We start from the raw sequence: 72,089 nt of genomic DNA, 5'->3' as shown, positions 1-72,089 counted from the left end.
TAAATTCCATAATGAAAGAACTAAAGTATTCCAATGCATTTATTTATCCATATTTCATTTATACATAAGACCAAAGCAACTGAATTAACATACATTCCACTAATATAATATTACAATATCCATAAATACACAGCTTCCAAAAATACCACAGAATCCAAAAGTTACAATATCAAGGTTACATAAAAGTTTGGTACAATGACCACAAGGTCTCAACTGAATAATGATCACGAACATGAGCTAGTACATGAACCATGATCCAAGAAACACCAGCGAAGGCTTTCCTCGTCTGAAGGTACAATCCAGAACATCCGATGGGAAGTGGCACTACCACCCAACCATGTGATCCTGAAATGGAACCACCCCACCGTGCTAGGAGATAGTAGAAAACCCTCAAGCAAACAAAATAAGACAAGTACGAAAGAACTACACGACTCCGCAAACATCCATGTGACTCAATTCACAAACACTAGTGACTCTAAAGAGAGAGTGTCATCGCATGGCTTATGGTGGTTACCTTGGTAGGCCTCCATAGGTCCCGACCCCCATCCTGGGTTATCTTGGTAACCTCTCCCAAACCTCCGGTTGCATCTAAGTCTCATGCGGACCCTACCAATCCTTTTGTGAAGACAAGGTGGTAAGTTTGCCATTCTAGGCCTTCTCACCACATCCTGAGCCTATACAAGCACTCAACCATGTGCAAGGCACATTATCTTAATTAATATTATAAACTACCCACCCCCTAATCAATTATTAGGTTATCATTTTTTAACTGACTTTCGAGGGGTTATCCTGCGATCCACTTCGGGCGCGGCCCCAGCTCGAAAGCCACTCTCTCTCATAGAACACTAACAAGAAAGGTCTCTTTACGAGAACTCTATGGTGAAACAGACGACCATATCTAATCCTAACAAATCACAAGTGAAGGATACACAATCACTAGCCCAAGATTGACCATTTGGAACAAAACACACAATGACTCACATCAACAGGGTTATACAACAACACCTGACCAAGGGGGTATACCAACATATGACATAATGACAACTCAATCAGAATTGCAACGAAATTAAGCTTGACTGCAAATACCATTTACACAAAATCCTAATATAGGCAATCTTTTCTTTAAACAGCCAAAAGCATAAATAACTTGCAATTAAAGATTTCCTAGAAAATAAGAAAATACAACTATATTAATACAAGGAAATCAATGTTGTCATTTGTCCAATAAGGTTAAATAAAATCACATAAAAATTAACCCCCTAATTATATGCTCATGATTAATTTACAAATAAATTCGATTAGCTTATACCAATAATCTAAATTAAATTCTAAATTAAAAATATATATAATAATATTATAATATTACATAAATATATATATTCATCGAATATAATATCATATAATTATATCACATTAAAAATATATAACAAAATGAAGATTTCATTTTACAATAACTTTTATTTCCAAAATAACATAATAAAACCACCGAAAATACTATATATATATATATATATATATATATATATATATATATATATATATATATATATATATATATATATATATATATAATTTTTTAAACATATAAAAAAATATAAATAAAAGAAAAAGAACCGAAATTATAATTTTCGGAGGGCAAAATTTAAAGAGGACGACACAGTTTCTTTTAATGGCTGCCCCCGCTTGCTACCACAGGGTAGCATTGCTACTGCACAGTAGCAGGTGCTACCTTGGGGTAGCACTGCTACCGTGGGGTAGCAGGCTGCCGCCTCCCCCAACACACAAAACGAAAATCATTAAAAAATTTCCACCAATTTTTATTAAATAAAAACAATTTCCCAAAAATAATTAACACATTAATAATTTATTTCCCAAAATTTAATTTATATAAGTTTTCCATAACATTTAATAAAAACAATCAATTTATTTCACAAATAAATTTATTCCTATGGCAATTTGCATAATTTAACAGCTAAAACAGTGATACATAAAACTTAATTAACATCTAGAATAAATAACAAAGATAACTAAATCTCTGGTTAAATCTCGGAGATAGTACAGGGAATACAATCATAGTCGAAAATTATTGAAACAAATACCAAACAAAAGGGAATATTTTCTCTGGTAAACCCCATTCCTCTCAAATCTTGCAATTTTCATGCACAATAAAAATCTTGGCAAAATTTGCCATATTAACTTTTCCCAATCTTTCCAAAATTTTAATCTATAAACACCCAGGAAATAACTTCTTTCCATAAAGTAGAACTAATTTCAAAAATGGGCTTTAACCAAGAACAAGAAATAATCAGACAGGATTTTAGATTTAACAAACATTTTAACACACATCATTCAGAAAGAAGGAAGAAATAGAAATATTTTCTTTAAAACAAACAATCAAAAGAAGCCACCCAACCTGGTATAGCTTTCCTAGAAGAATTTTGTAGGAGAGAATCAATCCTTCAACAAGCTTTCAAATAATTTTTCTTCACCAAAATCTAAGCTTCCAATAATTTTTCTTCACCAAAATCCCCGCTTCTTTCCCGTGATCCCCAAAATAAAAAGATATCTTCCCCTTTTAAACTAAAACTCTTGGTTGCATATATTTTTCTCAAAAACCCTAATATTTAATTTTAGTAATTAAAAGCAATTTTTTTTTTTTTCTTATTCCTAACAAAGGAATAAGTTAACATGCAATAATTAAAAATCATTTTTCTTTCTTTTCTTTTTTCATGCAAATTAATTAATTTTCCAAATAAAGAAATTAAAGCAATACTTTAATTTTCATTAATTTTTTTATTCATTTATTTATTCTTTTATTCTTTTATTTATTTAAAATTCTAGGAAACAATAAATGAAATTAATCTAATTTATTTTTCACTAAGATTTAAATAAAATATATTTCTAATATCATGCAGCTTGCAACTTAATTTAATAACTTCTTTTAATTAATTAAATCTTCAATCTCAATGCATAAAATTCATAATTCAAAAATACCAACTATGAGATAACTCCATAAATTTAATTAATTAATTAAATCCACTAAAACACACAAATTGAACAAACCCCAAGCAAAGACTCAGAAAAAGTCAAATGACAATTCACGAAGGCCAAACGAACTGACAGGATGACCAACTGACGACACTCACAAGAGTGTAACTGAGTAAAATAGGGTCAACTACTACCTCCTCCACTTCCATCAAACAATATAAGGCATGCTCAGACCTGTGAAGCCAGGTGGAGACGATACCCTGTACCTACTCGGTACTTGTCCCTGCAATATCCTGCATTACCGAACCACACATGTATATATACAATATAGAAAACATGGCATACACATCGATGAAGGAGAATCATGACGTTCCTTGTCTCACCGGAGTGAGTGAAGGAAAATCATCCCCTTGCTTCCAATACACTTGCAAACACGCAACATATAATTACACATTGCATAGATAAAGTAAAAAGTGTTAGTATATAGCAATAATCCATAAAATGCCATAAATCACAAAGACTGAAATACTGCAAATAAATTATGCATCTAATATCCAGATAAAGCATGAAATAATGTCATATAAGTCCGAATAACACATCATGGTAATGTATCCACTGAAAGTAAACAATAATAAAATATGAGTCTAATAAGTTCAAATGAGTAGGGGTACTACACTACAACTCTATCAGGCCAACGCAAAATAGAATGCGGAGAATCCTATCCTCTCTTGAAATAAGGGGGTCTCTAATGCTATTTTCAATTGATCAATGGGGATGACCTCAAGGTTTCAACTGTCAGGTCATGACTGCAGGATAGATCAACTATTTGATGTGTTTTGCTGGAAACACATAGGGGACTTACGGTTAGATAGAATCAGTTTTAATCGTACGAGTTCCCTAAGACTCTATAGTGTTGATTTCATCAGATTTATCTCTAATTAGATGTTGTTTAGATTTCAACTTTCTGATAAAAAAAAAAGGAAATAAGAGGGGAAAGGAGGGATAAAGTAGCTAATTAATCTACCTAAGACAACATATTCAAAAAAATAGACTAAAATCTTCAAAAAATCAGATTTAACTTCACCAGCTAATAAAGCACAATTTTGTAAAATCCGATGCAATCTTCAAGGAGAGTTAGATTTTCATGCTATTAAACATAAAAAGTATAACTTTTACATCTATCCATCTGATATTTAACAATTGAACTAAGCATATAAGTGGGTTTAGATTAACCGTGCAGGGGGAATGACAATCAGTCAATCCTTAATGATATGAACTTTAAGGTTTCTATCAAATACTAACCTGAAAATACTATTTGAAAACAAAATACTTGACATGAAAATTAAATAATGAAGAAGGAGACGATGCACTAACATGAAAATAAGACAACTTTAATTTCCATTAAATCTGCATAAAATCTGTCAGAGTTTCAGCAACAATCTTAGAACTTCTTACAAAAAAAGGGGAAAATGGTCCCTTTTATAGATTTCCAAAATTGGATGAATGGCCTACATTTAAAATTTACAAGTGGCCCAGATTCATCCTCTAAGGTATGGCTTCCCATACTTTTTAATACGGAACAAAATATCCTCCACCAACTACCAACTAACTAATAACTACCCAACATAAAGTTGCTCCCCAAAAAGTGCACTTGCACAGAGCTCAAAATCTGCAATGAACTTGGGTAGTTGGAAAGACATAACTATCTCTAGAAAAGTGCATTTGGAATTTAAAAGAAACAATTATTATTATGAAAGCGCTTTTTCTTTTCCCAAGGAAGATTCTTCCACCAAAAATTCAACCTCCTCTTGCAAGTAGTCTTTCCAAGTATCCGGACCTATTGCACATTCTACCTGAACATAGTTTTGGAACCTTATGCACAATGGGAATAATTACTTGCTAGAAGGCATAGGAGGATTATGCATTTTGAATTGAAGGCCCTCCCGATGGATGTCCACTACCCTCAAGTGTTCGCGCCAGTTAGATTGATGAGCCTCAAAATGCAGTATATTTGCGTGCAGCTAACTGGTTAATTATATGTCCTCCATGGAGTATGTAGTTTTATCGACACTCAACTTGCCATTCTATTGTGATAATATATTGTCTCCCTCCATGTCATGTTTCTAGTCAATGACCAATGCCTTGAGGATATTTTCACTAATATTCTCAATTCTAGACAAGGCCTCCTAGATATTTCTAATGGTGTCTGCCATGTCATTCTTCATGGTAGCAATCTAATACCATTTCTTAAAGGAGCTGATATTATATGGATCTAAGATTGTCTACAACGCGAGAATCCGAGCGTGAGTCCAGAAGAGAGCCCTCAAAATGGGTAGAGCTATGTCGATTATTTCTTGGATTTTGAAGTATTCTTTCTTTGCCTTTGCCATCCTTTTGCAGGTTAACTACATATTGATTGCCACATCACACACATCTTTGATGATTCTCTCCCCTCTTGTCGTAATACTATAGATCTATTATCTGACTGCTTTGGTGGTGTCATGCACTCCTTGGAATTCAGTTGTAGTTTTTTGTGCCAACGCCAATGGAGGAATGTGGGACTCAACAGTGTGTTGCAGCGGTCTTAACAAGTGATTTACGTATCCCTCGACTTTTTCAACATGAGCTCGATACATATCGCTTTCAGTGGTTATTTCATCTAGCTGCCTAAGCATATTCTGCACTGAATCCTTGAATTCTTCTCTCTTGCTATTTGGTCGTTCTCCCTATTGGGAGGGATGTGATGCTATAGTCGGCCAATACAACCTGATCTGTTGGTTTGTCTATGGGCAGAGCAGCAATATGAATCATTTGATTCCTTTGTTCATCCTTGGTGATCCTAGACTAATTTCTTGGCTTCTTCTTTCCTTTGGTATGTGCTTCTCCTATTCAAGAGAATATGTCTTCCAATTTAATTGACAACTTGATAGCTTCTTTCTGTTGTGCCCGAGCTATCAACCAGTCATGAGGGATGGATTGTCCTGATGTAACCACCAACTCCCCACCTTGTCCTCTAGATGTCTCAGAGGACTCATTGTCTATCTGTGGTTGATCAGATGTAGAAGGTGGGTTTGGCGTTGTACCTGGTCCCTTACTCACAGTTGAGTTTTCTCCCACTTCACTGAGCAACTGAGGTGTAGCTTCTAATAGTGTTTGCTCCTCAGTTTTACATGGTTATTGGGTTCTATCTTCTTCCTTTTCTCCCTCAACTGTGGTATTATCCCTAGTATCACCTTATTCTTGGTGTGCCTCATGCCCGCTTCCTTGTGTGGGCTCTTGTCTGTTAGTCCCTTGGTCTAGCACAAATTCTCCATCTTCGACCTGATTTTTAGGTCCCTCCAAGCTAATGATCTGTGTCTCTATTTCTTGCTCACTTTGTGTCTGCGGGTCATTTGCTTCCGATGCAATTGGATTATTTTGTGAAGGTGTGGTTGGTAGATGATTAATTTTAACTATATCATCATCCAAACTGGGATCCTTGGATGAGGTAGTAACTTCTAGCTTACTAATTGGGATCTTCTCCCTTCTTGTTCTCTTTGATGTCTGGGCTCCCTTGCTAGCCTTTGCCTTCTTTCTTTTCTTCTTCGACTCTTCAACTTCTTATTTCCTTGGCGCACTTGACGCTCCTTCATCATCTGAAGATTGGGAATCAAGATTGCCCATGCAATTATAGGTGAACTGAGTCCCTTCATGAGTCAGCCTTTCTATTTGCTGGGATAGCCAGTTGTCTATATATCTTCTAAGGCCTTCCATGATGGCCTCCAAGTTTGTGATCGAGCCCTGGGCCCAGTTAATGGTTGGTGGGAGGTCTTTAACTGCCTCATAATCTTGGGTCTGCAGGCAATCTCCATAATCAACTACATGATCTGGGACCTGGCGGTACTCAAACTCTCTCATTTGCTGAACATCTAACCTTGAGTATTCTCACCGGTGGACCTTAAAGTCATTTAGGCATTAGCCCAGTAGTCTTCTATGGATGCCTTAGCTCTGTAATGCCCACCATAGGTCTTTTTTCCTAACCTAGTGGGGTCAAAGTATTTCTTGGGGAGATGCTCCTGCAAGTAATACGTTGCCAATTCATCAAAGGATTCCTCGACTTGCATAGAGTTTTTGAAATACACATCCTTCTTGCCTATGAACATTGGGAATGTGAACCCCAAATGCCTTTCCTCTTTGAGTATGCTCCCTATTGGGTACGCTTATCTTGCAACCTCCATGAGGACCAATCTGTCTGATGGATAACAGGGAAGCCGGTATGGTGTGCCCTCAAAGCCTAAGATTTTGATATAGGAAAAGCGAGGGAATTGAGTGAACCACGTCTCGTACTTCCGTATTAATGTGGTAGCTTGCTGTGATAGCCTTATGTGTAATCGCCCCTACATCATCCTAACCATGTGCATTATAAATGCATCATTCACGTGCTCATACTGGCCAACTGCATAGGCAAAGTTCTTCTTTTCTCTTTGAGCTATGTTATAATAATGCAACTGAGGGTAGAAGTTATATACCTTCACCTGATTGGGCCCATTCCCAATCTCACCCCTTTTGATCAACCCTGGTAGCTGCTGATGCCTAGTGATCATATAGACTAAGTAGGAGGTCATGGTGAAGTCTTTATTCTCCTCGAGGCCCACTAGCTATGTGTGAATGTTATCGCTAATGATCTGAGCCTAGTCAAACTTAGCCTTTCCATTAAAGACCTGCTCGGTGAAATAGAACATCCAATCCTCATATAGGTTAGATTGGGGGAGCCCCATAACTCGTCTAAGAAGCATGACCATGTCCCCATACTCATCATTAAAATTGCTTCGATAGGTCTTTTTTTCGATCTTAGTGCTTGGTGGTCTTCGTACTTTAAACCATTCTTCGTTTATTAATATCTTGCTCTTATCGGGCTCCTTGTCAACAACAAGTTGGGCTTTATCAATGGTCACTGCGGTGGTGCGTTTAGGCAGCGAGATGTCAAATGCTTCCCCGATGGCATTAGGTGTGAAGTCGGCCATTACCATTCTCTTTGCCATCACCATTCTTGTTTCTGGCTGATAGTGTCTTGCGGCCTCGACCATAAGCTCATAATTTTGTATTGTTGGTGGGAAACTAGGGGCCTGCGAGATGCCACTTTCTAGCATCCGCCTGGGTTTGCCATATGCATTTGGAGCATACACTCTGTCTCTGAAGTCTTGAATGTTTATATGCCCAAGGTTTGTATCCCCAACATTATCCCACTTACTTTGGACCTTTGACTCTTTGATCACCCCCCTAATACTAATATTTCATTTTTTCCAGCTTGCGGGGAATGTCGGCTTTGGAGCTTTGTGATGTTCTTGGTGTGTCAGGTGCCTTCGAAGACTCTGCCGCTTGATTAGGCATTTATCCTGCACACCTGGACATGGACTACGAGACATTTTTTAATGCAAAAACATGTGTTAGCAATGCTAGAAGACGACATTAGTACAAAAAAAATTGTTAAACAACTAGATAATTTAGAACTTGAAAGCGTGTTAAAATATGTTATTTAAACAACTCAAATTTGTGCATTTTAAATAGAATGTGGACACTGAAGATTAGTTGGTTTTTTGGTAGCTGATTCGACCATAATTTAAAAAAGAGTTACTCCTAATTGCTGATGGTTTGGGAAAGTTGCTGTGGTTCAGGTTCATTGTTTAAATTTTAGCTTTGATTGAGCGTTTTGAATGTTTTGAGGATGATTTTGCAATTGTAATTTCGAAAAGGTGAGTTTTAACAATTTCGAAATAGAATTCCTAAATTTTGCCCGAGTCTTGATTTCAGCTGGAAAGTTGAATTTTGATAGTTTATTGTTGTTGTTGCTTTGGTGTGCTTATGTTTTCTGTAGTTTGACATTCTAAGATTTTACACCACACACCTTATAATCCCAACCCTAGGTGAGTGAAAACGAAATCACTTGCAAAATTCCAACCATGGGGGGCGTTTTGGAACTTACGTGGCAGCAAGAGTAAAAGGTTGTTAACTGCAAACGGTTGAAATTTGGCGTTGAAAGAAGAAACCCCGACGCTTAGGAAAGTTTTGCAATTTCTACTTGATACAACCGAGAGAGAAATCCTCTTTTGCAAAGCAAATTTCCCCTTCCTTCTGCAATAAACTTGTTCCTTGACCAACAAAATCGCACTTTCTGCAACTTCGGCTAGATGAGGGAGTTTGTGCGTTTTAAACTTTGGAGTTTTTTCAGCAATTAAGAAAGCCCTATAGCGCGATTTTTTAAACTTTTGAAGGTTTTTGGCCAAATGAGAGACATTGCGTGATTCTGGAGCTTTCAATGAGTATCGGCTTGCTAAAATTTTCGGCTTATAGATAGAATTTTTGCACGAACTTGCCTTTTACTTTATTTCGGCCTGATCAGAGCCTTTTGCATGAACTTGGTCTTTTACTTCATTTCAAACTTCAGGCAAAAATTGGTGTCTTTGCGCGACTTAGATGTCTTTCTTCAGTTTCGGCCAAATGAGTTCGATAGCGTGATTTGATTTCCTTCTTGCCTTTTTAAATTTCGGCTTAGTGACGCTTTTTGTGACATTGCGTTGTAATTTTGGCTTCGAAGACGAGTTTGCGCGATTTTGTGTTTAGATGCCCTCCTTCTCTTTTTCGGCTTATGAAGCCTAAAATGCGAACTTGTCTCCTTTTCCTCTTTTTAGCCGATTTCGAGGGCTTTGACGTTTTACTTTTTCGGCACAATAAGGTGTTTTGTGAGATTTGATTTTTTTTTTCAGCTTAGGAGGCCGATTTGAGAGTTTTAAGTGATTTTCAGCCTATAAGGCCTTTTTGTGCGATTTGTCTACTTCATCAATTTCGGCCTATGAGGCCTTTTTGCGAGTTTTGTCTCCCATTTCGGCCTAGGAGGCTGATTTGTGAGCTTTTCTAACTTGAATAGCGGCCTTAAAAGCCGATTTTGCAAACTTTGTAGTTGAACTTTGTATTTTGGCCTTTCAAGCTGATTTGTGCTTTTAAGTTGTCGGCCTAAATGGCCAAAATGTGTGACTTTCTTCTTTTAGGCCTAAAAGAGGCTTTTGCGAGATTGGTTTTGAATACTTGCTTTTAAGTCATGACGCCTCGCCAATTTTGAGGATTTCAGAGTTTTTGAGAGATTTTGACTTGGCAATATTTGTGATTTCACCTCAGGTTCTTCATTCAACTTTCCTTTGCGAACGGAATCGCGATCAACTTTCAAGGTGTGAATTCTCCAGGACTTAGGACGTATCATTTTCTCAATGCTCAAACTCCTAACTGCTGCATCTTTTTCGTGAATCTACCTAGACTTCCTACTCAGGACCTCGGTGAGGACAAGACGAGAAAGGGGGGACCTTGTCGACGACGGGGAGTGTGTGCAAGGCACAACAGTGTGCTAATTAAGAAAAATATATAATTTTAGAGTTCTCAGGTAGGCCGAAATTAAGCTCTTTGAAGCTGTGCAACAGAGAGTGTTACAATTGAAGAAGAGGAACATTTAATTGCAGAAACTTTGAGTTTGGTGCCTCATTTTTGTGGAGTAGGTGCTTCACGAGTGTTGTTCGTGATTGAAGAAGAGTTGGTTCTCTCAAAGAGTTGGTGTTCTCAATGAGTTGGTGCTCACTTTTGTAGTTTGGGTTGGTGCCCAAGTTCAGTTAATAAAACCTTTTTGTGTGCCATGGTTTTTAACCCGAAAGGGTTTTCCACTAAAAATCTTTGTGTTTGCATCTTGTTGTATGTTATTCTCTATATTATGTGGTTTCATGTTTAAAAAGTTTAAAATACTAGTTCATCCCCCCTCTTAGTATTTTATGTGTTCTTCACTTATCTTATCATCTCGACAAATTTTAACCACCTCCAAATTTTGATTCTTTTTTTCCATGTTGTTCCAAAGTAACTTCAGGTGTACTTGATGGTAAATATCCCAAACATGCCTCAAAAGGCCATTGATTTGTTGAAGAATGTATTTTTTGAGTAAAAGAGTGTTGAATATAGTGAAGATGTTCATCCCATGTCTTGGGATACTTGCTTTTGTAGCATTTATGAGTTGTGCCGAAGTTCCAATGACTACCTATATTTCCCCATCTATTTGTGGATGAAAATGAGTACTCCTTTGAACCTTATATCCTTCATACTCCCCTTAGTGGACCAAAGCTTGCCAACAAATTATCTTGTGTCTTTAGATCTAGAAGAATGAATTCGAGAAGACCAAAGTGCACCCACACATTAGCAAATAACATTTTAGCTACTTCTTCCCAATGACAATATTCTTATATGGAGTTACCATACACATCTTGTTGAATCTATCTACCGTGACAAATGAATAGTCATGTTGGTGCCTATTCATAAGTAATTCTCCTACAAAGTCCATAGATATGCTTCCAAACATAAATTCACAATCATTTCTTAAATTGCATGTTGTGTTTTATTAACATACTATTCTTATGAGATATTCATAGTTGGTCAATCCCAAGGTAAATGCCTTTGAGACTTATAAATGTATATGTACAACTGATTACTATTCGGGTAGAATTTCACCAATAAAACACATCTAGACATCAATAACTATATAATCATAAAAGATAGGTCTCACTTCATATACAATACTATAAAAATATAAATGAATTAAAAAGATACGTGAAACATTAATATATTTCGATTCTTATAGTTAAAAATTTATTTTTTAAAAAATACTTTCATATAGCTTTAAATTAAATTTCAACGAATCTAAAATATTTTTTAACTCATCATCATAAATATATAATTAATTTTCTAAATCCAAAATAGCACATCAATCTTTAAGCTTCAATTAATATCTTACTCAAAAAATTTAAAATACTTTCAAACAACTCCAAATTAAATTTTGACCAATCTAAAATAATTTTTAATTAGTCATCATAAATATATAATTAATATTTCTAAATCCAATATAGCACATCAATCTTAAAACTTCAATTAATATCCTACTTAAAAAATTTAAAATACTTTCATATAACTTCAAACTAAATTTTGACCAATCTAATTTAATTCATCATCATAAATATATAACTGATATTTCTAAATCTAAAATAGCACATCAATCTTTAAGCTTCAATTAATACAATTCAAAATATTTAAAATACTTTCATACAACTTCAAACTAATTTTGACAAATCTAAAATAATTTTTAATTCATCATTATAAATATATAGTTATTTTTTAAATCTAATATGACACATCAATCTTTAAACTACAATTAATATCCTACTTAAAAAAGTTTAAAATACTTTCATATAACTTCAAACTAAATTTTGACCAATTTAATTTAATTCATTATCATAAATGTATAATTAATAATTTTAATTCCAATATTTAATATATCAATTTTTAAGCTTCAATTAATACTTTAATTAGATCAAAGCTAATATACATTATAATACACAGCAATGAATATTAAAAACTAGTATCTAATCTAATACCAAAATTCATGTTATAGACACCTATATGATGCTGAATTCAAATTGAATTTAACCATGTTTTGTTTGAACTGTACTTAGCAAGGTATAAATTTTGTAGCAGTTCATCTCAGAAAAGACATTACTTCACTGGACTACTTTGTTATAAAAATTATTTCATATGAAAGATGAGCCAAGCTCCGTGTTGGGGTTTAAGTAGGAGTGATTGCACAGGTGCATGGATGTAATTGGGCGAAATCTCAAAGGAAAACCGTTGCAGAATCATGGCCAAGATTATTTTGGCCTCCAGTAGTGCGAAGTTTTGACCAATGCAGGTTCTTGGGCCTAATGAGAATGGCATGAATGCGATTGGAAGCTTAGCAGCTTTTGAAATTCCCTGGTCAAACCGCTCTGGATTGAATTCATTCACACTGTTTCCCCACAGTGCTTGATCGTGGTGCATTTGAAGAATTGGAATCTCAAGCTGAGTACCTGCAGGAACTGAGAGCCTTCCAAGCATTATTGGTTTTGATGTCTGTCGTGTCATTGTTACTAGAGGAGGATAAAGTCTCAAGGATTCGTTAAATATCATCCCCACCTGCAATAACATAGATACAACAAAATTGACCCACTGATCAAAGTTTCTGCTTTGCTCTGAAAATTTGAAAAATTCTGAAAACAAAGCATATTTGTATAATCTCTGATTTTTATTCGAAAATACTCTTTCACGTAGTTTAATCTTCGAACAGAACGTGGCGGAAACAGAACATAATCTAGGACTACTATTGGAAAAATGAATTCCAGGAAAGATTAAAACTGAAGAGTCTGTTTTCTTACGATTTTTAGGCCATTCACAGTGTCTGATTTTGGAAAATCATTTTTCCCACATTTTTCCAGGACCTCCTTGCGTGCTCTCTCTTGCCATTCTGGATGCATTCCCAGCAATACCATAGTCCAGGTCAAGAGGATTGCTGTAGTTTCCTGACCAGCTACATAGAAAGTCTGGCAGTCAGTAATTATTTCATCTGAAGTCATGCTTATGTTTCTCTGAGCCTTTCCTCTTCCCTCTTTCTTATTGGAAATCATCATCAGACCAAGCAGATCAGTGCCATAGTCCTCTGAATTCTCAATAGCAGTCCTCTCTTTGCTTTCAATCACCTGCATAATACATCTTCTAATTTCCTTCTCCAATGCCCATCGTTGCCTATTCTTTTTTGTAGGAAGAAACCTGATAGAAAGAAGAATCCTAGAATTTATCAATCCTCAGTCAACAAAACATTATAGCATTACAAATGAGTGAGTTGAACAAAACATTGATAAAGTTACGGTACATTAGATCCAAAAGGATTTAGCCAAACTGTGTCATAGATGAGAGTGGAAAATAGAATTAAAATCAATAACCAGGAACAGTCATTGTGGTGTCCCTAGGGCTGTGGTTTAGTGACAAGGCAGATCACTTACTGCTATAATTACAAGCATTCAAAATGAAGGGAATCATGCCCTCAAGGCTTATGCGGCTGTGCAAAATGGTGGAGGATTTTAAAATTGGATTATTTTAACATTCTATCCTCAATTACTTGTGTTTTAACCAACAAAAACCCACTCTTAAAAGAAGCATATTGGAGGTAAGCGAGAACAACAAATTGACTATGAAAGCATCCCTTTCAGTTCAGAAAATGTCATGAACATGACATTTGGAAGGGTTTGCCTGAGACATGAGATAACCCAGCGAAACCCTTCAAGACAAAGACAGTAAAAAAGAGTTGGAAAACAAGTAAATATTTCTTAGAATGAACCCACACAAAGGACACAGAAGCAGAAGAGCATCAAGATCAAGAACCACATGTGAAAAAATAGCAGAGCAACAGTTCTAGACAGCCTACATTTGGAAGAAGAGAGAAATTCGCTCTTAGATAACTCAGGTAACAATCTCTAATCCATCTGAAATCCTCAAGGACAGAAGATGTGCAAATAAGGAACATGATGATAGTTGACGACTCCAAGGATAATGTCACCTTTGTGGCACAAACCTTGACCTTAAAGTCCAAGTCAAGGGACCATGATCAACTCATGCAGCAACATAGAGGAAACGTAGAAGAATGGATTAAGATACAACATAAGTGGAAGGTGTTTTGGACACCCAAATTTTAGGAAAATGTGACAAATGAGGAAGAGCGCCTAAGGAAGGAGAACTCAAATAATATGGTTATTCCATGATACATTTGGGGTATTGAAGCCCCCAATAAAATCTGTTTTTTGTGAAACCTAGCTGTTTCAAAAAAGATTGATATAACCTATTGCAAGAATCAGCAACAACTAGAAAAGCATATCGATTCAAACATATAAGAATATGCCACAGCAAGAAAATTGGCTCACATACGCTAGGTATGTACCTGTTAACAATGCTTCCTAGGGACATGTCCCCTATCTTTTTACCCTCATCCCCTATAGGAGATGTTTTGTGGATGTAGGGGTGCCAAGGAAACGTCACTTTCTGTGCCAAATTTAGGAAATGTCTTGAGGACTTCAAAAAAATTGTAAGGTATGTCAAGGGATGGGTAGCCGTCCTCAAGACAGATAGGGGACATCTAGACATGCCCCATTTTCCCAGGTATAGTTAGTTGTCCCCTAACATACCTTTGAACAATTTCAGTCATGTTTTAAAAAAACTTACAACCTTTCAATTCTTGTTGGCTTTATGACATGTCCACTATGATATATAAACTTTTTTATGAAAATAGTGTTTTCCATGAAGGTCTATGTGGTTTAAAAGGTGTTAATTTGGGCTTAATGGTGGGGGATCCACCTCACTACACCACCCTATATCGTGATAGGGAACATACCCAAGGCACTATCTTGGGACCTGTTGATGTGTTTTTTATGCACATGCGAACACAGAATAAAATACCAAGGTATCTTATCCTCTCTTGAACAAAGCTATTCGAATGCTGAAGATTTGCCTAAGGATCAATCGAAATAACTCCAAGGTTCTGGTATGTAGGGTCTCTATGTGTGGATAAGCACAGTTGGTTTGATGTGATTATGCTGGAATCACAAGGGGACTTACATTTGAATGCTTGGACGCTTAATTAGCTGGAACTTGAGTCCTAACTACTTGCTGGGAGATAAAGAAATATCAAAAGCATAGGGTTTAGAGAATCAATTCTAGGACCTAGAATGTAAGAATATAGATGAATGACTAGGTGGAGTCCTACTAGGCTAGGTCTCACCATCAAACTGAACGATTTGACATCAACTCAGTGCAATCTTCTAAGGAATGCTTCGAATATGTTCAAATCGTTACACCATCAGACACTGATCACCATTCAAGTTAATGCATGAACAATGTATGCATAACAATTCAAGATTAAGCTCATTCAATGCCAGTTGACCACGCAGGGCAAACTTACAATCAGTAAGAGGCTAGCGGTATGGACTAGGCAGATTCCACACGAGTGCATTCAACAACTTTCTCCATTCAATCTAATCATTTACCATCTAATATGAAGATTCAACAAGAAACCATGCACATTGCAAAGAAACGACATATTTCACCATATCTTCAATGAAAATGGAGTCTTTGACAACCAAGGCAACAATTTCTTGCCTTCTCTTCCTACTCTATTCTAATTACTATCTAAGCTTCTATTCTTCTATCCTATTCACAAACTATTCACTATTAACCTTTACAAATGAAGAGCCAAAGCTTTATATAGAGAGCTCTTTACATCTCAATGGCTCTGATTGATTTACAATGAATGGCTAGGATTTCAGGATGAAAACCCTAATTAGGATTTGTTACAACAAACTCCTTTAGCCAATGAGAAAATTACATTCAATGCATGAGAACCAATAGGAAATAGGGGTAGGTACATCGGAGTTTGTGCCTTCATGCATAAGAATGATTCATCGAATTTGGACATGCTGATGTGGACCTTTCTGACTGGAGGAACAGTGACTGGGATGCCACCTTGTCTTGCGTTTGTGCTTGGTCAAGGAACATTGTATCTCTTGATATTCAATGTGATGATGATGAGAAGCTAACTTTGATTAACTCTTCTGAAACTATCTACTTCTTCAACGTACCCTTGCACTGACCTTGGTTGATCCTCCTTTGTCCTTGATGTACTTGATGAATGATGTACCTTTCCTTGACTCTCTTGTGCTTGATGAGGCTTCTTCACGGTCAAGTCATTCCTTCTTCTTTGGAAGCTCATCTCTCTTTGAAGTGCTTGTATGATCCTTCTTTTGATATCTTGTGATTTCTCTATGTGATACAATGAGGTCGTTGAGGATGGCTAGCTCCATTGCTTGCAATTGTTGATCATTCGAAGTCCTTTCAACTTAATACACTTTGAGTCTTCCTCCATACATTTGAGGTGTCCTTGATGATGATGAAGCTTGAAGAGGTGCTCCTGTCCTTGCCTAATCTCCTTCCAACTTGGTCTTGTAGATCTGCAAAACAAATAAAAGATGGTGTCAAGCACATATGATATATTCATCCTAACAAGGTATTTCTCACTTCAAACCATCAACAAGAAGGCACTAGGATCAATTTCGCTGTGGACCCTTTGGAAGGTACATGAGCGAATTAGGAGTTGTCTCAAGTTTTCTCACTTTTCAAATGAAAGCACTCTCAAATTCATAGTTCTTAGGATTGCTTGAACACTAGAATCACCTTTAAGAAGACCTTCAACACAATTTCATTAGCGAAACCCTCTCTCCCAAGGAATTTCGCTCCTGTACCCTTGGAAGGATAGGACCTATAATGAAAATTTGCTCTAGACCCTTTGGAAGGACAAGACCTATAATGAAAATTCGCTCTAGACCCTTTGGAAGGACAGGACCTATAATGAAAATTCGCTCTGGACCCTTTGGAAGGACAGGAGCTATAATGAAAATTCTCTCTGTACCCTTTGGAAGGACAGGACCTATAATGAAAATTCATTCTGGACCCTTTGGAAGGGTCAGGAGTGAATTTGGCATTTTGCTCAATTCTTCCTTCATAGAACTTCATCTCTCAACATTTTCCTCATCAAAATCAAGTCGTTTGCCTTTAAAAATACTTAGGAATGGGTTGGTTCAAAGGTTTGAGCAAGGTACAAGGTTTCTTCAAGAAGTTCGCTCTGGACCCTTTGGAAGGGTCAGGAGCGAATTTGCTCCTTTAGGCTCAATTCACACTTCTTTTCTCATAACTTTGTCTTAGACTTGAACTTTGATCCTTTTCTTTCCATACTCAAGCCAATTTGCTCTCACTATTGCTCAAAATGACAAGCATTCAATGAATTTGGTGAAGAATTAGGTCTCCTCAAGGATTTCGCTTTGGTACCTTTGGAAGGTACATGACCCTTTGAGAAAATTCGCTCTGGACCCTTTGGAAGGGTCAGGAGCGAATTTGACCTTTAAGCCTCAAATTCTCAATTTCTTCATGTTCCAAGTGCATTTAACTTCTTCAATTCACTTTCAAAGCATTAACATTCTCATTTACATCATGGGGGCAAGATTTATGGTCCAAATTAGGTGCAAGGAGGGAAATCTAAGGAAATTCACTCCTGTACCTTTGGAAGGGTCAGGAGCGAATTTGGCTTCATGGCTCAATTTTCATCATCCAATCTTGTTTGAATTCGCTCACAAGGCATAGATAGGTCAATCTTCATTCAATCAAGGCATAGGAGCAAGATTTTTAATCTAAGTTAGGTCCAAGAGAGGAGATCTAAGGAAATTCGCTCCTGTCCCTTTGGAAGGGCCAGGAGCGAATTTAGCATTTTAGCTCAAATTCTTAACCTTTATCATTCAATCTTGTTTCAATTCATTCTCAAGGCATGTACACATCAATCCTCCCTCGATTACTCCATAGTAACAAAGATTTTGACCCAAACAAGGAGCAAATAGGTGTTTTAAGAAAATTCGCTCCTAACCCTTTGGAAGGGTCCTGAGCGAATTTGCCTTTAGAGCTCAAATTTTTCACACTTCCTTGCTCAATTTCCTGTCAAATCACCTTCAAAGGCATGGATAGATCATTTTCTCTAAGCCACTCTAGGGAGCCTATCTCTCAGTGGTTAATGAAATAAATTACCCAACTTGTAACTTAGACAACAAGAAGAAGCAACTTTCATATTTTGTTCATAAAAGAAAAACTTTTGTGCCTTACTGCAATATTGGACCTGCTATGATAAGTGGTTGCCATCCAATCTAAAAATCAAAATCCTTTAGAAATTTACAAAACAATTTTAGATAACAGACATTCCTATCATGCTGTTATTTTTTTTATTCTCAGCCTCCTGCAAATTATTCTTTCATCTGGACAGTCCATGTACCTTGCCATTTTTTCTTATCCTATTTTCTTATTGGCTACACCTCTAAATATCATCACCCATAAACAGAACTTTATATTCCCTGGCCTGTAGTCACGCTTCATATTTTAATGAACAATTAGATGTCCCAAATTGGTTCAACTCCTAAAAAGATTTTGTAATTGCCTTCTGACAGAGTTGTTAGAATTGTAGGTCATAAGTTGATTGTCACTGCTGTCACATCCACTTCAAGCTTAGTAACTGCCACACTGTGTTTAGTGAGCACCAGAATAAAGCCCTAGAGGTGTCATAACTCCAAGTAGCTATCAAAATTAGCATATCTGCCTATAGTATGAATTGGATAAATGAATAAGGATGACAGTCATGCCCATTCCCACAGAAAAGGACCTCATAGAAAAAAAAATGTTCAAATACCCTTGGAAGTTGGAACCTACAAGACAAAAGAAAATATAAAAAAATAGAAATGGTCAAGGAAGGTGAGTTTGGTTCTCCTACATCATACTTGCTTGGTAAAATCGAATGATCCTAGATGAAGACATCTATGTTGCTTCTTCAACTGTTATATATTTTCCATTTTATTAATACTCCCTATACTAACTTGCTCTTTTGGCCAATCAGAAATCAACGACCATTTCTACTTCTCCCTTTGCCTTTCCAAGCATTTGTTGGACCCAGTCTTGTTTCTACTCAACAAAATATGTGTTTTCCTTTTCCAAATTTTCTCTTGGTGAAAATGATATGAATCAACAATATTAAAATTGGAGAGGTATCAATACCTTATAGGAGTTCTAAATCATAGGCATTTGTTGCAAACTTTCTTATCACCTTGCATGGTCCTATTTTCTTCCATTTCAATTTGTTCTAAGTTCCTTGGAGAAACCTTTCCTTCTGCAAACATGCCAAAATGAGACATCCAACTTGAATTTCACGTTCTTTTCTTTTACAATCACCACTCTCTTTTACTTTTTCTGCACCTTTTTACAAGTTTTCATTGACTTCCTAATGCACTTCATGTATATAGTCAGAATTTTTTTTTACTGCTGTTTTTTTATTTAATCTATTTTAGTGATGTTTTGCGAGGTATCTACCCTTCTCAAACTATCTCCATATATAATTTGCAAAGGGGTTTTGTTTGCACTTCTATTTATTGAGCTATTATGGGAAAACTTCGCTTGTGAAAGTATCAAATCCCACTAAGCTGGTTGCTTTCCAGCAAAACATCTTCAGAGATTTCCCAAGCTTCAATTTACAACTTCAGTTTGTCCATCCATTTGGGAATGGTATGCTGAGCTAAAACTCAACTTAGTGTTCAACTTCTTCCATAAGGTCTGCCAAAAGTGACTAGCAAATTTAGTGTCTCAGTTTGAGACTATATTCTTGGGTAGACCATGGAGTCCTACTACTTTGAAAAATAAATTAGCAACATGAGAAGAACAATTTGAACTTTTACAAGGAATAAATTATAAAATGTGCCATTTTAGGAAATCAATCAACCACAACATAAATAGGATTATTACCTTTCTGGGTTCTTGGTAGTCCAAGAACAAAATCCATGTATATCTCTTCCCATGGTCTCTCAAGCATACGTAAAGGCTGACACAAACTTGTATTTTGAATTAATCGCTTAGCATACTAACAAATTATATTATTATACAATGCAGAACCAAATTCTTACATCCTTATTCATCTTAGACCAATAATAATTCTCACTCAACAGTGCTAAATTCTTATCTATATTAAAGTTTGACAATAAACCTCTTCTATGTTTTCCCCTTATTGGGATTTCCCTTATAGATCCTTGTGCTATGCATAACGTTTACCTTTGAAGAGAAAATTATCTTAAATAAAATAATCCTTTGAAGTCTGCATCATTCTTGTATAAATCTATCAAAGTATCAAATCCTACGACTTCAATACTCATTTCAGTTAGCACCAAACATCTCTTACTTAAAGTATCTACAAACTAGTTAGATTTGCTGCTTGTATGCTTAAAGATGAAAGAATAACTCTACCCATTTCATATGCCTTTGATTTATTTTACCCTGGTTATTAATTTCCTGCAATGCTTGATGGTCAGTAAGTAAGATGAACTCCTTTGGAAGTAAGTAATGTCTCCACTTCTTTGGTACTCGGATGATAACGAAAAAATTCCTAATCATAAAATGAATATTTTTGTTTGGCTTCATTTAAAATCTCACTGAAATAAGCTATGGGTCTTCCCAATTGATTTGAAACACCCCCTATGGCTGCCCCATTTGCATCACAATGCACCTAAAAACTTTTATTTAAATCGAGTAAGGCTAGTATAGGTTGAGTCATTACCTTGTCCTTTAGTAGTTCAAAACTCTTTTCCACTATTACTGTCCATTGAAAATAAGACCTTTTTTTGAAAGACCAAAAAAAACTCCTTGCTTCAAATACGTTCTTTGGGGATGACGAATCTATAATGGCTCTCACATTTTCTAGATCCATTTCATTCAAAGCCTAAATATACCAATTCTCTTTCATAAAATTGCATATATTAAGATTTACTAATTATTTCTCTTCTTTTCATTTTTGTAAAACTGATGTTACATGCTCTTATTTTATCTTGTTGAAAATCAACATATTGTCAAGATAAAGTATTACAAACTTACCAAGATATGGATTTGAGTTCCTTTTTCATCAATCTCATGAAGGTATTTGGTGCATTTGTCAATCCAAATTGCATGACCAACCATTTATATAATCTCTCTTTGATCTTGAAATGGTTTTTTCTTCATCAGCTTCTCTCATTTGCTTCTAATGATATTCACTCTTCAAGTCAATCTTTGAGAAATATCTTGTGCCACTCAAATAGTCTATCAAGTCAACCATTCATTGTAAGGAAATTGGTACTTTATTGTATTGTTGTTGATAGCTCAATATTAGTGCACATATGCCATTCTCCATCTCTCTTTGGTGCCAATACTGAAATTACTTAGCTAGGCTTCCTAATACACTAGAAAGGAAATGAAGCACTATAGAAAGCAATAGTAAACAAGTTATGATGTACCAGAAGTAGACAAAGCTCAAATCCTCCTAGATTTGAAGTCCATAGACTGTCCTCTCAAATTGTAGTACCTTCTACCATTAACATGGGTGCAAAAGGAAGGTAATTTCAATCCGAGGATGTACAACCATTAATTTTATTGGTTTTTTCATACATAGAGCATCATATTCAAGTCTCCTCTCAATAAGATTTGTACAACATCTTGAATTGAACATGTTTGCAAATCTTAGCTTAAAGAATTTTTGGGAAATGGTTGACCATCTCTTTAAGAGTAAATGGGAAGCAATTGGGGGAATGGTATGCACTCAAATGTAAGAGGAGTCATGTTGCTCTATTCAAAAAACATTTGAGTTGTAATTTGGCCTTGTCAAGCCCACTTGAACTTCTTAATGTTCAATCCATCACCCTCCATGCCTCTAAAAATGTGATACATCCAATAGTGTCTTGTCTGCTACTTTTATTGTTTTCCCTTCTAGAAGCATCCCTAGAATAGATCAAAACACTAAATAAACCTCTCCTAACCCCTTCTTAGTCACTTTAACCAATATTTATGAAATTCTCCTTGGATTGCTACAAGAGATGGAAGAAAAAGGGGCATACACATCCCTTCTCCATTTTTCTTCTAATTAATTACACACAATGGCAAAAAGAAAATCAAATTACATTGTAGTATTGTATAAGGCAATGGGTGGAATACCTCAACCTACTAAGGATCAACTACTAATACTTTCCATATGGGGAACAGGCAATTGATGAAATCCTATGGAGGAAGAGAACACAATATGCTTTGTTTCAGTATTGTGTAGAAGGATGGGTAAGGAGACACACAAAGGCATCAAATGGCTTACTCCAACCTTTTAACATGGGAAGTTGCACTTCTATAGGGATCCCATGGCTAAAGCTAGGGGTATTCTAATCTCCAACGGTCAACCCAACTCAATCGAACCAGCTTCCTCAAATTACCTTGGATGATACATGGATCTTTCCTTTCTTCCATGGACAAAATCATTAATAACACTAAAGGAATGGAAAAAAACCATGTTTGCAGCAATCTTATAGAATTCTATGTTACATATCTATGGATTATAAGTCTAGTTTCCTTTCTTGTTCTCTTTATAGTTTTTTTTCATGTTTCCCCTTGTAATTGGCTCTATAACAGTTTCTATTTGATGCTCATAATAATGATCTTCTACTTTATGGAAGTGGTATATTCCTTTGTCCCTTGGCCCATTTTTTCTATTTGAGAGAAAGGATTTATTTTGTAATATCTTCTATCATTAACATATGCATTATCTATTATTGGATAAACATTTAAGTAATGAAGTGAACCTATCAACAAAATTGCCTTGCTAGTCAGAAGGTAGAAATTTAGCACTAAATAGTCAAAAGGTATTCAGAACAAGGTAATTTTTAAAAAATATCTTGAGTCAACTACGATGCTATCAAGGGGCCTTTGTATTTTCCTTATTCTCATCTAAATAAATTTACTAGACATATCTCAATGTAATGTCCCTACTAGTTAGAGATCATTGTCCTACAAAATAGACTGTTAGAATGCAACAAATATATATATGTAACTAATTTAATTTGCAATTAAACTTCAATTATTTAATTAAAACTAATCTCATTTCTTATTTAATAAAAAGGATACGAGTGCAATATTGGGACATGTCCTTAGGCGGCTTGTGAAGCTCGCCTTCTTGGAACCCATCTTGGTTCCAAGCCATACTAGGAAATCGAAGGGTAATTCAATTCCTGTCTTGGATGTAACATCTTACATCCAAGCCTACCAAGGAAGATCATCATATATGATCAATTCCTTGCCTTGGATGATGCATCTCATCACCCAAGTCTACCAGAAAGGATCGGCCAAATCCGTCTCTTCTTGGATGACCCTTTGTCACCCAAGCCATAACATATATGCATATAGATACTTGGTATATACTGCCTACCAGGGATTATCATAATCCCTGAATTAGACTATGGAGATTTCCTCCCAATAGCCTCCATCATATAATCACATTATTGTCATTCATTGATATCCAACATTTCATAACAATTCATATTATCAATATCATTTGAAATTATAATTCATATTATCATTATTACTTTAAATTATAATCTTGTGACATACAACATTATGATAAAATTTTGTAACATACAACATTGTAATAATGATGACATAATTCTGTAACATACATATTATAATAATCATGACATAATTCTGCAACCTACACATTATAATAATAATGACATAACTATCAAAAACTACAAGTATATTTATATGTGTGAGTGTGGCACACACATCCACACACATATACGTACTTGTGGCGTCTCTGCTATCTTCTCGCCTTTTCTCTTGCCTCTGCCTACGTAGCTGTAGTTCCTATCTCCTTCCTATTCTCTGTGCCCTCCACTGGACTTGCGATTGTCTTTGTTATATACCCGTGGAGGGGAATGGTCGTGTCCCTCCATGGGGTCTCTTCCGTGGGAAGGGGTGTGACAGGTCGCAGCCCAGGCTGCGACTCCCATCCCACCACTTCCCTTCCAAGGGAAGGGGTGTGACGGTAGTCGCAGCCTAGGTTGCGGCTTCCCATCACACCACTTTCTGCGGGGGAGGGGGGGGGGGGGCACGTGATGTTTAAATCCCCTCCCATAAAAGGCACGTAGCTTTATTTAATTCATTTTCCCATTTTTTAATATATTTAAATATATTAATCATTTTCTAATAATTTATTCCTTGTATTAACTTAATTTAATTATTTAATAATTTATTTCCTCTTTTAGTATATTAACCATATTTAATCTATTACATCATTTTAATAATTGACTTTATTTATAAGGCTTACATCAGGTGGTACGGTAGGGTTATCACACTCAACCTCAAAAGTCCTAATAAAATAGGGAATGAAGACTTGCTAGATGCCAAATATATCATTATTTAGATGTTTATTCATGAAAAAATCATCTCTTGCATAGATCTCATCTATTCCTTGATCCTTAGCATCTCATTATTCCATCTATGTGCTTTTTGGAAAGGGAACAATCCAAAATTGCAGTCCTAATGAAGTAGAAAAGTATCACCTACATATAATCAAATCTCAATTGATGAATGATTGATTGCTATATTGAAAAAAATCTTTTATCAAATGTCTTTTTAGGGTCTATAATCCTCTTTTTTACAACATACTTCATGTTTTGGCCTAACATATCTTTTGATTTCCTTGCACATTTGAACTTCATATCCACCCATTTATGAATTCTATAATCATGGATGAAATCAATAATTTTCTTATTTATTAGGAACCCTAATAACGTTCTTTCTTGTATTATTAACATCTTGAGATCATTGCGACAATTGTTGGCTATTTCAAATCCCCATAGAATCTCTTTGTCAAAAGTTAAAACTATCATAAAGTTCAAGTAAGATTCACCTCATTCACAAATTACTCACCTTTAAAACCTTGAAGACTTTAGCAACATACTTATGTTGACAATGATTTGATGTTACATTGCGTTATATTGACTACTCTGTTCTTTGCTAACGAATTGATTCTATTCTCACTATGCTAGACAACTTGTCTTTCTTATTTTTGTGAGCTTCAACATGTGGTGAATCTTAATAAAGCTAAAGTCACATTGTTTAATTTATCAACACTTAAACATTACAGTTCGCCCTTTCTAAAATTGCTTGTCCTTAAGCAATTTCAGCTCAGGTTGTTGCAAAACCTGTTCATTCTCCCAAGTAGCATCCTCCACAGGTAGATTCCTCCACTTAACCAAGTACTCCTTGATGACTCTTCTCCTAGGTGTTCTCTCCCTAGTGTCAATGATAGCTTTAGAGATCAGTATCAACTTTCCCTCTTCATCCAGAGGGGGTAACTCTACAGAAGGTTCAACATTACGATCAAGGGCTTTCTTAAGTCTAGAGACATGGAACACATTATGCACCTTGCTACTTGCTGGCAGCTCCAGCTCATATGCTACCTTGCCAATGCGACAAGAAACTCTGAACGACCCATAAAATCTCGGTTTTAACTTCTTTGCTCCACTCTTCTTGAGTGTAGACTACCTATAGGGCTGGAGTCTCAGGTAGACCATATCCCCAACCTCGAAACTGCGCTCCACTCTATGCTGATCAGCATACAAGTTTTGCTGATTTTGTGCCTGCTGGATGTTTTCTTTTAATGATCTTAGGATATCCTAACTGTCCTGTAGCAATTCCTTAGCCTTAGGCACCCTGCAATCTCCCAATAGTAAATCCGTGAAATTAGGAGCCTCATAACCATACAATGCCATAAACAGAGTCATCATAATAGTCATGTGGTATGTGGTGTTGTAACAGTACTCTCCTATATGCAACCATCTGACCCGAGCCTTTTGTTGTGCTCATAGATGACACACTCGCCGAGTTTTTGGACTTGGCGAGTAGTAATAACTTCTACTCGCTAGGAAAACTCGCCCGCGTTCCCTTATCAACCGAAAACGGCATAAAATGCATTCATTTTTTGTTTTTCAATATGGTTTTGGGCTATGAAGGGGGAAACTCACTTGGAAGGGCTTGCAACGTGATTTGGAGTGATTATTGAGTGATTCCAAGTGGATTTGAAGGGGATTTGAAGGGAAAATCAGATTCCAGGTAAGTTTTTTTTTTTTTTTTCTATGCTTTTTTAAAACAATTTGTTTATTTTTTGTTGCATTTAGATTGATTACAAATGATTCCTAGGTAGTCTAGATCATTTCTAAGTTATTTACACAAGATTTAACACAAGTTTTGTTGAATTTTCACAATTTTTTTGAAGAATCTAGTTTTCAAAAAAAATTTCAAACCCTACTTTTAAAAAAAAAAAACTTCGAATGATGTCTAAATTTATTTAAACTAATGTAGATAGTTTGCTTAGTGCTAAATTGTTTAACTAAAATGTTAATTTTTTTTTCACTTTGTATGTGTAGGTTAAGTAAGCATTAATCATGGCAAGGGAGCAATGGCCAGTAGATCCATGCCCATTTGGATATATAGGCACCCGTCCTAGAGGTGCTAGAGATGGGGCATGGAGGTATGCCTATGAGGGACCCGATCCTGGGTCAATTATATGCATAAAGTGTGAGAGAATACTTCATGGAGGCATCAACTGCCTGAAATACCACCTTGCAGGAATATATAGGCATGATGCTAGAGCATGCCCTGGGACCAGTGAAGAAATAAAAAGACAAATGAATGCCCTACTTGCAGCTGGGGAAGAGAAGAAATTGCAAAGGGAGAGGGCAAAGCTAGCAATGAGATCAGCCATAGTTGAATCTCAAGGTGTTTCTATTGACCTTGAAGAGGAAGAAGAAGCACTTGAGGGCATAGTGGGCTCTCGGCATGGCCCACGTATCCGCAAACCCACCATCACCTCGCCCATTGCTTCTTCTTCCTTCTTCCTCTAGTAGAGTACCTGACACTGTTCCACTTCCATCACAATGATTAGGGTCGATAGGTGATTATTTTGTGCCCAGGAACACACCTGGAGCACAACCATCATTAGAGGCCACTGGATGGAATAAGGAGGTACATGAGAAAACTCACATTGCAGTTGCTGATTTTTGGTACTTCAACAACATTGCATTCAATGTGGCAAAGAATGCTTATTGGCTGAATTTAGTGACTGCTATGATAGTTTCAGGAAAGGGGTACAAGGCCCCTTCTCGCAGGGATTTGAGTGGGAGGTTAGTAAATTACTACATAGTCCACTTGATTTCATTTTTAATTATTTTTTAGATTTCTTGTTTATTAAATCAAAATTGTGTACTAAGACCTAATTTCACTTTGCACTTACAAGTTGCTCACAAATGCAGTTGCTAGGGCAAGAGAAGTGATGGAGGATCAAAAAATTGAATGGGCAAATTATGGCTGCACCATTCTTTTGGATGGGTGGACAGATGGCAAGAACCGCACCATCATCAATTTTTTGGTTGCTTGCAAGGACAATGTAGTGTTCTTGAAATCTATTGATGCCTCCAGCAAGGTGAAAAATGCAGAAACATTGGTTGGAATGTTGGAGCATGTCATCATGGAGGTGGGGGTAGAGAATGTGGTGCAAATCATCACAGATAATGCAACAGCATATGTGTTAGCAGGTAGAATCCTTTTGAATTATCACCTTTAGGCATTAGCAATATTTTTATTTGTTGTACTTGGTTGCATATTTCTTAAGAATAAATTCTTCTTTTGCAGGAAGAATCCTCCAAGAGAGGCACCCAACTCTTTTTTGGACACCTTGTGCAGCACATGTCCTTGACCTTCTTTTGGAGGACATAGGAAAACTTGAGTGGGTGACTCCAGTTGTGGAAGATGCAAGGAGGATCACCAAATATATTTACAATCACCCTTGGGTCCTAAATTTGATGAGACAACACACCCAAGGGAAAGATTTGGTGAGAGCTGGTGTCACAAGGTTTGCAACGATTTTCTTGACGTTGCAAAGCATTCTTCCTGCATTGACTTCTTTGAAACAAATGTTTGTGAGTGGAGAATGGCTTAACTCACCTTATTCAAAGAATCCTGAAGGAGAGGCTGTCACATGCATAGTCTTCGACAACCAATTTGCACAAAGGGCTGCAGAGATTGTGAAGGTTGTTACTAACTTACTTCAAAACTTTAATTTTTAAATTTTAGTTATTCTTGATTCAAGTCTCTCATTACTAATTTGTAACTTCATTATTTAAATTTGATCTTTTTGTAATTTGTATTTTTCAATTGTAGGTGTCAGAGCCCTTGGTTCGAGTTCTTCACTTGGTGGATGGGGATAAAACCACAATGGGATATCTTTATGAGGCCATGGATAGGGCCAAGGAGTCTATCAAAAATTACTACAAGGGGGATAGGCTCAAATTTGATCCCATTTGGGAAATTGTTGATAGGAGGTGGAACAATCAGCTCCACCAACTCATTCATGCAGCAGGGTACTTCCTCAACCCTCATTTTAGGTTTGGGGGTTCTTACTCAGATTCAAATGGAGAAGTCATGGAGGGCCTTAGTACATGCATTGAGAGGATGGTACCTGATGTTGAGGAGAGAGACCTCATTGTGAGTGAGCTCCAAAATTATGAGGGAGGAAGGGGTAAGCTATTCTCTTTAGAGCTGGCTAGGAGAGGAAGAACCACTCAAACCCAAGGTATAAAATTTGCCATTTGGATTTTGGGATCCAAAGACTAAAATGATTGATAAACTATGTTTTCTCTTTTCTCTTTGCTTTCTAACTTTTCCATTTTATTTATTTTGCAGATGCTTGGTGGCAAAATTGGGGTGGAAACACCCCACATCTCAAAAAATTTGCCCTCAGAGTCTTATGTCAGCCTTGCAGTTCATCCAATTGTGAGTGCAATTGGAGCTTGTTTGAAGCAATCCACACGAAGAAGAGGAGCAAGTTAGCGTAGAAATGGCTCAATGACCTTGTCTACGTGCAATATAATCTTTGATTGCACGTAAAGAAGGTAGAGGAACTAGAAGGTGGTCCAATTGACTTGGATGATATAGATCCTTACAGTGATTGGACATCACAGGAGAAGCCTCCATTGTTTTCCGACACTGACATCACTGATTTGGAGAGGCAGGCTATGGAGGAGGGGGGTGGATTTGGTTTCAGGTTGGATGACATTGAGGAGGATGAGGTTGAGGATGAGGTGAGGATGAGGATGAGGATTCATTGCTAGTGCCAGAGGTAGGTGGAGACATAGATTCATCCAGGATGGAGGATGAGTCTCAATCAACCATACCGAGTGAGGAGGCACAGTCATGCCTAGTCCCACATCAGACTTATACGACTAGACAATCTAGACCCTCTAGTTCTACCTCTCTCCAATTTTTTGCTAGAGTTGGGAAGAGGAAGTTGTAATTGTAATTTGTAATGATGTATTTACTTTTGTTTTTACAAAAACTATTTAGTAATTTACTATTTTGCTTCCAGGCTTCCAGCCATCAGCATTCCTCATGAGGATGCGATTTTGTAGACACTTTGCATTTAAATATATCTAGAATCAGCTTGTTTCTTTTGTGTTATCATTTATAGACTCATTGGATGCATCTTCTCATTAAATTTTGCAAAAAAAATGCATTTTTTACTAAGTTTAAGCGTGTTTTTAAGTTGCTGAGATTTTCGCCAAGTTTTCATTGAGTTTTTTTCCCAGGGGCTTGGCGAGTCGAGCTGAGTCGCGAGTAGTTCAACTATGGTTGTGTTGACACATAATTTTGTAGGTAACCCTCAACCCATTTGTTCACTATCTCAGTCTAGCCATCTGTTTATGGGTGATAGCTGGTACTGGGAGTAAGCTTAGTGCCACTCAACCTGAAGAGTTCCTACCAAAATAAACTTAGGAACTTGTTGTCCCTGTAACTCACAATGTATCTAGGGAACCCATGTAACCTAAATACCTCCCTAAAGAACAAGTCAGCCACTTGTGTTGCTATGTAGGTCGCTGCAATAGCAAAGAAGTGAGCAAATTTCTTCAATCTATCCACTACCACATAGATACAGTCCTTATCCTGAACCTTAGGCAGCCCTATAATAAAGTCTATCAATAAAATCTCCCATTTTTGTTCTGGAATCGATAAGGGCTATAGTAAACCAACTAGAAAGGTGTGCTCATTTTTGTTCTATTGACAAACTGAGCACTCCCTAACATATTTCAGGACTTCATTCTTGAGTCCTTTCCATGTGAACCTCTCCCGAATTCGTCTGTATGTCTTGAAGAACCTAGGGTGACCAACCAATGGTGAATCATGAAATGACCTCAAGATTAGTTCCTTAAGATGTGAGGAAGGCACCAAATAAATCCTATCCTTGTAGAAGATCAAATAATCTGTCACTATATGTCTGTCATCCTGAATAGTGCCTTCTATCAATCCTACTGCCCATGAATCTTTTGCATACTCCGCTACCAATTTCTCCTTCCAATCTGAAGATATCTCCACTAAAGAGCATATATGAGGTCTCTGTGAGAGTGCAACCGCTACTACAATTTTCTTACCTTTGACATATTCAATGTCAAAGTCACAGGCTTGCAACTTAGTAATCCATTTCTGTTGCCTATTGTTAAGATCTCTCTAGTACATAAAGTACTTAATGCTGTTATGATCTGCTTTAATCACAAATCTACCTCCCACTAGATAATATCTGAATTTGGCCAATGCATGCATGATAGCCAACACCTCCCGGTCATAGATGGAATAACTCTTCTCCAACCCACTCAGTTTCTTTCTCTCATTATGATATGGGGTGTTTTAATTGCATCAAAACTGCACCAATTCCATCTCCTGAAGTGTCACAATGCAAATCAAATGGTTTAGTGAAGTCCGGAAGAGATAACACTGGGCAAGATGACATCAGCTCCTTAAAATGCTCAAAACACTACTGTGCTGATTTTGACCACTCAAAAGCACCCTTTTTGTGAGATCTGTCAATGGAGATGCTATCTATGAAAACCCCTTCACAAACCTAATGTAGAAATCGCACAACCTAAAGAACCCCTTAAGCTGAGTAAGGTTAGTCGGGTTAGGCCATTCAATGATAGCTTTGATCTTCTCCGGGTCCACTCTTACCCCATCTGCATTAATAATGTGGCCAAGGTACAAGAGCTCTGTCATGCTGAATTCACATTTTGACTCCTTGGCACAAAGAGACTCACTCTCCAAGATACTCGGGACCTCTTCCAAGTGTTGGAAATTTTCCCTTTCTAGCACACATTATATGATGTTGTTGTTAGCCTATTTCTTCATGGTCTTGTAGGCTAACTGAGACATTTAAGGGACTAAGAGCCCATTTGGTCTAGGTAGTTTTAGTTGCAAATCATTTCAAGGTGTTTGGAGGCAGTTTTGGGCATACTTACTATTTATATTAAGTCATTCTGGGCATGGTTGGGACCTTCAGTGATAGTGACATGTTGATGGTAAATGTTTGATATCAACAAAAGATTCTATTATCAATTATATGATTTATTGTGCATTAGTAAAAGTTATAAAATTAAATTTAAATATTTAACTTTATTAATGCGGGACTATAGTTAGGTGGGATATATTTAAATAAAAAGGTTCCCTTTATTTAATAACACATTGGAGACATAAAGGCAAAAAGAAGTAATGTTCATTTATCCCACATTGGCAAGGTGTGTGTGTGAGCTCTTGTGAGAGCATTATAAACTAGCTTACTGGGTTTGCCCCTTGGCACCCCTGGTACTGGTCTAGTCCGGTCAAGGTCCGTGGTTCGGGTCTAGTCCGAACAGGGTTCTCAAAAATCAAAGGTGTTCAACCTGGCTCGAACCTGGGCAGACCAAGATCGAACTCGGTCAAACTTGAGCAGACCCAGGTCGAACCCGGGTGGCCCAAAAAGCCATATTCTTTTGCAAAAATTAATTATTTTTTGGAATCCGTATGTAAAAAGTGAATTTCATACCCTAAAAGTGACTTCTAAAACATAATCTTGGCTCATTTCTCCTCATTTGTGTTGCAAACAAAAGTTTTTTGATAGTAGGTTGAAGAAAGGGTGAACAAAGTTTGGCTTCCAAGATCAAATAGGAGGAGTTGAAGACTGATTTTTGAATCTTCAACAAGTGTTACAGCCTCATTTCCATACATTTGCAAGCTCCCATTGGCTACAAGAGGTAGGTTTTTTAACATTTTTTTCCAACTATTTTTGTTTCACAAATTGTCAAACATGAAACATTAAGTGTTTTTCATTATTTTGTTTTTGTTTTTGAATATGTTTATGTTATTTCTTGCCATAGGAACTAGAATTGCATCTACCTCTTCCTCCATTGGCAATGAACAAACAATTACAAAACAAAGAAATGATCCAAATTCTCCCTTATGGAAGTATGTTGACATTTTAAAACCACTTCTAGGGGGTGGGGGATTTCGTTGGAGATGCCAAGGATGTGGTATTGAACGTAATAGTTCATATTATCGGGTGGTAGGCCATTTGTGTGGAATAAAAGGAAGAGGCATAAAAAATGCAATGGAAAAGATGGTAAACCTATACCAGATGAGACAGTGATGAAATATATTAGGGAGCATGAGGAGGCAGAAGAGAGAGAAGCCCGTAGATTGAATCAAACTGCACCAAAGAAAACAAGGGGAATGCAAGCCCCATATAACCCTAATGTTGTAGTAGAAGACCACCCCTTCTTTTCCACAAATGAACCTGAAAGTGAACTACCCTTGACACGCAAAAGAACAAAGGGGCCTTTAGAATCCGCAATTCAAAATGAGAGTAGAGACATTGCTGACCAAGATGTAGAAAGGTGCATTTGTGCAAATGGGTTGGCTTTCAATGTTGTTCGCTCGCCATATTGTAAGCAAATGATAAAAAGTGTTAATGAAGCTCCAAGAGGGTATAAGGGCCCAGGTTATGAGAAGGTACGTGGAACATTATTGGACAAAGAGGTGAAGAGGGTTGAAGATGCATTGAAACCCATAAGGGATTCATGGGCTGAGATATGTGTAACAATTGTTTCAGATGGGTGGAAAGATGCTAAAAATCGTCCCTTGATCAATGTCATAGTGGTGTCCCCTAAAGGGGCAATGTTTTTGAAAGCTGTGGATTGTGAGGGCCAAGTACAAGATGGCCAATTTATCACAGAAATTCTCATCTCTGCCATTGAGTTAGTGGGACCCCGTAATGTTGTCCAAGTCATAATGGACAATGTAAGAAATTGTAGAGCTGCTGGTTTGTTGGTTGAGGAACGCTGTGATCACATCTTTTGGACACCTTGTGCGGTCCATTCACTCAATCTTATGCTACAAAGGATTGGGACTAAAATAAAATGGATCAGAGATGTGTATGCAGAGGCTGAGGACATCCAGATTTTCATCACAAACTACCCCATGTCTCAAGGGATTTTTAGATCCTTTTCGAATTTGGAGCTATTGAAGGTAAGTGAAATAGTAATTTAATTTTACATTTTCTGATTTTTTAAATTTCAATGTTCATAACATCATTGTGTAAGCTACATTGTGTATTCTTCTTTAAAGTTTGGCTTTTTTTAAAAATTATTTTGGCATTAATTTGTGTTATAGGTTGCTGAGACCCTTTTTGCATCAAACACAATCGTCTTAAGACGACTTGTGAAAGTTTGAGTGGCACTATGCAATATGGTGATCAACAACAATTGGATTGTATGGAAGCAGAGTAGCAGTGAGAGGGCAGAAAAAATTAGGGAGAGAATATTGAATGAGAAATGTTGGGATCTTGTTACATATCTCCTAAGTATCACTGAGCCCATTATGAGTATGATTCGCTATACCGATATGGATAGGCCTTGCATTGGTGAGATTTATGATAGCATTGACTCAATGCTTGAAAAAATAAAGTTCACTATAAATGCAAAAGAGAATGACCCCAAGGAGAAATTCTTCAAAGAAGTGAAAGCAATTATTGTAGAAAGGTGGAATAAGATGACCACTCCTTTGTATCTTTTTGCCTATGCCTTGACACCAAAGTACTATAGCAATCAGTTTCTTGATAAACCAGGAAGGATTCCACCATGGAGAGATATAGAAGTATCTAATGGGTACAAGGCAGCATTTCTTAGATTATATCCTAATGATGATTTGCGAGATATTGTTACAAATGAGTTCATAGAATTCACAAATGGCAATGGTCTAAGTGTTGATGCACTTCGTCATAGATCCAAGAAGGATGCTCATAGCTAGTGGTACTTCCATGGTGCATGCTTCCAACACCTACAACCCCTTGCTGTAAAAGTTTTATCACAAGTAAGTTTAATTAATTGAAATTTCTCACAAGTTTATTTATAGTTTACTTTGTCTTCATAGGTTGGTAGTAATTTTTAATTTTAATTTCATTAATGTATAACTTTAATTGTTTACTTTGTCTTCATAGTGTTGATGTGTTTTTTATGCACATGCGAACATAGTATAAAATACCAAGGTATCTTATCCTCTCTTGAACAAAGTTTCCCCGAATGCTGAAGATTTCGCCCTCAATTTAGCCTAAAACAAGATCTTTTGGGTGCATTAGATGAAATAAGGAGTCCTCCTAAGGATTTTGCTCTGGACCCTTTGGAAGGGTCAAGAGCTCAAAATTTTTTTGCTCTAGACCCTTTGGAAGGGTCAAGAGAAAAATTTGCACTCTTGGTCAACTTCCTAACTCATTCAAGGTCCAATGGCATTCTTCTACATCCCAAATCACTTTAAGTCATTAATCTAGCCTTAATCACACCATAGGAACTAAGGGTTCGATCCAAACAAGGAGCAAATAGGTGTTTTAAGAAAATTCGCTCTTGTCCCTTTGGAAGGGTCAGGAGCGAAATTGGTGTTTTTGCCCAAATTCTCCATTTCCTCATGTTCCTAGTGTATTTATCTTCTTCAAAGATGCAATGGGAGCAAGGTTTGTGATGCAAACTAGGACCAAGAAAGGAGATATAAGGAAATTCGCTCTGGACCCTTTGGAAGGGTCAAGAACGAATTTGAGGAATTAGTCTTAGATACCATCCAAACACTCAAACTTCACCCTCAATCACATTGCTCTCACCTCAGGACTCACCAACAAATCACCTTAAGGAGGCACCTAGTCAAAATGTTGAATGAAAAGTGCATCTTAACAATTTCGCTTAGGTAGCTTTGGAAGGACAGGACCTATCTAGGAATTTCGCTCTGGACCCTTTGGAAGGGTTAGGAGCAAAATTTCTCTCTTTGCACAAATTCCTCATAGAACTTCACCTCACTTGGTTGCAACTCACTCACAAGGCTTGCATGAATCAACCTTGCCTCAATCACGCCAAAGATTTTGTCCTAAACAAGGAGATCAAAGGAATTTCACTTTGGACCCTTTGGAAGGGTCAGGAGCGAAATTCATGTTTTAGGCTCAATTCTTGACCTTTTCTCCAAATTTCCATGTCTACGTTTGTCCAAGGCATCTCCAAGGGTGAAATCAAGCTTATTTCCCCCCAATCCATGCCTTAGGATGAAGGTTTTGTCCAAAATAGGAATCAAAAGGGAGGTAAGGAAGATTTCACTCCTATCCCTTTGGAAGGGTCAAGAGCGAATTTGACACTATCACCCAAGCACTCATTCAACTCTCAAGTTTTCATGCTCAATCTTCATGTCCTTTTCTCCTCAAAGGGTAAAATTGGTATCAAACAAGGCCCTAGACATAATGCAAAGACTCTCCCAAACTCAACCAAGACTTAACCCTAGAAGCAAGACCCAGGCCTAACTAAGAGGAAGCTTCAATAGAGATCCTGACCTGGACCACCTACTGACCCATTTGAGCCTAAACAAACCATTCTATCCTAACGAGCCCTCTAGCGACTCTCCAATGCAAAGATTAATAGCCAAGACCAGACAACCAAGCAAAGAAAACCAACCCTAGAAAGCAAAAAGAAGGGGTCCCCATTTGCAATGGCGTGATGTGTGAATACGTCACAACACATAGGTTGCTAGTTCATTTGCTTCAAAAAGAAATTGGAGCACATACTCATACTCTTTCATCCACTTTGTAAAGTGCAATAGGTTGCTATCAAAAAGAGCGGAGAATCTAGTATATGTGCATTCCAACCTACGTCTTCTTTCACACAAACAACATGACTACACACAAGGAGAAACAAAGATGTGGGATATAGAGCCAAAGCATATTGATTTGGATGCTCCCGCTTCTCAGCTTCTTGCATTGACACTTGATGACTCAGAGAGCAAGCAAACTTATAGTGCAAGTGCAAGTGCAAGTGGCATTGGCTCATTTAATGTCAATGTCAATGATGAGGAGGGTGAGGAGGAGGAGGAGGAGGATGAATTAGCTGATCCATTTGATGATTAAACTCTATATTGTTGAAAGTTGAAACAATGATACTTGAATATTTTGTCATTTTGATATTAAACTTGATGTATATGATGCTATTATGGTATGATCATGATACTATGATTACAAGTTTATGTTTGTTTTGTTGTTTATATGATGCTATGTGACATGCTAATCTTAATTCATGCTTATAGGCTGCACAAATATTAAAATATATATATATATATATATATATATATATATATAAAATTTACATTTTTTTGTACTAACGAACCCAAACCCCTTTTCAAAATTTTGCTATACCGGTGTACCGGTTCTTCAAACCCGAACCAGCAAGCTAGGTTATAAAAAGATTTAAGAGCTTATTTGGAGGTATGCTGGAAAATATATGGAATTGAAGAAATTGTTGGGAGAAATTATCTTCAAGGGCTTGGAGGACGAAATCCCTCTTGCTGACATTCTTTTGGCTGTTGAAAGATACAGTCAGGAGGATCTTGATTGGGCTTCAAGATAAATCAGATTGTTTGTAATATTTGCTACTTCCATTTGAATAAGATTGCCAGTCTCCTAAGAATCGATTTAGAGTGCCATAAGAAGGAATTTCAATAAATTTGCTGTCTGCACTTATATTCTAGCTGGCTGAACCAATTAAAGGCTGCGCTAGCATTTGCTGGGTTGTTTTTGACTGAGGAAGGGTGCTGTACTGTTTTGGGAATCACCTGGAAGGTTCCGTACAAGCTTGGATAGGGCTGTACCCTTCAGAAGACATCTACAGCAAGCCATCTAAGTCTGCAACCACCTGGAATAGTTCCGTACAGGTCTGCATAGTGCTGCACACATCTGAGAATCAGTAGTAAGGGTGCCATACAGGTCTGCCTACACCTGAAAGGAGTCGTACATGTCTGGAAGAGTGCTGAACGGGACTGGAATGTGAAGATACAGGGTTAGTAATGCAGTTAATGTCTTCAGTAAACAATCTTGTGACTGGAGCAGCAATTTGGTATGCAAAAATATTGTAAAGTTTTCATTGTTTGAGGGAAACTAAGTTGTAGTTTGCTGTTAATGTTTCCCAGAACTGTGGAGTTAGAATAAATGATGTATTTGGCTCAATCTTGTTGATGTTAATATAGCAATCTGCAATATCAGTATTTTGTGTTATGTTCATGTATGTCATTTCTTCCTAAACCCTATTCAAACAACTGCAAACTCAAAACAAATAATTTTTTTTTCAAAAGTTTAAAAAAATCAGTTTGACACCAAGGGCAGCCATTACAACTCTGTTCTTTGCTAACGATTTGATTCTCTTCTCACCATGCTAGACAACTTGTCTTTCTTTCTTATTTTTGTTAGCTTCAACAACATGTGGTGAATCTTAATAAAGCTAAAGTCACAATGTTTAATGCATCCAACGGTACTTTATCTAAGATTTAGTTTTTGTAAAATGATAAGAGATAGAGATAAAAAGGGCTTATCCTCCTTTTGAAGTCCAATTCACTAGACCATCTTTCAGTTTGAGTCTTGCCTCTCAACCAATGTATTCATAATGGGTATATGCCCCAATTTAGGTCTTTGAACACTTATGTCTTCAAACACATTCCAATTTATCTCTTTAACTATACATATATTTAATGAAACTATTAAATCTATTGATCTTTATGGCTCGACGGTTTTAGGTCCTAGATAGTGTCATTCTCACTAGACTTATACAAAGAGGGCTTGAATCCCCATGCTTCAATGTATAATTTGTTGCAAATGGGAAACTACCTGTAATAAGAGTCCCAAAAAAGGTACCAAAACTTGCAATTTTCATAATTTTACTTATGCAAGAATTTCGTCCAGTAGTTTGCATTCAACATTGTTTCATCATATTTTCACAAATAATTACTGTAAAATTAAATTTCTCAACTCCAATTGCTAGGAACAACTTTTCTTAACAAAAATTATCAATTAATGTGCATACCGGTTAACAAATGATAAATATATGTATTGTTATGTAAGCTGTAACCTTCAGAACTTCCTTTCAAAACTGATAATACTAAGTAAAATGAAAATATTAATAAATTTAATGGCTGACCTCTACTGTACAATCCAATCACCAACCTTTCATATTTTTAGAAACCTCCTCAAGGTTGTATGCATTTGCCATATGTTGTACTGCTCCCTTAAAATTGGTACAGCAGCTTGTTAAAGGCTGAAATTCCCTTTGTAAATGTTGTGCTAGCCTTTTAGAGCCTATTAAAGGATACAACAAATTTTATTAAGGCTTTTATGCCTTCCAAATGAGCATCGATCTCTCCCTTTGTGGTCATCAATGTGGTACGTCCTCTTTTGGGGTCATAAAATGGTATAGCTAGGGTAATTCGGCAACAAATAAAAATATTTAATTTTTTACTCATTCACTTCTTCACACACTACACTTGTAATTTTATGATATTTTCACCAACATACACAAAATAAGAAACTGTGATATGTATTCACTTGCACACAACACTTTATAAAGTTATATTTTCCTAGAAACTTATAAATTTATTACCTTTAAATCTACAACTCCTAGAAAGATATTTTGTTATCAACTCTTGTTTTCCTAATCCTTCAGTTCAATTGTGAACTTTGGCCGAATCCACCTCTGAATTTCTTTTTGCAGAAACTGTTACCTTGGATGAATCACATGGTATTGGCTAGGGAGGAATCTTTCACAACCAAAACCAATCTTACCTCAAGGTTTGTCTAAGGTGGAAGAAATGAACAATGATCAACCTCACAAAGAAAATAGAGCTTCATAAAATATTCAGAATGAATTTCTTCTTCTCTAAATTCCCTTCTGTAAGCACTATCTAAACTTTCTGAAACTTATAATTTTGAGTTACTTTTTAATAATAAACCTTCAGCTCCAAATAAGTGGCTTTAATTTTGAGTTACTTTTTAAAGCACTTTAAGTCATTTAAATTCACCTTTATAAATATTTAATATAAGTTATCTTTTAATTCATCCTTTGAAAACTTAAATATTATTAATATTTAATATTTTAATCTTTTTTGCACATCCATCCAAAGTTTCAAAAAATATAAAAATAACCCAAAAATGAATTTTGAATATGCCAACATACTCTAAAGCTCACTAATCCAATTTAATTTAAATTGATGCATTCAAAAAATAGATTATTTCTCCAAGAAGTTTGAAATATGCTCGAAATGATGAAATTGCACCCAAAAATCATCAATGGGGCTCATCTTGATACCCTTAAACACACTTCCCTTATCTAAACTCCATTTTGAAAAGGATTGCACTCTGTAAGAAAACCGCAATGGTTGTTATTGGTCCGGGTAGCCAAATTTATGTAATATTACTTACTCTATCTGTGGCTGACCTAGTTAAGGATTTTAATGATTAATCTTGTATATAAAGGAGTGCAGATGTATGAGTGAAGGTATAGAATGTGTGTCACTATGAATTGATGTGCAGTGGAGGTGAATGATTTGTAAGAAGATTTGGTATTTTTTCACTATGAGTTGGTTTGGAAGCTTTAAAGACCCACCTTCAACATATTTAACATTTGAAACGTTGGAGCTTCCAAAAATGTTGGAAAGGCTATAAAAAAGGGACATTACATTCTTCCCTCCAAGATTACTTGTCCTCAAGCAATCACAACTCAACCACTGTTACTATTGATTGGTCCTAGATAAAGCCTGTTTACCCTCTCGGGTGAATAACTTAAAACATATAGATACAACACGCAATGCAGAATAATAATGCCATAGATATTAGATAAAATATAAGAGATGTTATTCCATTCATAATCGTGTGTCACAAGTTACATTCGGAAGTATATTAAGATACCGAGGGGGTGCAAGCACCAACCGTCGCACCGCAACTGCCATCCCTCGGTTGCCAACTAACCAAGACAATTACAACTTAATTAACTAGTTTTAATTTCGTACAATATTGCCGCTAACATCATCCCCCCCAAAAAACAAGGTCGTCTCCGGACGACTAAAAAACAACATGGTAGGATTACAACATAAAACTCAGGACTAAGAAGGGGGTGGAGGAATCATCCCTGGTGGAGAGGGGGAGGCGCTCAAGCGAGCGTGTAACTCGTAGACTTGTTCAGTCCGCAACTTGAGGTCCCGCTCCGCCACTATCTAGCGTTCCATCGCTGTTTTCACCATCAATGTTGCCTCCAAAACTTCCTTATCTTTCTGGTCCACTTGCTCCAAAGCGCTACTCAGTCGGTTCTCCAACATAGTCCTGTCTTCCTGCACTTTCGCCAACCGTGCCTCCAAGGCACCCCTAGCCGTCCTCTCTCTGGCTAACACTGTCTCCAAGGTAGCACGTTCTTCATCCCACGCAGCCGTCACCCGGCCCAATTGCTCGCTGTGGAGCTCCTTCGTCTGCTGGAGCCTAGTAACCAACTCATCCCGTGCCAACACGACCTCCCTGCATTGGGTCTCTGTACTGTCGGCAATATATTGCGTCCTCTGCAACTCATAGTAAGTTTCTTGGAAGGACTGCTCTATTTGCCTCAACAATGCCTCTCTGCTAGTTTCGCCAACCTGCTCTCGGAGGCCCCAATTCTCCAACATCTGTAAGGTCTCTGTGGTAGGCCATCCACCAGTTTCGAAGCACTGAGTAAAGTGGGTCTTGCACCTGTCCCTCATAAACTCCAGTAGCCGCTCCAACTCCTCGTCTGCTCGGGCCTCGCCCTGAGACCGCACTCAGGCTACCACCCGTCTGGCTTCCATAGCCATATTCACCAGAAACTGCTCTAATTCCCTATCGCCATCCCCTCTTGGAGATGCTACTATACACTGCTCCTCCATAGCCCTGTGGGAAGTCTGAGGGAAACTCGGGGTGAACTCCTCCTGTGTAGGGCTCAACATCAACTCACGAATGGGTGAGTGGTCCCTCGGTACACTCCGCGTAGGCTCTGGTGAACCATCTCCGACGAGGTCCACAACCTCGAGAGGACTCTGCTCACGCCTTGGAGAAAGGACTACTATTCCAACCAGGGCTATTGGTGCCAACTTGAACCGGCTCAGCCATGCATTCATATCCTACTGAGAAGGGCGACCACTCTCTCTAGGAAGTTCCGCTAGTACTGCCATCTCCCCAGCTGCTATCCCTCCAAACTCTACTACTGTCGTGGGATGACTCTCGTCGACCACCAGAGGCTCTACCAGTGTTGCGGCCACAGGTGGGGGGGCCATAATCACGGGTGTCCGGCCTTGCCCAAAACCAAGAACGGGCACGGCCATCACTACTACACCTGGAGGAGGCAACATGGTACCTGCGGGAGTCGTCTGCTCATCCAGAGGCTGCGCAGCCGCTGTTGATGTTGCCCCCATGTCCTCTACATGTTGCCCACCCTGACCTACCATTCTGAAACTAGTCTCCATGGCAGAATCACTGGAGTCCTCTGCCTCCTCACTCGGGTCACTACTGGCAAACTCTTGACTCTGTTGCCGACGCTGAAACCACTACCCTCCTCTTCCGTTTCGTGCTAGAGTGGATATCTCCGCTTGGCGCCATGGTGTCCAAGTGCATCCAATAAAATATGGGGGGCTATCCAGGGTGTACACGACCTTGTGGTGCCAAGTACTGGTCCTGGTCCGGTGAGCCCCGAAGGCGTACTGCATCTAGAAAGCCCGATAGCGTGGTAGGGCATGTAGAAAGTCCTGTGCTGGAGAGTCATGAATTCCTCCATCCTATCTGCTAATACAAATGCCCAGTCATATACTATACCGTTATGGATGCCATTCACGAGCACCACCTGTGCCATGGCAATATCTGAAGACCGACTTGCTCCCATCAACCGGCTCTTCAATACATCCACCAGGCACTGCCATATTCCTTTTTTTAAAAAAACGACTTCTTTAGACCATGACTCTTGCTTGTGTGCTGAAGGCTAGCAAGTTCTGCTTCTGTGAAGTCGTCGCGACACATCAGTTTCAGAAGTTTGTCTTTGAAGTTTGGGGCTATTTTCTGTGCCTTATCCACTTTCCTTCCATGCACCCTCGGAATACTGAAAACTCTGGTAAATTCGATCGAAGCAAACGATACTATAATCTGCTGATGGTCGTAATCAAATACTGATTGCCACCTATGTGAGTCGTAGCTACCAATCATGGCACGCAACACCACCTCGAAGTCCTTGATGCAAAAAATTGGCATCTGGATGGCCCACTGTACCTGTGCAAGTCGCAGCTGTGTCTTCATAGGGTCATCATTTGGGGTCTCATTCCACCATCTTTTGCAATCTGTGCCAGTCAAACCCTCAAAAGTGATTGTGTCCATCGTCACGTCACTCTTTGCTGGAGTCTGTTGCACTTTGGAGCGTACCTTCTTCCCTTTCTTTTTGTTGCTGTCAGCCATGCCGCCTCTTACCTTTACACCCGAAGGTAGGATCCGGACCACATTCTGGTTCCCTGAGGTTGATGACATTGCACCAAGTAACTGCTGTAACTGCTTTTGCCAACTTTTCCCACTGGCGTCCATTAAATAATGCTCCTTTTGTCATTTGTGCCCTCTTTTTTTTTAAAAAAAAAAGGGTTAGAATCATCAAGCACGTGCCTCTTTCTCTTTCCCCGTACCTATACCAGACTGCTATAGCCGTACGGTAATGTCACTTTCCTTCTTTGTCGTACGGTTTAATATTTTCCTTTGCTGCTGTTGTCAGTACGGTGTATGGCGAGGTGCGGTGTCTTGGTGTGTGGTAGTGTGATCTTCTTCCTTGCGATTTTACCTTGGCTTTAATCTCCTCGGAATGGTTCCTATGCCTTTTTCTGTTGGCCTCTTTGCTGCTGCGTGCGGTTATATACCCATCGCACGGTGACCCGTGGTGCCACCGCATGGTGGACCTGCGGTGCCACTGCATAGTGGACCCGCGGTGCCATCGCACGGTGACCCCGTGGTGCCACCGCACAGTGGGCACGCGGGCTCCACCGCACGGTGAGCATGCAGTGCCACCTGGGTGGCCCCCACAGTATAGTGCCTCCGTCGTATTTTTTTTCTCGACCGTACAGACAACTGTCGTACGGAGCCATACCGTTTTTTTTTTTTTTTAATTGTTATTTCTTCTAGAGAGTCCGGGATCGATCGCCCGTCTCTGTTCGTGGTACTGTTTTAATTTCGACCCATTGACGACGTCTGGTATCTCCTTCCCGTCGAGCGTCCACAACTTAATCGCCCCATTGGCGTTGACCTCGCGTACCATGAAGGAGCCTAGCCGTCACACTTTGAATTTTCCTGGTTTGATTTCGTTCCTCCCATTGAATTTCAACACTAATTGCCCCGGAGTAAAATTTATTCTTCGAAGATGCTTGTCGTGCCAGACCTTTCGTCTTTGCTGGGCTGCCTCTGTGGCCAATAATGCCATCATTCTTTTTTCGGCCAAGTTGCTTAAGGCATACAGTCTCTCCCTCAGGCTCTCCATATCCCCGAGTCTATTCTCTACTGCAATGCGAAGGCTTGGCACCATGAATTCTGCTGGCACCACAACTTCCTGCCTGTACATGAGTTGGAATGGGGTCTGGCCGGTGGTCACCTTGTAGGTTGTGTTGTAGGCCCATAAGACCGAAGGCAATTTTTCTTCCCAGTCTTCTCCCTCGATACCGCACGACTTGTAAATCACGCCCACGAGAATCTTGTTGGTAGCCTCGACCTGCCAATTGGCTCGCGGGTAATAGGGGCTAGACAGTGAATGGAAAATCTTGAATTCCGTAGTAAGGAGTTTAATAATGTGGTTCACAAAATGTCCACCCCTGTCGCTTGTCAACTGCATAGGGATCCCATACCGTGTAATAATTTGCTCATAGATGAATCTTGTTGTACTTACGGCCGAGTTGTCAGGTAGGGCCCACGTTTTGACCCACTTGGTTAAATATTCCATGGCTACCACAATGTAGTGACACCTCCTAGCGTGGCTCACCTTGAGTGGCCCGATAAAATCCAACCCCCAGCGCTCGAATAGTTCTTGAGCATGAGAAGGGTTGAGGGGCATGAAATCCCTTTTCAGCGGCCTCCCCGCTCTCTGGCAGGTATCACAACCTACTACCCATTCTCTCGCATCATTATACAATGTGGGCCACCAGAGGCTTGCTAGCAACACCTTCCTTGCTGTAGTGTCTGGTCCCATATGGCCTCCTGCGGGCCCCTCATGTGCTTCCCTCAAGACGCTTGGCACCTCTTCCTCCATCACACACCGGCATAACACCTCGTCGGGCCCCATTTTATACAATAAACCATTAATCAGCTGGAATGTGCGGCTTCTCAACACAAGCTTCCTTCGCTCTCTTGGAGGCATGCCTTGGGGGAATACGGAGGTGGAGAGATATTCCCCTATGGCAGTATACCATAGTGGTAGTATTGCGATCTTAAATAGGTGGGCGTCTGGGAAGTTGTCATTCACCCCTTTTGGTGGCTCTTCGGACCTGATCCGAGACAATTGGTCAGCAATGACATGGCTTTTGCCTGGCCGTACAATTATTGTGAACATAAACTCCTGAAGCAACAGTAGCCATCTGCTTATCCTGCCTTGGATGATGGGTTTGTTTACCAGGTACATCAAGGCCTGATGGTCCACATAGAAGGTGAAGGGTGTCGCTAATAGGTAGTGTCGAAATTTCTGTACGACATAGACCATCCTGAGGGCCTCCCTCTCGGTGGTACTGTAGTTCCTCTCGGCTTTCGACATCAACCTACTCGCAAAATAGATGGGGTGGTCCAACCTGTGTGCCCCTTCCTGTGCTAGCATAGCACCAATGGCATAGTTCGAGGCATCCACATGTACGTGGAATTCTCGGTCCCAGTTTGGATAGGCTAGAATGGGTGCTGCCACCAATCTCATCTTGAGTTCCTGGAATGCTTCCCTTTGTGCCGATTCCAATATGTATGGTTCGCCCTTTCGAGTTAGTTTGTCGAGTGGAAATGAAAGTTGGGCAAAGTTCTTGATGAACTTCTGATAGTATCCAATGTGTCCCAAAAAGGACTTGACTCATGTCACATCAATGGGCGACTCCATTTCCACAATTACTCGTACCTTATCTGGGTCAGTTTTCAATCCAGCTTTGCAAACGATATGGCCTAGCAACTTCCCCTGTGATACCATAAACCGACATTTCTGTGGATTTAAGGCGAGCCTGGCCCTTCGGCACCGCTCCATGCACTCTCTCAGCGCCACCAAGTGAGTGTCTTCGCTACTGAAAATTGACCAGTCATCCAAAAAGGCTTTAAAATTTCCCACCAACATCTTATCAAAGATGTGAAGAACTATCCTCTGGAAGGTTGCGGGAGCGTTGCACAAGCCGAAAGGCATCTAATTGTATGCATAGACTCCATCTTCCACCACAAAGGTGGTCTTTAGCTTGTCCTCCTCAGCTATTGAAATCTGGTTGTACCCTGAGAAGCCGTCGAGAAATGAGTACATTTCATGGCCAGCCACCTCCTCCAGGATACTATTTGTGAAGGGTATGGGAAATGGGTCCTTGATGGTGATAGCGTTGAGGCACCGAAAATCCACGCAGATGCGGATCTCATTGGCCTCCTTCTTTAGTGAAATCACAATCGGCGAGACCCACTCACTTGTCTCCACTCAAAATATGATGCTGGACTCTAGCATCCGTTCGATCTCCTCGTTCACCTTGGCAGCATAGTTTTTGTTCATTCGGTACGGCCTCTTCCGTACCGGTTGAGCTCCTGGGACCAATGGTATCTGATGGACACACATTTCTGGCGAAACCCCCTTCAAATCCTTGTAGGACCACGCGAATACGTCCTTGTATTCCAGGAAGATTTTGAATGCTGCAGCCTTCAGCACTGGGCTCCAATCGTTGCCTACCCAGATATTTTGGGGATTGGCAGTGTCTCCTAGGTTTGTTTCCTTCACAGTGGAGTCTTCGAACCGCATTGGCCTATCTTTCAAAAATTTGTATGCCGAGACATCATTTATTTTGGCGTCTCCCTCCTTGTGCTCCGTGTATTCTGGTGGAAACTCCTCCTTCTCGTCTGACTCGTCCTCAGTCTGTAGCATGTGACAAGCCGGATGAAACACTTCATAGTCTTCCATTTGCCAGTGGAAGAGTCCATTCAATGAGGAAGTGTCATCTTCTGAACATCCGCCAAGTTCCAGCACTCCTTCCTCATTTGGTTCCCTCTCGTCTTTACCTTCATAGGAGTCCCACTCCCATCTGTTTGAATCCTCCGAATCCGAGTTAGATGACGCCAGTTCCTCGTCGACAACCTGGGTCCTCAGATCAATGGTGTACTTTCACCCCTCTTTCTCCATAGAAAGGGTGTTCTTTTTCCAGTCGTGGTTCACCTTTGCTGTAACTAGCCACCCTTTGCCTAAGATGGCGTCTTACCCCTTCTTCTTGAGTGGGATTACCACAAAATCTAGTATGAAGGATTGCGTGCCAATGGTATGAAGAATTCCTGTCTTTACTACAGCAGGATGCCGACCACTATTTATGGCCAACAACATTGGGTCAGCCAAGGGCTGACCGGAACTTCAGCCCATGTGGAACACAAAGGTGCCTGCGCAGTGGTTTGTATGGAACTAAAAATGGCGGTTCTACACTGTGGCATTGTTTCCAGAAGGTCCTTTACCATTATAGGTACTTCCATCTGCAGTACTTGCCCAATGATGTTATTTTCAGCTTCCGTACGAGATGATGTACTTGCCACCTTGTTGTTCCGTTGTTTGGCCGTCATTTCACATTCAATATTGGCTTTTGCCTCCCGTAATCTCTCCTTCTTCGTATGGGGGTCCAGATAAGTGGCCTTTTTCTTCCAGTCTTCTCAATGATGAGGAGATTAACCCCTGGCTTAGGGCAATTTGCATCCTCATGGTCGCCTGGCCCACACCATCGGCAGAGGTTTTGAGGGGTGGCTTCCTTCATGCAATCACGGACAAAGTGCCCCCACTGATTGCAGGCCCTACACTGGATCATTGGCCGACCCTTGGCGTCATACTAGATACGGCTTCTGTTATTGTTATTGTTGTTATTCCTTATGCCGCCGCGTCTGTTGTCCCGGTAACCTCCAGATGATGTCGTGGTTTGCTGGGCCGTACCCGCTGGCTCAGATGTTGTGGCCTTCTTAGTGAACAACACTTGGTTCATTTGCATACTTCGGGTCTTCATGTTGTATGGGCACTCCTTAATGGAGTGTCCCATCACTTGGCAAATCTCACAAAAGGCCTTCTTCGGGCAATTACCCTTCGTATGTCCTTCCTCTTTGCACTTCGTGCACCATACGTCGCCTTCTGTTCGACCCGTGCTTCTCATTGTTTTAAATTCTCTCCTCATTCGCTCCATGTCTTTCTGGAGCACTTGCACCTTTTTGCTAGCCTCGCCATCGCTGCTGCTTCCCTCGGAAGAGTCATCATCCTCGGACGAGCTATCCTTCTTTTCTTTCTTGGATGTCTTGGTCTCACTCTCGAGATCCATTGCTCTGTTGTATGCATCTTCGTACGAGGTCGGTGGGACAATTTTCATCTTCTTCTGGAGGGAGTGTTTCAATCCCTCCACGAACCATCTCTTTTTCAACCCGTCTGCTGGTTGACTCTCCATTTTCCCCAACAGTTCCTTGAGCCGCCGACTATAGGCTCGGATAGTCTCGTTCTTGTTCTTCTTTGTTCCATAGATTTCGGCTACTATTTCATTGTCATCTCTGAGAAGGCGGAACTCTATCCCGAATTCCTTCTTCAGGTCGGGCCATGTGCCGACTTTGGTCTTATCCATATCTGAGTACCAGTCGATGGCCACTCCCCTTAAGGTTGCTGGAAATTGTGTTACCCATTCGTCCTAGTCAGTAACACCATTCGCTGACTATATGGTTTCACAAGTGCGGTAATGGTGGATGGGATCTTCCTTCCCGTCGCAGTTGAACTTCGGCAGTTTCTATTTACTCACCATTGATGGGGGTCGTCTCCCCGGAGGTGGTTGTGGCTATGTCTGTGCCCCTGCGCCACTCCCTCCGGCGTCAGTGGTGTGTCCTGCTTGGGTAACTGGGGGTATGGTGTTTTGCCTACCGTGTGTCGCACCTACAGCCATATGGTTGTCCTCCCCTTCGTTCTCACCCACGCCCGCTACTAGCTCCCTTTGGTGGTCCTCACTTTGCGGCATAAGGGATAAGTTTCTGAATTGATCCCAGGTCTCTTCGACTAGATTCCTCTGTAACCTTGTTTCCTCCAAAAACTCTTCATGGCTTCTCACCCTACGGTGTTCTGGCGACGCATAGAAATTTCCCTTGGCTTCTGCCCCCTTCGTGACACCTCCTTGGTTCCCTTCGGGCAACCCTTCGGCAGGTCGTCCTTTGGCAAGTTGCCTCAGCCTTCGTCTACGTTCTACTTGTTGCTCCAAAATCAAGGCCCTCCGTGCGGCCTCCCACTCCTCCGTTTGTGCTTTCTTATTTCTATCTTTGTTTAATAGGTTGGGCATTAATTCCTGTACATTTCCATAAATAACAACACATAAAAACAGAACACTCCTTTATTAATTCATCTCATCAGATACAACTTGTGTCAATATTATGACACCTTTATTCAAATATAGAATGTTCTTTTATCCCTCTGGGATTCAGGGTTCAATTTCCTCTTGGCCTCGTGCCATCACGCTCCACTTCCCGATGGCTGCTTTCTTTGTACTGTTGGAGGATTTGTTGGCGTCACTCTTCCCGGGCAATCTCCTCCAGGTGAGTTCGTTGTGCCAGTGATGCCTGTGCAAGCAACCGGAGGAGGTGGTTCATCAACTGATTTACTGCCGGGCTAACTTCCAGTGCTGTCCACACGACACTTGTTGGGATTTCAGCCTCCGTGGCCTCCCTTCGGACATAGATCTCGATGGCCACCTGAAGGAGGATTGAGAATTCCCTCATTGCAGTGTCTTCTCCGTGGTAGAGCTCTGTTTGCATGTCGTCGGCCTTTGGGTTTATCTCACCAACGGGTAGGCCCATCATGTCCATGTGCCATCCGCTCCTTCCTTTCCCGAGTATGTCTAGGCAATGGCGCCAAATGTTTACCCTCTCGGGTGAATAACTTAAAACATATAGATACAACACGCAATGCAGAATAATAATGCCATAGATATCAGATAAAATATAAGAGATGTTATTCCATTCATAATCGTGTGTCACAAGTTACATTCGGAAGTATATAAAGATACCAAGGGGGTGCGAGCGCCAACCGTCGCACCGCAACTACCATCCCTCGATTGCCAACTAACCAAGACAATTACAACTTAATTAACTAGTTTTATTTTCGTACAATATTGCCGCTAACAAAGCCCAATATGATTCAAGGATCCCAAATCAACCTTAGGAATACCATAACATGCTTTCAAAGCTCCACTTTTATATAAACTGGAAAATCTGTGAAAACACTCACAGTTTTCATTTCCAGTCTCTCTAAATGATGGTCATAAATATGCAGAAATCAGTTGTCTACATAAGCCCCCAAGTTAATCTATTAAGATACACAACACACTCCTTTGCAAATTGATCTTTGTTAATGATGTTAAAGGTTGTCCCTTCCAAAGAAGTATAGAAATCAGCATTGGTGTAGGCTGAAAAAAATTGTGATAGCCACAAATCACCAAAATCAGATTTGTAGTGGTTGGAGGATCCATTCTTTTCAGCTGATAATGATTCCCAACATTCTCTAAAAATTCCCTGACCTCAAAGGAATTAAACTTAGCTTACTATTGTTCAATTTTGAATTTATCAACTTACAATTTTATTTTATCAAAATAACATCCTACAACTGGAACAACTGTTGTAATAATGAAATATCCTTACATTAACATCAATTGTAAGCTTTCTAATGACAGAGAATATCTTTACTAAGGCCAAAGTTTCCTTTTCCAAAATCATCAACTAAAAAATGCTCCATCCCTTGACAGAAATTACTTCTCAACACATCTATATGTAAGCAACTGAATTCATGCGATGGATGATAGGATCGATAATGACTGCACCAAGTCTAAAATACTCACAAAATCTGGATTCTTGTTGTGTAGAAGGAAGTAACTCATACTAGAGTGTTATATGAAATCTTTTATCAATCCCACTCTTAAGTGTCATCAGCAACATGGCCAAATTATTTGCATATGGGCTGAAAGGAAATAGATGAACATACCTCACCATGCCTCCAATATAAAATTCACCTGCTTGCTTCACTTTGACTCTTAGTGTTGGGTATCCAAACAATCACCTGGATCTCATATCCTACTATTCTCACCATACGTGTTTCTTGAATTAAGAGGTGTATCACAACTTAGATTATCAAAAGATAGTTTTGCATAAGAAATAGATGTATCTTCATGCAAAATTTTCTTATCAAGTCCAATGAAATTGGACTCCTGAATATTTTTCCAGGTGCTGTCATCATGCTAAATATTCATGATAATGGAGCTGCTGAAATCACTAAGCAATTCTTCATCACTCCTAAATCCTTCTTCACGTCTCCAAAGGTAGCTTCGCTCCAAATCATAGTCCTATTGGAGCTCATTGATTCCTTCAATTATTTGTTTACCCCCCATACTCCTTGTATCACATTCTTGTTCCTTGGGTGTGGTTGCAATAGGTGACTTATTTTCTGCTTTGTAGAATGAAATGAGCTAGACTTAGCTCTAGGTTGAGCTGATCAGCCTTATCCTCCTTATCTTCAGCAATTTGGATAGCATGATCCTTCTTAAATTGTAAGTAAAATGATTTAATTACATTCAATGCTTCTTGGACAGTTTGCAAATTTACAAGAATAACCCATCCTTTTTAACCTTTTGTCTGTCTTCAAGCTGCACTTTCCAATAGAATTCTTAAAGGAAGTTGTGTGTGCTATCACGTCTTGTTAAAGTTTGCACAACCCTTTCTTCAGTGATCATCATTTGGCTCTTCATTCTCTAAACCTTTGATCAAAATCAGCATCAGACAACAAATTTTTTGATTTGTCTGCTTTAGCATAATTTTCAAACTCAGTTCTCTCTAACATCACCTTTGCCAAATTCCTGGAATGACGTTAGGACAGCTCTATACTCAAAGAAAGAATCATCATTTACTTACTCATCATTGAATTTTGGTGTCAAAACATCCAATCAACGTGGTCTTATGAATTAATTATTTTGATTCGGATATATATATATATATATATATATGTGCTGTCCATGGATGGTACATATCACTTTCAACCTGTTCTAAATCAAACAAACTTGAGCCATAACAAAAAATAGCTCTTTCAACAGATACATTCCTCTCCATTGGTTCTGTTTGGAAATCGTTTTGGTACACATCTAGCATAGGAGATTTCCATCCAATTTTCTGTACTTACAAGTTTCAACAACATTCTCACAGTCAGCATGTCATGTCCCCATAAATATTTGAAGAAATATATATATGTATGGTTATAAAGACAATGTTCCTGAGCAGAAAACACGTCATTATGGCTATCGAGGATTACATTCCTCCACACATACGTCTTACTTCCTTTGTAATGCGTGACACTTAGGTGATTAATATATTAATCAAAGAACTCGATTATCAAACTAACCATTTCATTGGTTAGCTATTAACTCGATTTAAGGAAGGAGTGCGTCAAACCAACGTGTGGCTTCAAACGTTGTATCCTCTCACCAGCAAGGTATAAACTTAAAGATTGAAACACTCTAAAAGGAGGTTAAGACATTATATATTATTTTGGAAGGATATCCTGTGCGATAGCAGAAGGGAAACAAATACTTCAAAGCCATAATCGATTGCTGACAAATACAACTCATAACCACGAAGGTGAAGGTCGGATGCAAGCGTTTGACATTAAAGGCTAGAGACAGAATCACCTGTGTCATCTACACCTTCACAATTATCGTATAGTCTACATGGTCGAAGGCCAAATGTTGTAACAAGCCATAACAGTTCATACATCCGACAAGACTCAGGTCTCTACCAGAAAAGCGATCATAACAAAGAGCGATAGTATCTCTCTAATATTCATCACATAATTGCCGGTATCTAAGACATAGAAAAAGACATTCTATCATATCAGACAGGAAAGGGATTGTACACTGTAAAACAAAATGTTATATTCATTATGATAATTGCAATATCTATATATATATATATATATTGTTGAGTTATCAATTGTAACAAGTTCAGGAGGATCAATATATTCTTATATATGTACATAACTCATCATTCTCATTACAAGTGGCATTTACTGTCATCTATATCAGTTTCTTGATGCCTCCTTAGGAAAAAGACTCTTGTAGTATTAGATTTCTGTCCCAGATTAATAAGCCATCCTAATAAGGGACATTACAGTGGTATTGGAGCGAAGTATCCTACCAGCCTGTGGGAACCTGGTGAATGAAAACATATCATAGAAGGAACGGCCAAGCAGTCATGGCAGAACAGTTAGCCAAAGAAATGAAGACCTTCATGGAGCAGACAAATGACAAGTTTGAGAAGACAAACAAGTTAATCCTCCGAGCCATTCAAAACATGAGTAACAACAATGCTAGGATCAACCCCATCTTGGGAAGGGACACACACTCCAACCAATCTGAAAATGAGCAGTCATCTCAGGGATCCATTCTTAGACCCACTATGCCATCATTTTTGCCAAGGGAAGAACCCATGATAGAAGTGAACGAACCAGTAACTGAAAAATGTGGATGAATTAGCAGCAAGGTATGCAAGGTTAGATCCCGAAATACAAGAACACATCCCTTTCAAAGAATACTATGAGGTCAAAACCCAAGCCAATCCAAATAGGAGGAAGAAGCATGTTGACAAAGATCTCAAAGCAAGGTTGAGTAAAATGACTTTGCCGTACTTTGATGGAACCAAGAAATTTTCAGCTCAATCGTGGGTTCAAAAATTGGATACATATTTATCACTCAGCCCTATGACAGAGGAAAATGCCATCAGATTTTCCACCCTTCATCTAACAGGGATAGCACATGATTGGTGGCACCATGGCCTTGTCACTCAAGATCACCGAAGCATCACCATGTATAGTGAATTCAGCCAAAGGCTCATCATAAGGTTTGATCAAAGACATCCGGAATGGTACTTCAAGGAACTAACCCTACTCACACAACAAGGGACAGTAGAAGAATATGCAAATGAATTTCAGAACTTGGCAGTCATGGTTCCCAACCTCTCTCAAGGAAGACTTACCTATCTATTTATAGAAGAACTCAAAGAATCAATCAAAAAGATAGTCAATCCATTGGAGCCTCAAAATCTAAGTGAAGCAATACAAAGGGCCATCAAAGTTGAAGATAATTACTCCAAAGATAGACCAAGATACATGACATCCAAGACATATTCTAGGAGGGGCCATAGGGATGAATCTCATAAGGAGAAAGGAACACCATGCCACTTTTGCAATGAGACATGGAGACCTGGTTATAGATGCCAAACCAAGGGAGGCCAAGGACAAAGGGACGAATTGAGAAGGAAGAACCTATGTTTTAGATGCAAAGAACCATGGAGACTTGATCATCAATGTAAGAGAGGACAATTAAATCAAATGGAAGAACCAAAGGACGAAAGAGGAGAAGGAAGTCCACACAAAAGACCAAGGTTAGAAGAGGAAGAACATGGAACCTTAGCTGTAATTTCAAACGATTACGAAGATAGGCCACTCAAACTTAAAGGAGTCCTCAAAGGACAAAAGGTAATCTCCTTGGTAGATAGTGGGGCTTCCCACAACTTCATTAGCAAAAATTTGGTAGCAAGAAGGAAGCTGAAAGCTGAAGAGTTCGAAGGATTTAAAGTAGCACTAGTAAATGGAACCATTAATCATTGCACCAAGGTCATTCCTCAACTCGAGATTAAGGTGGGGGAGGATATTATTAAAGGGGATTTCTATGTGATCACATTGGAGAATGATATAATTTTAGGGAGACCTTGGATCCATTCATTGGGACGTTCACCATGGACCTCCCAAATCTTGAGATTTGTTTTCAGCATGATGGATGAGAAGTAACATTAAAGGGCCTACCTAATGGAGATCCAAAAGTGGTTTCTTGCAAAAACATAGAAAGGATCGTTAGACATGGGCAAGGGGAATGGATCGCTCAATGTTTGGTCTTAGACAAAGCTGGTCCAAATTCACCTATGATTCATGTAGACTTACAACCCATCTTGAAAAGACACAAGAAGGTTTTTGGAGACATTCCACATGGGATCCCACCAAGGAGAGGATTTGAACACTCCATAGAACTCGAAGAAGGTGCCAAACCAGTAATTACCACTCCCTATAGACATCCACAAAGATTCAAGGAGGACATTGAGAAGACCATCAATGGACTCCTTAAGATGGGGCACATCCAACCAAGCTACAGCCCCTTTGCATCATCCGTTGTTTTAGTCAAGAAAAAGGATGGAACCATGAGGATGTGCATTGACTATCGGGCCCTCAACAAAAGAACCATCAAGAATAGGTACCCTATACCAAGAATTGATGAATTGATTGATGAGCTTCATGGAGCAAAATATTTCTCCAAAATTGATCTACGAACCGGTTATCATCAAATAAGAATGAGGGAGGAAGATGTACCCAAGACAACTTTCCAATGTCACTATGGGCACTTTGAATTTTTGGTCATGCCCTTGGCCTTACAAACGCACAAGCCACTTTCCAATCATGCATGAACCATGTTTTCTGTCAGCAATTAAGGAAATTTTTACTTGTATTTTTCAATGACATCCTCATTTACAGAAAAACCTGGGAAGAACATCTCCAACATGTGGAGGAAGTCCTAAGCATCCTAGAGAAAGAATCTTTATATGCCAAAGAGTCGAAATGCAAATTCGGCATGAAGGAGACACTCTACTTGGGTCATAAGATCAATGAAGAAGGGGTGAGCGTTGACGAGGAAAAGATCAAAGCTATTAAGGAGTGGTCTACACCCAAAACCTTGACCCAACTCAGAGGGTTTGTTGGTCTATGCAACTATTATAGACGTTTTGTTAAAGGATTTTCCAAAATAGCAGCACCCCTCACAGACCTAACCAAGAAAGGAGCCTTTTCATGGAATGATACAGCGCAACAAGCATTTGACCAATTGAAGGAAACCATGAGTTCATGTCCGGTTCTAGCCATCCCGGATTTCACACTACCATTTGAATTGCAATGTGACTCGTCGGGAGAGGGGATTGGAACAGTCCTCACGCAAAGAAGACACTCAATAGCATTTGAAAGTGAGAAGTTGACTGAAATGGAAAGGCACTATTCAATTTATGACAAGGAGATGTTAGCCATTATGCATGCCTTAGCAAAATTCCAACAATTGACCATAATAGTTTATGTTATTTCATGAATCAAAAAGATTTGAACGACTGGCAACAGAAGTGGATAAGTAAGATACAAGCTTATGATCTTGACATTGAATATGTCAAAGGTACCCATAATGTAGTTGTAGATGCATTATCAAGACGCCCTTGTTTGAATACCATTACAAGCATCACGAAGGAGTGGAAGAATGACATCATCTCAAAATATGCCAAGGATTCCCTTGCCAATGAAATCCCAAAAGGGAGAATACCCAATGATGAATACAAGGTAAATGAAGACATTATCTTATACAAAATAGGATATATCTGCCTGCTAATTCAAAAATGAAGGATAAAATTTTGAGGGAATACCATGATAATCCCCTAGCAGGACATCAAGGTTACTACAAAACATACAAGCAGGTTGGAGAAAGATATTCGTGGAAGGGACTTAAGAAAGATGTCCTCAAACATGTGCAAGAATGTATGACTTGCCAACAAAACAAGGTAGAACAAGGACACCCAACAAGCCTCCTACAACCACTACCCATTCCCAACTAGAAGTGGGAAGTATCTCCATGGATTTTATAACCGGACTACCTAAGGTGTATGGTAAGGACTATATTTATGTTGTAGTAGATAGACTTACAAATTATGCTCACTTATTTGCCATCTCTACCAACTACAGGGCAGTTCAAATAGCAGAAGTGTTCTTTAAAGAAGTTTTTAGACTTCATGGGTTGCCAATAAATATAGTTAGCGATAGGGACAGCCACTTTCTTAGCCAATTTTGGCGAGAACTTTTCAGATTAGGAGGTACAAAACTTACACCTAGCACAAGCTACCATCCACAAACAGATGGTCAAACATAGATTATTAATAAATGGATAGAAGGATATTTGAGGAACTACATCATAGGGCAGCAGAAGACGTTGCCTAAATGGTTACATCTTGGAGAACATTGCTATAACAATACACATCACATATCTATAGGGATGAGCCCCTTCAAGGCCTTGTACGGATATGAAGCCACAACATTTGGGGACCTTGTCCAAGATAGTAGAGTACCCAGAGTTAAAGACTTTGTTCAGCAGAATATTGACATCATGAAAACTCTCAAAGAAAACCTCCATCAAGCCCAAAATCAGCAAAAACTATATGCTGATAAGAACTGTATGGAAAGATCATTTGAAGTAGGAGACATGGTGTTTTTGAGGTTGCAGCCATACAAACAATCATCAATTAAGCCAAGTGGAGCAGAAAAACTCAAACCAAGATTCTATGGCCCCTACAAAGTCTTGAGAAGGATAGGGGAAGTAGCTTATGAAGTGGAGCTTCCCAAAAATAGCAAGATCCATAATATATTTCATGTATCCCTATTGAAGAAATTCCTAGGACAGAAAGTTGTCCCATGTACACAGTTGCCACCATTTGATGATGAGGGAAAACTCATATTAGAACCAGAGATTATCTTGGATACTAGAGAAAGAAGTTTACAAAATAGAACCATCACCGAGTTCCTAATTCAATGGAAAGGTCTACTGGTGGAAGATGCCACATGGGAAAGGAAAGAAGATGTTGAGGCACCCCAAAAGGAGAGGAACACTTATATATAAAATTTAATTTATACCATTGTATTTGTAAATATTAGAAAGTTGTACCAATTAAATTGTTTTTTTTTTACAATCAAATTACTCAAGAATTAGAACATGTACATAGAATAGGCGGCGTGGCTCAAGGAAGCCATAAACCTGCCTAGAAGAGTAGGATGACACGAAGAAGGTCAATCCTCTCTAAGTGTAATGGCTCAAGGAAGCCAATGAGGGTAGCTAGGCTCAAGGAAGTCAGCACCCTAGATGAGTGGGATGGCACAAAGAAGGTCAATCCTCTCTAATTATAGGGCTCAAGGAAGCCAAATATGGGCAGCTAGGCTCAAGGAAGTCAGCACCCTAGTGGAGTAGGATGACACAAAGAAGGTCACTCCTCTCTAAAGCATGAGGGCTCAAGGAAGCCAATAAGGGTAGCTTGGCTCAAGGAAGCCAGTGCCCTAGATAAGAAGGATGTCACAAAGAAGGTCAGTCCTCTCTATGAATAAGGGCTCAAGGAAGTCCATTAGACTTACTGACCCAAAGGAGGTCAGTCTTTACAAAAGGCTCAAGGAAGCCAAAACAGGTAAAGGCTCAAGGCAACCACTCTTTTCTCCTAAGTATACTTTGCATCATGTTAATTCATATATTTGTATATATTAGTGTTACTAATCTTAGTGCAGGAAAAAGAAGACGATAAAATTGCTTGGGGACAAGCAAATTCAAGAAGGGGAGACTGTCATGTCCCCATAAATATTTGATTCTCCTAAGTATACTTTGCATCATGTTAATTCATATATTTGTATATATTAGTGTTACTAATCTTAGTGCAGGAAAAAGAAGACAATAAAATTGCTTGAGGACAAGCAAATTCAAGAAGGGGAGACTGTCATGTCCCCATAAATATTTGAAGAAATATATCTATGTATGGTTATAAAGACAATGTTCCTGAGCAAAAAACACGTCATTATGGGTATCGAGGATTACAATCCTCCATACATACGTCTTACTTCCCTTGTAATGCGTGACACTTAGGCGCTTAATATATTAATCAAGGAACTCGATTATCAAACTAACCATTTCATTGGTTAGCTATTAACTCGATTTAAGGAAAGAGTGCGTCAAACCAACATGTGGCTTCAAACGTTGTATCCTCTCACCATCAAGGTATAAACTTAAAGATCGAAACACTCTAAAAGGAGGTTAAGACATTATATATTATTTCGGAAGGATAGCCTGTGCGATAGCAGAAGGGAAACAAAGACTTCAAAGCCATAATCGATTGCTGACAAATACAACTCATAACCACGAAGGTGCCAGTCGGATGCAAGCGTTTGACATTAAAGGCTAGAGACAGAATCACCTGTGTCATCTACACCTTCACAATTATCGTATAGTCTACATGGCCGAAGGCCAAATGTTGTAACAAGCCGTAACAGTTCATACATTTGACAAGACTCGGGTCTCCACCAACAAAGCGAACATAACAAAGAGCAATAGTATCTCTCTAATAGTCATTACATAATCGTCGGTATCTAAGACATAGCAGAAGACATTCTATCATATCAGACGGGAAAGGGATTGTACACTGTAAAACAGAATATTATATTCATTATGATAATTGCAATATATATATATATTGTTGAGTTATCAATTGTAACAAGTTTGGGAGGATCAATATATTCTTATATCTGTACATAAGTCATCATTCTCATTACAAGTGGCATTTACTGTCATCTATATCAGTTTCTTTATACTTCCTTAGGAAAAAGACTCTTGTAGTTAAAGTATTAGATTACTGTCCCAAATTCATAAGCCATCCTAATAAGGGACATTACACAGCATGAACTTCTACGGAAACCTTCAGAATGGCATTTTGGCAATTTTATTGCTTAGGAACATTCCCCTAATTACTGGAGAAGTTCATGCATTTATCTGCCTTTGACTCATCAAATTCAATGTAACTCAAGTACTCACTTTCCTCTTGTTCCAACTTCTCTTTTCCGGCCTCTCCTCCTATGATTTGTAATTCTTCCTCTAAACACAAAGGAAAATATTTCTTCTTCTAGGTGAATTCTTGTCTTTATTCTTACTTGCAATGGAAAAACTCTTTTTTTGTTGGCTGAAAGGAGATGTCTTGGAATAGAGTTTGGTCTTTGGCACTAGAGATCCTAACACTGACTTTCCTTTTCTTTTTCTCCTTCGGAACCTTAGTCTCTTCTCTCTCTTTCTTGACCTTCTCATGTAATTTTTTAAGTCCCCTTTTTCTTGGCTGCTCTAATTCTTGTAACTTCAAAAATCAATTAAAAGAAATTGGTCTTTGAATTTATCTGATAATGTTTGATGCGATCATCAATTTTTGTGGCCTCTAGTTCATAGTTCATCTTCTCCTTCTGTATTCTTATTAATACCTACCCAGTAGGATCTACATCTTCATCCTTGGGTAAGAATTTAGATTGCCAATCCATGTTCTCTCCCCTAAAGAATGGCAAGGTAACCTGGCCGCATATGAATCCTTTCATTGCATAAAACTATTTAAAACCACTTGGTTGGTAGAATACGCAACTCTAATACCACTGTAATAAGCTTCCTAGCGATTTTCATATTTTAAGTTATGCAAGCATTTTATCAAACAAATTGTATTCAAGATTGATTCAAATGTTTTCACAAATAATTGCCACAGAATCAAATTTCTCAACCCCAAATACTGGGAACAACTTTCTTTACAAAAATTATTGGTTGACGTGCATGCCAGGTAACAAATGATAAATACATGCATAGTTGATAATTTCTAGAACTTCCTTTCAAAACTGATAATACTTCGAAAATTCATAAATTTAAATGCTGACCTCTGCTTTATAGTCCAATCAGCATTCTCTTTTTGCCATTTAACAACCCTTTATACTTTTCAAAACCTCCTCAAGGCTATATGTCACTTCGCAAAGGTTGTACAACTCCCTTAATATTGGTATAACAGCTTGTTATAGGCCGCAATCCCTTTCTAAATGCTGCGCTAGCCTTTTAGAGCCTATCCAAGGCTACGGCAGATTTTATTAAGGCTTTTATGCCTTTCAAATTAGTATCGATCTCGCCCTTTGTGGTCATTAATGTGATATGGCCTAATTCGGGATCATAATATGGTTTAGCCAGGGTAACTCAGCAGCAAATACAAAATATTTGATAAGCTCGGTAACTCAGCAACAAATAAAAATATTTGATTTTAACTCATTCACTTTTGCACACACTACACTTGTAATTTTCTGATGTTTTCACCAGCACACAGCATAACAAATTGTTATATATATTCACTTGCACACACATAACTTAATAAATTTATATTTGCTTGAAACTTTCATAAATTTATTACTATAAATCTGTGACTCTTGGAAAGATATTTTGCTAAGTTGTTGGTTCCAGGTTCGTTGGTTCCAGGTTCGGATTTGAGATTCGGGTTTGCAGGTTGGTCAGTAAAAAACATATAAAAATAAAAAATGTATACATATATGCAACAATAGTTAAGTTCTAAATACACTACTATGCTAGTAGTCAAATAACATAGCAAAATACATTACCATATTAATAATCAAAACTCGATTGTCATGATGTATATACCAAACTGATGGGTGCTGATGTGTGAACATGGTAGCCTAGTTGCTGCCTGTTGGGGATGTTATTCACTTCATCTTGTGGAACCTTGACACTTCATATTGTGGAGCCTTGACCTGAAGGTGGAGCATTGATGGGTTTTGTGTGGAGAAACTCAAGGAAAAACCATGTTTTGATGGGTCGTACAGTTCCAAGCATGTTGTTTCCGCAGCAAATCACAAGTAGACCTAGAGGTGGTTGTTTAGTGCAGCAAATTGAATATTTTCAATCCTTCCATGAATCTTGGCATGAGTTGGAGCTAATATTCGAGGTGCTGGTACAGGTTGAGGCTTTCTAGAGTATTGTTGATGAATATGGAAACTAGCTGGGTGAGCTTACATGCTTTCCTACTTGATATAAAGTGTTCCCTATCCTTTATTGATCTATAGCTCCCCATTCTTGCATTTGGAGGGATCTATTCAATATTGGGTGTGTTCAAAAATTTATTGCAGACTTGTAACTCACTATTTGGCAATTTGCTGCATATTGAAGACTTTGGGAGGCGTACCTTGAAGCATGAATTCCTTATGGGAGTGCCGTACAATTCATAGCATCAATTGAATTTAACTATCAGACCTCCTTTGGAAAAAAAAACAAAAAAACAAAAAAAACACACTTTACAAAGGTTAAAAAAATTGACTTCGGTGCCAAATTCTTCTCGGGTTCCTTGAAATTCTCCAAAATTCTGCCTGGATTCTTCCCCGGTTCATAGGGCCAAACCCACAGACTGTGGGAAGGACCCTGTTTGAACCCAGAGGGAACTAGACCAAGACTAGAACCCGAGGGGTTCTCCAACAAAACCCGGTAACTTAGATATTTTGTTATCAACAATTTCTTGCTCTCTTAATTCTTCAGTATAATCATGAACCCTGGCTTGATCCACCTTTGAATTTTTTTGCACAAACTGTGATCTTGGATGAATCACACATTATTGTCTTTTAATTCACTATTTGACAACTTAAAATATGAATTATATAATAGTTTAATTATTTTTCTCACGTCTGCCTAAAGTTATGGAAAATATAAAAAATGGCCTGAAAATGAACTTTGAATATACCAACATGCTTTGAAGCTTACTAAAGATCCAACTTAATCAAAATTGGTACTTCCAAAAACAAAATATTCTTTCAAATATTTTGGAATGCACTCGAAATGATGAAACTCCACCTGACAGCGTCAACGGACTCATCTTGATCAACACCACACCATTATCTGAACATTCTAAAAAGGATGGCACTCTAGAAGAAAGTTGGAGCTTCTAAAGATATTGGAAAGGCTTAAAAAAAGGACATTACAATTCCTTAGTGTAGTGTCCAAGTAGATTTTTTGTCCATCCTCTTGACCAATTTGAGTGTCCAAGTAGATTTTTTGTCCATCCTCTTGACCAATTTGAGACCAATTTGTTTATCCAGCTTATAAATATTTCTATTGATCGAATTCCTCCATTAAGTTATTCTTTAGATGTTCCTTCTCTCTTCTTCCCTCAAAATAGTCCATCAATTGTATTCCAAAGAAAATGTTTACAAAAACTAATTTAGGTCACTTGGACTTCTCCATAAATGCTCAACCCCAAGTAGAACATTTCCTATAGATTGTAGGTTACATAATCATTTATCTTGAATGTTTCCAGCATCATTTTGCACATTGCTTAAGGATTCCTGTGGTGAATTGACCAATATTCCTCTAGAAGACTGAGACTAAGAAACACAATTTTTATGTGTCCTATAGACTCTAATATGTGGACAGTTAAATGATTCATTACCACACGAGGTTTAGCTTAGTGGTACAGCATTCCAATTTGTATATTACCTCTAGAGCACCACAACCCCCTCAAGCCTCGTTCTGGGTGGAGAGGTTTTACTGTGTATCACTGTCAAAGGTCTCCCCTTTATTTGCAAGCCAGGTCATAGAGACAGATACACATTACTAGCTTTTTATCTACTACCAAAGGTCAGACATCTCGGATTCTAGGAAAGGCTATAGGGGGATTATTTAGCATCCTTGTAATCCAGCCTAGCCATCTCAATCTTGGACCTTCTTTTATGAGCATTCTCAGATTTTTCTAGGACCTTTTGCACATACAAATGATGATGAGGAGGTTACTCTTTCTAGTTCGAGCCTTACTGCAAACATGTATGTTCATTTTTTCGTTGTATTTAATCGCGTTTAAATTTGCATAACCTAGGTTCTTCTTACCCTAGTACTTATTTTTTATGACTGTTGTACTCTCTAAGTTGATCCAATAGAAATTACAGTTGTATGATGTATAGATTCAACTTCAGGAAATTGTGTTCAGGAGTTGGGCTAGTAGAAATTACTGAAGTTTTGTCTTGGGTGAGTGACTGCAATAATATGTCTAGATCAGGGGTTGAGGGTAATAGTAGATCCCACTGTGCTGGAGTGAGATGGCAATAGCCTACATTACTTTTGAATTTTACTCTATCCTTGAAATTCTCTTCTAACGGGAACTTTCACAGAACCAGATTGCTAACTCTTGTGTGTATCTAATTCAAAGTATTAGCCTAGACTGTTAAAGTTAATTAGTTGGACTCCAATACATTGAAATGGCATGTGAATAAATGTAGGCTGACAAATATTGAATGAGAGATATTTGTGGTGGGCCAAATAACTCTTGCTCTAACTTCTTGCACCAGCTGAAGATTACATTAGTGAAAAGCATCTGCTTTTGTTTAGAACTCTTTCATCTCAGATGTATTTCATCGTTTCATATGTTATCAATTTCTTGTTTATTTTGACTGTGCATCATAACATAAAATTTCAAACAAATGGGAGTGATACCAAATAATTTTGGGAATTGGGCAATCAGCATCAACTCCATTAAAGGCCATCACAAAAATTCAAAGGTAGACATTCCATCAAACACTTGGCTTCCCTATGCGATGGTTTTGGTGATTCAAAAGGAATCTGACATCTCTTAAAACACAGTGATGATGGGTTTTCAGTCATAAATTGTGAATTCCACCTTCGATTTGGGTAAACAACAATCTGTTTGTGTGAATTTGTTCTTGATAGACTGCAACAATTCACGAGCACAGGGTTGTTTGAGAAATCGGAGGAAAACGTCAAAGTCTTAGAAACAAAAAGGCAAAATTTATTTGCTGGAATCATGGAGGAATGAGCACAGGGTCCAAGGAATTCATTGCGAAAATCCACTCATTGAAATATGGGGTTGTTTTACAGAATAGGGGGTATTTTTGGGAGACTTCTTGTGAAGAGGTGAGCTTATTGGAGTAATTGGGCATGCCTCTAATCAAACCAAAGATAGAATCTTAATAGTTTTCCATCTAGAACATGAATCCAGCGATAGAATTGAAACCCATACCAGATTTGCAGGTTTTCTAAGCCATTTTTGACCTCTTTGGGTATTTTAGGGCATCATCGCTGCTCACAAACTTTTGGAATTTTGGAAAATCGATTTAAGTCTAAACCGGGTTTTTTTGTTTGTGAAGAATTATCTATCACAGATCTTTCATCAATGGTTAATTTTATATGGTTTAAGGTCTTGAAAATTAGACAAAAAAATATCTCGTTATGTAAAAACCGTGGTTTGCTGATTTTTTTTAATGTTCTGCATTGAAATTTGATTAACTGAGTCTTTCATTGCTTCTACCCTCTCATTCAGATGAAATTTTAATAGTCACATACCCTATCTAGTTGCTTGATCTATTCTGAAGCTAAAATGTGAGATGTCTACTTAAATTTCCCTTTTAAGAGATGGAAAATGTGATTTCTTTTGGAATCGATTTCTTAAGGTTGTCAATGGCTTGATTTGCCTAGGATGTTAGTCAAAATCAAAGAAACCCTTTATTAACCTAATACATGAATTAACTAGTAGTTTGGCGTGTGTTCATGCGATTGGGTGCAAACGAGGTAGCGTGATAAAACCGACCATGCTGGATTAAAAAGCCTTGGTAAAAGTGGGTAAACAATTCTGAGAAACTTATAGGTAACAGATTGTAAATTGACAAATAATGAGAGGAGTGAGAGTGACTTTTGTCTATGTAGTGAGATTTACGTAGTTAAGGAATACTATTATTTGTACTCCATCTACCAGCTCAAGTACACATTAGTAGAAAGCCTTTGATTTATTCATCTCATATATATCGAGTAGAATTCTCAAGAAAGGGAAACCTATTGCATGCCTTGCTATTTATGTGCATCTCTTGGTATATTAGAAATTCCTTATCGAGTAGAATTCTCAACAAAGGGAAACCTATTGCATGCTTTGCTATTTTTCGGTCTAAGAGTTTCTAAGAAGTTAGAATCATATGGGAAGTCACCATTTAACAAGTAATTTATGTAATTTTTTGAAAAATTTTGTGTGTTGTATAATGGGATAATAAAGTATATGTTTATGGGTTCTTTTCATAATATGTTGGTTAAGTGGTGGTATTGTTGTTGTAATCATCATGATTCAAATTTTTGCTGGACTATTGTGATGACAGGTTTGTACCTTCCTTGATCCAATCTACTAATAAATTTGAACCTCAACTTTATTAAATAGAGATGAGATCCCCTGTTCACATAGTACCGGATATAAAGTACACCCACACCTCTCAATTTAGCATCTTCAAAAATATTTCTGGACAAGGTCTAACAGCAAATTACAGTGTCCAGAAAAAAGAAAATCTAGTAGAAAATAAGGGTAAAACTTGCTACCTGAAGCCTGGAATATGAACAGTGCGCATCACTTCAAAATAGAGAAGTAATTGTTGATCCAACAAATGAAAAATGTGTTTGCCCTCTGCATAACTGCTTCCAAATGCTGTGCGGGAAATTATGTCTGATGTAAGTATACAGAAATCTTTAAAAACTTCAATTTCATTGGCACCTGATGACACCAATTTACTCCACTCTGTCAACATGGTGATACCACTTTGTACAATTGAGGGAATCATACCCTGCAAAGTGCAAAGTATTATAAAACTGGCATTTAGTGTTAATACACAGATTGAAGATAATAAAGGAAAATTAAATTTATGTTGCAATGTGTCTGAAATGTCAATTGAGCTGTTAGAAATAGTGCAACGTGCATAGGATATATATGACAACTAGCTTATTACAATCCCAGGATTTTGCATATCTTTTTGTTATTCATGTTCAGAGGATTCACCTTCAAGAGTTCAGTGTGAAAAGCAGGATTAAGAATCCTTCTATGCTGTGCCCATTTCTCCCCATTTAACCTTCCAATGCCTGGTTTTCCGAGCTGCTTATTTTGAAGTTTGTTACAGTGTCCAAACTTGTTACACAGTATCTCCTTTGCAAGCTCAGGGTGAGTAACATAAAGCCTGGGTTTAGTCCCAAACCAGAAAACAAATTCCTGACCTACATCACAGATAATGCATAATGAACTGGGTGCTATAGATCATTCTGTTCTTATATTCTACTGCAAAATTCAAGATATATGATTTCTTCACTGGATGGTGCCCAGTGATAAAATACATGCACAAGAACTTCATCGATAAACACATTGCTTAATTGATAGGATTTCGTTAATGTTTCACTTGGATAAGAGTATAAATGTACCATATTTTTCCATCCAATGATGATAGGCAGGAAGAATTCGAGGAACTATATTGTGTTCTGACAGTGGCAATGGTTTAGAGCTTTCCTTCCAGGCCAATCTAACAATATCAGGAGCATTTCCATAGAATAACTTATAAGGAGGTCCTTGAATCCCTTGTGATTCGAAATATTTTTTACTTTGCAGTGGTTTCAACCATATATGTTTCAGAAATTCCATCAGAAACACTACTAAACCAGCTGAAACCACAGCTGGAATCCAAAAAAGCCATTCCATCTTCTAAGTGATAATTTTCTATTTTCTATGTTGAATCAAAACGCAGCTCTTAATTGTTGCTCACTTGAATTGAGATGCTTTAATCTTCATTGTTGAGGCCTTTCATTGTATACACAGCCATGTTTTAAATGTAAGATTAGTTTTTGGTGACGGAACATCTTGAAAGTATGGTTGAGATCAGTTGAAAAGATTGATAACGACTATTGATTGTTCTGATTATTATTTAAAAAAAAAATTGACCTCTACTAACTGGTTGAATCAATTAATTTAAAACTTTTAGCTAGTAAATTAGAATATTGACATTTAAAAAATAAAAATGCTGACATTGTTTTGTAGATCAATTTATTTGAAACAATTAATTAATTTCAAAATATTTAATTATAATAACAAACACAACAACTATGTCAAATCAACTCATAACAATTAATAAAATTGAAAATAGTTAATAATTTTTAATTTTAGATTTATAACGGCAATTCTAAATGAGGTAAGAATCATTCATATTGTAATTAAAAATAAAACAATTCAATTTGTTAGATAGACAATACATAAAGTAGGTAGGTACTTTTAAATTACAATGTCTAAAATTGTTTTTTAAGTGTATATTTAATTGGATAGATATGAAATGAATCACAAATGTCATTCAAGGACACAACATAATGCTAAAGTCATAAATGCACCTTTATTATAATTATATAATATTGTATATGTCATTAATATTAAAGTCAGTAAGTGCCTATAATGAGGGTGTTGACCTTTGAGGCAAGATCATTGCTATTGACATTTATTGGGAGAATCTCGTTATTAAGGAAAGAGTTTATGATTTGAGGGAATTTTTCATCTTCTGTTATGAGGTCTCTTGCTGGACATTTTCTTTTATGATGACAAGATAATCACACAATGGTTATCTTCTTCTCTGTTATACTCTGGATAGGTCTGCAGGTATGGCATTCATTCTTTTTTGTTCTCTTTTCTATTTACCTCTGGATAGGTCTGCAGGTATGGCATTCATTCTTTTTTGTTCTCTTTTCTATTTACACAACACAATGCTCTGCATTATTTGGAGATTGTTTGGCAAAATTGGTGGTTGGTGGCTTTTTCTGAGGAATTGGAAAGTGTAGTTTATTTGGTGGTGTAGATGGCTCCTTATCATGTTGTTACTAATATGGCTTTTGCTTTGGACTTATTTATGGATTGCTTTTTCTTTGTTTCCTTTTGGCTGTGTGTTTTGTTCTCTGCAGGGCCTTGGACTCATGTGGTGCATAGGCAGATTGGCTTTTTGGGGTGCTGGCACTGATTTTGTTTAAGATATGCTGGCTTCATTTTGGGATGTTCTTCTTCACTGGGTCCTACAAGCTTTATTCGAGTCGCCTATGGGCTATTGTAATGGGTAGATAGGCTTTTGTTTTCTTGAGCAATATTGAAGGGTTTTCTTACGGGTTCTTTCCCTTCAGTGCTCATTGAACCAGACACCATGTAAAAAATATAAAGATTTAATATAATTTCAATGGGTCATCCACTTTTATCAAAAAAAATAAAAAAATATTAAAGTCAACAATGTACCTCTATTATAATGTATGTAATATTATATAAGTCATTCAAGTCATTAATTTGATTTTTGCAATAATTATTCTCCACATGAGAGAAAGATAAATGACATTTTTTAAATTATTAAATAAAAATAATAATTATAGACTATAGAATTGTTGCTCAAAATTTGTAATTCTATACAATGATTGATTGAACTAATAAAAAAACTGGTTGAACTAATAATTAATTGATTCCAATTTATTTAATGATAATAATCTAGGATGTCAACTCAACAATTAATAAAGTCAATTACTTTCTTCCAATACAAAATTAACCTCAAATATAGAATTATAAATAGCAATATAATAAACAATCACACTATGTCATTAATATGTCATGCTACCATTTAATCAACACACTATGTCATTAACATGTCATGCTACAATTTAACCATCACTCTATGTCATTACCATAGTAATTGTTTATTTTAAGATTTACTTAACAATTTTTTTAATTAAACAATGTACCTTTATTATAATTATAAAATATTGTATATGTCATTAATGTTAAAGTCAACAATGTACCTTTATTATAATGTATGTAATATTATATAAGTCATTCAAGTCATTAATTTAATTTTTGCAATAACTATTCTCCACGTGAGAGAAAGATAAATGACATTTTTAAAATTATTAAATAAAAATAATAATTATAGACTATAGGTTGCTCAAAATTTGTAATTCTATACAATGATTGGTTGAACTAATAAAAAAACCGGTAGAACTAATAATTAATTGATTCCAATTTATTTAATTATAATAATCTACGAACATCAACTCAACAATTAATAAAGTCGATTCCTTTCTTCCAACACAAAATTAACCTCAAATATAGAATTATAAATAGCAATATAATAAACAATGACACTATGTCATTAATATGTCATGCTACCATTTAATCATCACACTATGTCATTAAACATGTCATGCTACAATTTAACCATCACTCTATGTCATTACCATAGATACTATTTATTTTAAGATTTACTTAACAATTTTTAAATTTTTTTTTTTAATCTTAACAAATTATTTGTTTAACTTTTATTTCAAACTCTTTATAATTTAATTAATTAGTTAATTTTGTTGCAAAGCAATATTGCTAATACTGATATAATTTTTATATACAACTATAACTTATTTTTTATTTACTTAAGAGTTATTTTATTTTACTTTGCTATCATTTAAGAATTATTTTATTATTTATTTTATATTTATTTGAAGAGGTACTTTTATTTACCTTAAAAGTTATTTTATTTAAGGAGTTTTTATTTATATGATTAAGACATGAGATTCCTTGTTATTAAATTAAAGAACCTAGCATAAATATATATATGGAAGTTTCAATCATAATTGAACATAATGTATATCATTAAACTCTAGTGACTCTACAATGGATGCTTTTTTTAGTTTCTAGGAAATGACTCAGTTTTTGTTATAATAGATTGAATTTCAAAGATGACTCATTTTATTTTGTGCAAGTAGACTAATGATGCCTCTCATATAGGTACATTATTTTTCAAAGTAGTTAGATTGTATGGATTGCCAAAGAGTATTGTCCTTAATAGGGACATAAATTTGTTGCTCGCTTTTGACATATTTATAGAGAAAATTTGATACATAGTTAGGATTCTGTTTATCATATCATCCCCAAGTTGATGAATAGAAAAAAGTTTACAATAAGATTACTGGTAATTTGTTGAGATCTTTTGTAGGGATAAACCTCATCAATGGGATTTATGTTGGCACAAAAAGAGTTTTCATATTGTAACTCAATCAATAGGAGTATTGAGAAGAGACCATTCCAAATTGTTCATGGTTATAATATAAGAGTAGATGAATTGAGAGATAGAGATAATTTTGGAAGAAGAATTTCTATACCATAATATTTTGTCAATTATTTGCAAGTATTGCATGAGGTAAAGAACTTAGAGAAGAGTGCGATAAAATATGAAGAATATTTTGATATCAATAGGAGAGATCAATAATTTCATGAGTGGATGAATTAGTTATGGCAAATCCGAGAAATGAAAGGTTCCCTCATGGAACATATAACAAATTGAAGTGGAGGACAATAGGACCATGCAAGGTGCTAAGGAATTTTTCATTTAATGAATATGAAATTGTAGCGTCCTAAAATTGCGACACTTGCAATTTCGACTGCATTTCGGTCTTCACGATGGTGACGCAACACACAACCTGAATGGAGACCCCGAAACCTGATTATGACACTGAAAACTGCATTTTCTAGCACCCTGGCCTGAACCTCCTTTGCACCTTGCTGTCCCGGGAGGTGGGACCAGAGCGCCTAGCACCCTGGTCCTTCAGGACCAGGGCGCCCAGCGCCCTGGTCCCTGGGTCCTATTTTGGGCCCGGTCTCTTTTGGACTTCGGGTCTTTTTGTTTGCAATTTGGAAATTAACTTTCCTGGTCGGCCTAAGGTCGGGAAAATCAGTCTTTTAACCTAATTGGCAAGTATATAAACTACATTTTCCTCTCTCATTTGGGAGATACACATACATGACGGAAAAAGCGTGGAAACTATACTCAAGCATTCAAGCATTCAAGCATTCCTTCTAAGTCTCCATTCAAGGCTAAGTGTTGCATTCAAGACAAGGATTCAACCATTGAAGAGGAGATCACTTACAACATACTACATACAACAAACAACAACATCTATACCTTCGCACATAAGGATACAAACATCCTTACAACAAGGTATTAGTACTTGTTTTACATTACAGACATTTACATTTACAGCATTTCTCATTTCTTGGTTAATTCCAAAACCGGGGTTTGACCTAAAGGCAAACCCCTAATCCCTAACCCCCCAATCGTCTTCGTTTTTCTGTGTGTAGGTTGCAGGTGCGCGGCTGAAATTGAAGATCTGGAATCCTTGTGCAGAGACGAACAGATCCCCCTTCGTTTCGCGGATTTTTCGGAGGACCGTGGCGCCGGGCGCCATCGTCCAGACAACTTTTGCTCAAATTTGCAGGACAGCGCCGTATCGACATTTTACTGCTAATTCCAGGTCCGCAGCTTCATCCTATATCCCTATCTCAGTTTATAAACGAATCTTTCTCACTTTCTATGTATTCCTAGCTTAATTCTTTTATCAACATTCTTTACAAAAGAGGGTAGCCTTGCTTTCTTAACCCTTGAAACACATTTAGCATCCAATCTTGCATTGTGTGGGATTGGATCTTGTGGGTTTCAACCCCTCTTTTGAATGTAAAGTCTCTCCCTTAAGTGAAAACCATCAACCCTAGCAACCTCCCTTCTCTCTCCTCGGAGTTAGAAGAGGGGAGAGCAACTAGGGTTCGATTGCGATTTTCTGCTTTACATTTTGGTGAACCCGACGTGAACATCCTTTCTGATTATTCATGGTTAGATCTGAAAATTGATTCCTTGATTACATTTCCATGTTTGATCTTTTGCAAAATTTTAGAGGTTGATTGCATAAAAACCCTAAATTTTCTTTTTAGTAATTGAACTTGTGAAATATTTAATTGTTAATGCTTGTTTCAGATCTGCCCTTCTATTACAAATTATCAATTCATATTTGTGCTTTAATTTTGAAAATTAAGTGGTTAAGTGTCAAAACCCTAATTTTTGAAACCCTCTTGATTCAACCTTTGTCCG

The 72,089-nt window shown here is 37.9% G+C and overlaps 1 protein-coding gene across 1 annotated transcript; it reads right to left on the bottom strand.

Moving 5' to 3' along the window:
* Positions 1 to 12,459: 12,459 nt before the first annotated feature.
* Positions 12,460 to 66,937, bottom strand: LOC131038720 (cytochrome P450 734A1). Its single transcript, XM_057971244.2, has 5 exons — positions 66,589 to 66,937; positions 66,176 to 66,387; positions 65,722 to 65,963; positions 13,239 to 13,629; positions 12,460 to 12,999 (listed from the first exon to the last, which is right to left on the bottom strand). The coding sequence occupies exons 1-5, from the start codon at positions 66,860 to 66,862 to the stop codon at positions 12,574 to 12,576; spliced, it is 1,545 nt and encodes a 514-aa protein (XP_057827227.2). The 5' UTR covers positions 66,863 to 66,937; the 3' UTR covers positions 12,460 to 12,573.
* Between the last annotated feature and the right edge of the window lie 5,152 nt (positions 66,938 to 72,089).

The sequence above is a fragment of the Cryptomeria japonica genome, chromosome 3, assembly GCF_030272615.1.
Source record: "Cryptomeria japonica chromosome 3, Sugi_1.0, whole genome shotgun sequence".
Classification (NCBI taxonomy): Eukaryota; Viridiplantae; Streptophyta; class Pinopsida; order Cupressales; family Cupressaceae; genus Cryptomeria; species Cryptomeria japonica.
Note: the sequence above shows the minus strand (reverse complement) of the source record. Positions and strands in the feature narration are given on the sequence as shown.

What these genes read in the sequence shown, in the direction of transcription:
- LOC131038720 (XM_057971244.2), bottom strand. Translation starts at nt 66,862, where the DNA reads ATGGAATGGCTTTTTTGGATTCCAGCTGTGGTTTCAGCTGGTTTAGTA. An exon ending in TCATTGGATGGAAAAATATG is followed by an intron (nt 66,388 to 66,588) that starts GTACATTTATAC and finishes TCTGTGATGTAG; the next exon opens with GTCAGGAATTTGTTTTCTGG. An exon ending in GTTCATATTCCAGGCTTCAG is followed by an intron (nt 13,630 to 65,721) that starts GTAGCAAGTTTT and finishes TCTTTCTATCAG; the next exon opens with GTTTCTTCCTACAAAAAAGA.